Here is a 69,748-nt window from a genome sequence, read left to right on the forward strand (position 1 = left end):
AAAGTAGCAATAACATGTAACTCATCTAAGTATAGATTGCTCTGATACCAATTGTTAGAACTACACTAATCTAATGCTGTAAATCTATCTCAGTAAGAGCAAATGTAAACAATGTTATATACGTGAACTTTATTTAGGATTGCAATAGTAAACGCATAGTATATTAGGATTGCAGAAACATATCTATCCTAATATGTGGATGAACTATTTAGGAGTGATATACTAGTCGTATCCTAATATAGGACTGAAACAACATATATATCCTGTCATCTGCAATGTATATAAACTGTACAATATGTGAAGGAATCTTACATGATGCACTTAAACCATTCATCTTAGTCTTCTCCTGATTCCACCTCCAGTGTTCTCTTAGTATGATGGGACTAATTTATGAGAACATATCGTGTATCAGAAGGGACCAAAACGTTATATATATAGCAATGTAATAACAGTTTCTTCCATCAAGAAACTGCCATCACCCTTTAACTGCCTTTTCAAATATATAACTTCTTGCAACTGTCCTAATTTGATTTCAAATCAATCCAAACAGATTAGGATAAGTATTTAAACTTATTTTAAATACAAACTCTAACAAATACGTTTACTTAAGTGTATATGCTGTACATACAAAGTTTCTATGTAATGTCTTGTTCATCAGGTTTTCTAACAGGCGGATCCACACAACTTAGATAAATTAAAGTGTAAGTTGTGTGGGAAGTTAGTTAGTGGTGGAATACATAGGATGAAGCAACACATTGCCAACATCAAGAGAAATGTTGCCGCATGCAAGAATTGTTCGGATGCCGATAAAGCTAAATGTATAGCCGCAATAGAAGGAGCAAAAATTAAGAGAAAGCAAAAGGATATGCATGAGAAGGAAGTGAGGGAAGAAGTTGAAGTTTCTCAATCACATGATGTAGAAGATGTAGAAATTGAAGGGTCAAGTTTCTCAAGAAAAAGGCCGCACTTTCTTGGGCCTATAGACAAGTTTGCATCTTTAATTACTCATGATTCTTCAATTGATGGAAGCAAGAGGATGAGTCAACAAAACATTAATGATGTCATTTAGAAGGAAAGAACACATAGTGTGCATCAATGGTTGGCTAGGTGGGTTTATGAAGCCGACATTCCTTTTCATGCCATTGACAATGATAGCTTTAAAAGATTTGTGGAGGCGGTTGGTCAATTTGGCCCAGGTTACCGACCTCCAACTCAATACCAACTAAGGGAGCCGTTGTTGAAGGAAGAGGTTGAGAGGACAAAAAACTCACTCAAGAAGCAAGAAGAAGAGTGGGTAAAGAATGGTCGCTCAATTATGACGGATGCTTGGAGCGACCGAAAAAGAAGAAGCATTATGAACTTATGTGTCAATTGCAAGGAAGGCACTACTTTTCTTTCTTCAAGGGAAGATTCTTTGCAATCACAAACCGAAGCATACATCTTTGAATATGTTGACAATTGCATTGAAGAAGTTGGGCCACAAAATGTAGTTCAAGTAGTGACGGATAATGCCACTAACAATATGGCGGCGGGGAATTTGTTAAAGATAAAGAGGCCAAATCTATTTTGGACTTCATGTGCCACTCATACATTGAATCTCATGCTTCAAGGGATTGGTAACCAACCAAGATTCAAAGGAGTGATTGAGAAGGCAAAGACATTCACTATCTTTATCTATGCACATCACAAGACATTGACTTTGATGAGGAAGCATACAAAGAAAAGAGACATAGTGAGACCGAGAGTCACTAGATTTGCCACCTCGTTTCTAACTTTGCAAAGCTTGATGGACAAGAAGAGTGAATTGAGGTGCATGGTTGCTTGTGATGATTGGACCGCTTGCAAACATTCTAAGAGTGCTAAGGGGAAAGTGGCATATAATACCGTATTGAGTGCCTCTTTTTGGAATGGGGTAACACTTTGCTTGAAAGTGTTTGCTCCTTTATTTAAGGTACTTCGCCTTGTGGATGGGGATAAAAAGCCATCAATGGGCTTTTTGTATGGAGAATTACTCAACGCAAAGAAGACATTAAAGAGGCATTCAAATATCAAGAGGCCAATTATCGGCCAATCATAGAAATTATTGATGACAAAGCCCGTGGTCGTCTTGATAGTCCATTACATTTGACGGCTTACCTCTTGAACCCTTATTACTTCTACAAGGATGAAGACATACAATATGATCAAGTTGTCATGGAAGGGTTCTTTCTTTGTGTTGAGAAGTTTTTTCCCGATGACCTTGAGATCCAAAATGTTGTGGCAAATGAAGAGTTGTTGATGTATAAGAGCAAAGGAGGTGGATTTGGAAGAGCTTTAGCTAAGTTGGGATGTGCTAAAAATGATGACAAGTATGATCCGGGTAAGAAACTAAGACTATTTCATTATTTTGTGAAAACTACTGAGCATGATATTAATTTTGTTTACTTTTTGACTTATAGTTTTGTTTGTGCATATGTAGTTGGATGGTGGTCCAATTATGGAAATGGAACACCCAAATTGCAAAAAATGGCTAGAAGAATACTCTCTTTAACTACAAGTTCATCCGGGTGCGAGAGAAATTGGAGTACTTTTGAGGGAGTAATTATTTCCTTTCAAATGCCTAGAACAACACTCTCTTCAAATGGTTGACTTGTTACTAACTTACTAATATTTCTTTTCTTTTTTTGTTTCATGTAGATCCATACAAAGAAAAGGAATAGACTAGAGGCTTCAAGGTTGAACAATCTGGTCTATGTCCAATTCAATGCCAAGATCATCAACAAAAAGAGAAGAGCTCAAGAGTTGGGTGTAGATGTGCTACTTGGTAATGAAGCTAGTAGGGCTCAAGGGTGGATTGTTGATAGTGGTGATGAAGAAGATGACTCAGATATTACTAGTGAAATGGAGGGAGAGGCTTCAGGAGTGGATAGTGGGCCTATGAGAAGCTCTAGAAATGTAGAGGTAAGAGAGCTTCATGATGAAGATTTTGTATCGGATGAGGACACGGAAGAGGAGGGAGAAGAAGTGGATGTTGAGTTTGAGTCCAATACTGAAGGAGTCTTGGATGGATATGGAGAAGAAGAGTTAGAGGTTTAGGCTTGCAATTGTTTTATGACTTTATCACTTTAGTCTTTATGTATGCTTATTTAGGACTCTCTTAAAATTTGAATATTCTAGGTGCAATTTTATTACTCTTTGAGTCTTTATAAGGTTATATATTTTTAATTACATAAATAAAAGCTATAAAAATTAAAAAATACAAAACCGCCTGGGCGCTCCTCCCCAGCCCACCACCCGACTTGCGCCTAGCGATTTTTCGAACCTTGCTTTTAATAGACCATGTGATAGATAAGTAAGTTTGGCAGCATTCGGGAGAAAAACTTAGATAAAGATGTCTTGCCATGTGGATAGTAGCGCCATCTAATCAAAATCCAAGAATTCACATCTATTTACTTGAAATGCCCTACTTTCAGGGCCGGTCCTGAGTCTTTCAAGAATTATCTTGGGCCCCTAACTTGCATATTAATATAAGTCTTGTAAATACTCTTTGATTCACAAGACTTGGCAGAGATTGTGTACGTGAAATAAGATCTATATAAATTCATATTTCAAAATTTATTGAGGATTAACACAACTATATATAAATAAAGGGTATATTTCTCTCTCAGCCCTAGCGCCGCAAGAGAGACCCAAAACCTTCAAACAATTTTCCTGTCCGGCGGCGGCCACGGGTAGCGCTGGCTTCGCTGCTTGGTGTTGTCCCTGTGCTGGCTGCCGGACGGGTACCTCTATGTCCTGGGATTTGGTCTGCAGAATAGATGTTTGGCATCTCTGGTCCTTTGTTGCGTAGATCCGGTGAGGGAGCTTTGGTGCGTCTGGATGTTGAAGGCTTCCGAGACCGGCTCGGGGGGTTGGGGTCGTGGAGCTTTGGACTGTGGGACGCGGCATAGCTGCTTGCTTCGTGGCGGCGCGGGGGGCTGCTTTGGTCGCGGCGGCATGGATCGCAAGGGCTGTGGCTGCAAGTCGTGGCGGCGGCGTGGAGGAGCGGCGGTGCATCAGAGCTATTCTCATGGAGCTACAGGGTGATTGGAGATGCTTGGTTTGGATCGGGCCAGTCCGGTTGGGCCTTGAGTTCAGCATTGTCTCTTTGGGCTGCTCTTTAGGGTTTGCTAATTTGGGCTGGGTGTTTTCCCTCAGTCTACTATTGGGTCTGTTTGACCTCTAAATTAGATAGTTTTTTCTTTCTAAGTTATACCCTATTTTTTTAGGGACCTATGCACTTTTGTTTTGTTTTTGTGCCTATTTACTATGTATGTTCATAGTTCATAGGCTCGCTGAATAAGTGAGCACTGGTTGTCTAATGGGTGGTGCTAGCATACCACGTCCTAGACTTGCCCTAGAGTTGGCAAGGGAAGGTATGTATCCGTGCCATTCTGGCTTGAGATGAATGAATGATTTGGTTCAAAAAAAATATATAAATAAAGGGTTAAATATTGTTTACTCCCTGAACTTTCAGGGTAAAAACAGTTCAATCCCTCCCTTTTTAATTTCACACGTTTACTCCATCATCTCTCAATTTTGGACCAATAAGTCCATCCGTTAACTTTCCGTCCAAAAACTCTGTTAAATTGGTGATGTGGCTGTCCTTCCAAGTCAAAAAGTCTATTATACCCTCACCTTTTTTTTAGTTCTTTATATATATATATATATATATTTTATCTCTTCTTCTTCCTTCTTTCAGCTCTCTCTACTCCAGATACCTCCCTCCATCTCCTCTGCAACCTTCCTCTTCTCCTTCAAGTCTGAGACTTGTCCAATCTTAACAACATGTCGTCCTCGTCAATTCCTGCCCTCACCCTAATCTCTCTTGCTCCTCTCTGCACTCTCCGCACTTTCCCAAGCTCATGACACAGTCTGCATCGTTAGCGCCGGCATCAGTGGGGCTGTCTGGCGAAGCCTGTTCCCCTCTGACACTCGATCCCCTCGCCGCCACTACCCTTAACACTTCTTGTGCCCCCCTTTCTTACCTCTCTCTCTTTCTACCAAAACTCATATATAACTCCAGTAACCCATCCCCACAGCTCTCTCCAATCTCCATCTCTGACCTCCCTCGTTCGGCCCAAGATTCAACCCCTCGACTCCATTTCAGCCAACACCACTGCCGTCAAATCGATTTCAGATTCTGGAGCTCCCAATTTTCAATTTCGATTTCATCGCTCCCCTCACTCTCTTCCTACTCATTTCCCCATCCAATTCTATATTCCTCTGTTTCTACAATTCACTACTAAGCAACCCATCATCACTCAAACAAAATTAGCCTCACTTCCTCAAGCTCATAACAAGTTCTATAGAGAGAGAAAAAATAAAGAGCAACATTCATCTTCCTCTCTCTCTCTTTTCTCCAACTAGTCAATTCACCGAGACCAATTCATAGCTCAAAAACGACAACCAACATTGCCTTCACAATTCACCCGCCATGCTTAAGCTTCGAAACCCTAGATTAACGGTGGAGGGAGAGGAGGTCGGAGTACTTAGACTGGCGGAGCTGGGCGGCGAGGATGGAGTTGATGGTGTAGATTGTGGGGTGGCAGTTGGAGTAGATGGAGTGGCGGGTGTAGAGGGTGGCTTCTTCGTTGCGGCAGATGAAGAGCTTACAAGTCTTCTATGCCACAAGAGACTAAGGAAGACGATGAAGAGCACAACTCCGCCACCATCGAACTCACCAAGGTGGGATCGGACCAAAAAAAAAAAATTGGGAATTTGTTTATGGAGAGAGAGAAGAGAGGAAAAAGACATTTTACCCTTGATTTAACGTCAAACCTTAATGGATAGACCTATTGGTCCAAAATTGAGATATGAGGGAGTAAACGTGTGAAATTAAAAAGGGAGTGACTGAACTGTTTTTTCCCTGAAAGTTCGGGAGTAAACATTATTTAACCCATAAATAAAATACATATTTCAATGGAAGTATCAAACTCTACTGCACTCTCTACTGCAAAACTCAGCAAAATTATAAACAAAATGTGTATTAGTATCGAGGGTTAACCAAATTCATAAAAAAAAAAAACATAATCTCTTTCTCATTTTGTATTAGATTCTAGAAAAGTAGATCGAAGACATACCTCTTATTATTATTATTTCAAAAATCCAAATTTCTGGAGATTGCAGCAAAGAAAGAATAAAAAAAATCAGAAGAAAAAACAATAGGGAAGAAAATATGATTAGGCAATGACTCGATGAACTTGTAAGGGAAGAGGGATTGAGAGATATGCAAGGAAAAATTGAGAAAAGAGAAAGTGTTTTCTTGTTTTATGGAAGAGAGAAAGAGGTTGTAAAGAAAGAGAAAAAAGCCTAGAAGAGAAAACCTACTTTAATTCTATTTAACTAGAATTTCCTTGGTTCTTGATCAGTTAGTTTTTTTTTTCCTTGTCTCTATCACTGCAAAAATGACATCATATCATATACATATATATACTAAAATAATTTGAGATTTTAAATTTGGTGCCCCATTCGATCTGCGGCCCTAGGCTATTGTCAATGCTACCCAGCAGCAAGGCTGGGCCTGCCTACTTTTGTATAGTAAAATATTGAAAACCTCTACTGCCACCCTTAATTTACAAATGATACTCATTAGCCAACCTTATTATTTGCATGGATAGGTGTCCTTCTCTACAATTGGGTTTGCAACTAGTATCATCATTTAAAGATTTGCTCAAATTTGAGATTTGTTGTTTTGTAGTGGGTATTAGGATTTGGTGGTTATGCAGTGGATACGTATTTTAACAAAGCAAAAAAAAAAACAGAATTAAATTGTATTAAACCAATAATTATGGTTCCACAACTCAAAATCATTCAAACCAAACCATATATGAAATTAATTTCTAGACTTTGTAGGCCATTGAAATATATTAAATATTTTGATGGGATACCATTGTAAGTCATTTGTACACTTTAAAATTAGGGGGCTGAAGTTGGCACCATTTTTTTTTTTTAAACCACATCCCCCTCCATGAGTAATTTATGAATGAACATGTCTCTGGAGAAGGGCGCGGTTTGTTATAAAAGTGGTGTCAATTTCAGTCCCCTATAAGTAATAGGGTCTGGATCATGGGACATCATATTTTACATAATTTTTTACACATTTTGTGAGCCATTAGATTTAAAAACGTTAAGTGGTGTGGATTTATTGTTTGAATGATGTCAACATAACACTAAGTGATGTGGAAAATGACATGGCATTACATATTTACAATAAAAAATTCTAATTTAATTAAATTTTTCTTTAAGAGGAAAAAAAATAAAAATTTGAGAAATAGTACAGTACACAATCAAAAGAAAAGTTTAGCAATGGAAGATTGTGTATTATGGGGAAAACTATCTATTTAAGCCATACATGAAGATTGTGGGCATGTATGGTGATGGGTTAAAATTTCCTCACCAAGTAATAAATTCCTTGAACAATGGCCATAGTAGTGATGAAATTGCTGAGCTTCGATGACAGAAACTAATACAAGGGTTGTCAAACAAAGAGAAGCTCAGGAATTTTGTTGCTATGTGTGATATTTTGGAAATTATGAGAGGAACAACCACCGAAACGGTCTACATTGCAATGGGGTTATTGATTTCGGAACTCAGTGAATATATTAGTTTGCCGATCTTCATAAGATTGAAGAAGAGAATCTGTGATTGAAATACAAATTCATGAAGCAGCATATGGAGTCTATAAAGAAAATGAATTTCAGAGATATTTACAACAGTGTTGGAGATTGCTATCAAAGAAAAGCTATGGCAGCATTAGATTCCAAAGCGGATTTTTGTGTTCACAAACATGGATTTCGACATGGCATTGTAAACTGATTGGTTTGATGATTATGCAAAAGCTCTTTATGATTAGAATTAAAGGACGGTATGTGTTTAATGTGCCAAACATGGTATTATGGAATCTTAAGGGCTTCATTGCTAAGCCAATCCCCATTTATAGTTGGAGTGAAGCACCAATCTTAAGAGTTCCATTTATATCTCTCAAGAAAACTTGGGAAGTAGCATTAATAGTCCGTTGAAGCTTCTCAATGTTGATGAGAGAGTACAACAGAAAATGCATCTCTCTTCACTTGAATTGGCGTTTGTTCTTCAGTCCCTTGCATCTATCCATCTTTTGAGCGAGATAAGGTTCTTCCTCTAACTTGAGATTCCTCTTAGGCCATGGTGAAGATTTGAAGAGATTTGGTTCAAGGCTCTCTATTCAAATAGAGCGTGTGGGATTTGTGGTTTTCACACGTGTGGAGATATCTGTTATAGCCAGTTTTCTATTATAATTTAGTTGCATGTGCGTAGCGCGTGATCCCATACTTAATCTGTATGGTATGCAGATCTGCATAGTAGACATATCTGAACCAAAAAATTATGTTTAACCTTCAAATCAAAACATGACTTCAGAAAAACATCAATATCATTAGGCTTAATCTTGCTACCATGAGGATAGCCATGTCGATATCCTAAAGAAGAACAACAATAACATCTAGTAAGCCAAAATTTGGCCAAAGTCCCAACGTGTACGTGTCTGATTCAAAGACCAATTGAAAAAGAGCTAACGAATCAACCCTTTCCATGGGTGAATCATACACTTTCACATTTAATTAGGACACATCTAATCCCATATTTTGACAATGGGCCACAAGTTCTTCAGGCGTATCAGCACAGCCCAACTCCAAACAAGGGATCTAGGACCCATCCACACCTCTTACTCATTATCTGCTATGTTAGGATAGAACACAATAACGTCGCCATTTCTAATGTCGAAAGTACAAAAAGACTGAAATTAAGGGTTTCGATAGGAAAAAGGGTTTAAGATCAAAGCTACAAGAATCGTTCCTTGTAAGATACCCAAAAATTCTAACTTATTCCGCAACAAAAAATCTAGCGCTAGTTTGACCAAAAAAGCATAAGTGTGCTGCTTCGCGTGGTGATGATGAAGAAAAAGGAGCAATGTACATACCATATAGGTATCAACCATAAACACCACAAGCACTGATGCATAAACAGCTAGGCAGTAGTTAACTGGAAGTCACAGAGATGAAGTCCGGTTCTGGCTCTACAACATAGACTCGAAGCCCAACACAGGTGCTGACCTTGAGAGCCTCCAAAGACCAGTCTAGTAGGGGTTCTAACCCCACCTAATCATACCAATGGACATCCGTGTCCAACATCGAAATGGAATGGAAACAAATTAACCTCAATTTACCCCACCTAGGGGATTATTAATTAGCATTAATGGTAAAGCAACTACATGTCTTCTACTGTTATCCTGATAATGTTCATACATAAATCTATGACTTCGACATCAGAGAGTATTAGGTCGGCATGCCTGGTCTTCTCCTTGACTCCTCATGTATTAATCTTGACAGGTACACATATACATATCCATATCAAGCCTTCTCTAGGTAATCTCAGTGATTCTTAATCCCCAGTAGGATCAATATAAAAACAAGATTTTGAACTGAATAGTAATTGCCTTATTTTTTAATAGTAGAGGGTGACACAAAGCCCTGGAACCCGAAACTCCATGTCTGAGAATATCATAACAAGGCAAAATATACAAAACCTTCTTATAGACAAATTCCACCTCAACCTCTTTTTTAATTTATTTTTATTCCACCTCAACCTTAAAACATGGAGATAGACAAAACACTTCGACAAACTTTGAGATAGACAAAACACTTCTCTAATAACATGTAAAATGTTAACCAACGTTCCACCAATATGTCGTCCAATCCTCTTAGTTTACAAATGAGGAGAAAACATTCTCATATTCATCCAAGCCCCGATTGAGTTTATAGGAACCAGAAAGTTCTTGACAACTCATCATAAATCGCCAAGGATTGAAGGCTCCTTCAAAGTGCCAATGACCATTCCCCTAAACCCTAGCTCTAGCACTGTGACACCAAGAAATGACTAACACCATAATCTCGGATCATGACACCTTTGTTGAACTCCGCGCTTGGAAGAATTCATCAAACTAAATAAAATCTGTTTTGAAAAGCAAAGGTCTCCTCAAATAGAAAGAAAGAGATCCACCACATCAGAATCTTGCTAGCAACCTTAACATCAATAGACTATAATCAAGGGAAAATGTCCATTTACCCAAATTTGAGCTATACTAATCCCACTTAGCCAAACATCTTATAAGATTGTCCACTAACCCAATGAATTACATAATTTTTGCCCTAAAATCCAAGTAAGTATTTTTTTTTTTTTTTTTTGTTTATTTTTGAGACAATTTTGCCCTCACTCTTTTTATCACTTAGAGGGAGAAGTTATCAGAGACTTCATAGGACTCCAGTCGGTCGCCGCACTCCTGTCTCTGGAATCAAGTCGCCAGACTTCGGTCATCTGTCACCGGTTATCAATTGCCGAAAACCTCGACAGGTGTCCCTAAAAAGGTCATCGAAGATCTCATATGTTATCGGAGAATATTATTCCCCCCCCCCCCAATAAAACCCAATAAAAAGTTTATTACCCCAATAAAAGTTTACTTTCCCCCAATAAAAAGTTTATTACCCCCCAATAAAATGTTATTGTCCCAACAAAACAATTACATCAGTTAACCATTAGTACAGTCAGTCAAGAATCTACAAAATCTACCAGACAGATGCTATTCTAGTATATAACTGGAATTAAAACATCATTTCTGCATATTTTCTCATACTTTTTCATTAATCAACCAAAGAGAAAGTAAAATGCTAGAGCTATGCAACATATCAAAATGGGGCACTTGGACATTTGTGTTGCTTCCCTTTGAATCCCCACCGTCCACGTGCTCGATCCCGATCTTGTTCACCATCAGGAACGGGATTTTCTGAAAAACGAATACATGTATTATTACCTTTGGAGCTTAAAGACTGCTTGTAAAGGCGTTGATCCTTATAGTTTGAGAAGATAAGTGTACCTCCTGAAACGCTGAAAGCGCCACCTCCGTACTCCTGAGCTAGTGTTCGAACGCCTGGTCAACGGCCATCCAATCCTCGTCTGGCTTCAGAGAAGATGCCTATATTTGTTAAGCTACTAACACAAAATTCTAACCCTAATAGAGAGAGATGCTAATAACTTTTCCACATAAGCCAAAAATTATTTCAATTTGGAACCTCCCAAAAGAGAACAAAATCCCCCGGCAAAATGGCACATCTGCAATATCCTAGCTTCCCAAGCCCTTAAACCGTAAAATCACCATTTCCTTTTATATTTTAGTATTACGAGTTGAAGAGAGACAAATATTTTGGCAACCATATAAATAAGAATTTGGTGTTAAAAAAAAAAAAAAACACGTTGGAAGCCGAAAATCTAAACCCAGCGAGGGTTTAGCCTCTACAGTCTTTACCGCCTTCATCATCTCAATCTCATCTCATGGCTTTGCTCTGCTCCTCTGCTCCTCTCTCAGACCCACTTGTTGCAGACCCCAAATAATCCACCCCCAAAGACCCATTCTTTTTACAGGTTTGCCACCCAAGCTTGTCAAGACGGCTTCTTTTTCTTCTCTTAGCCATATTAAGCTGGGGAGAGTTGCTTTCACCGACCTCATGGCTATGGGGTTCTCCTCCTTCCAGACCAGCCATTTGAGGCCTTGCCCTTCTTATTTCTCTTTATTACGGGCTTGTCCTCTGTCTTCTTCGTCTTCTAGGTCCCTATGGACTCCTTCAGTTTCAAGGTTCAGTCTTTACCTAGTTACTTGCTTGTAATTGTGTTTTGCAGTTTAGTTTTGTTGTTTTGAGCTTTCAGTGTTTCTGGGTATTTGAATGTTGTGGAGTTTTGCACTAGTGTTTTACTTGGGTACTGGTCGTTTAGTCTTCTTGTGTTGTGTTGACTCTTGACTGCTGTAGAGTTTGTTGGATATCTTGGGGATGGTTAAATTTCTTTGTGGAAAATATGAAAATAATTTTGATTATTTTCGTTTTATCTTTGCTATATGTTTTTGAGAAGTTCTTGGGAACTGTGAGTAGGAAGTGAGGATACCAAAATGCACATTTTTGTGTATGTTGGTGTTGGCTTTGGCATTTGGATGTTGTTATATATGTAAATGTATAGTACAAATCCACAAGCATGAGAATGTCAGATTGCTTTTGAAGTTTTCTAATATATTTTCCGCTCGCTTTGCATACCTAGAATGCAAGGAGAAGTTAATATATGTTTAATTGATAAAAAATGCAGGCGAGTTTTGGATTGCAAGCCAGAGGTCTATGTTGGGCGCCTAAGGGGTGTCCAGGCTGCCAAATCATATAATACTTTGACCTCTGAAGGAAAATCCAACGACTCTAGATATGCCTGGAGAGCTGCGGTTACTCGCCTGAGGAAAGAAAAACAGGAAGTGGAAAGTTCTTACAGAAGTAAGACATACTCTGAAGGAAATATAAAAACGATTACCCCTGAAAAGGTTGATAACAGTAGCTATGAGATGGGGGATGTAACTTTATATGAGACACATGGTGAAGGAAGTAATGTGGACAGAGTAAACGGTTATGCGCACGATAATCCAGATGTAGTAGCTTCTGTAGGAATTGACAATCCTAGTGTGGAAAAGGTGAATGGTTATGCACATGATGGTCCAAGACTGGGTGTGGCTACGCCACCCAGATCAGGGAAGGAAGTTAAGTCCAAGGGGCCATTATTGGGGAAGACCTCAAAGGTCAGGAAAGGGATTGATTCTGGACATAGTAAAGTTGAAGCCGGTAATGTGATGAACAGGGACAAGTCCGATGTAAAATCTTCTGAATCTAAAGCTGCTACACCAGTACATAGTAAGGAAGATCTTCGCAAGACACTTAATAACATTTACGACAAAGTTCTCATTGTCAATAGTGTCTCTATTGCAAAGAAAGTCGTTAGGATGCTTAGAGGAGAATATAGGCATCTTGTCCATGCCTGTGACACAGAGGTATGTATACTTGACTTTGATTGATATAGTTCTGTCACAGAACTTCTGTGTAATAGAAGTGGACAGAAGTGTACTTGATATTTGTAGATAGATGTGTGACTAGTTGTTGGGTACTTGATATTTTGTTATATACTAGTTACTGTCTAATTGCTAATGATAGCATGTTAACAGGTGGCCGAGATAGATGTTAAGAAAGAAACACCTGTAGATCATGGACAGATAATATGCTTCAGTATATATTCTGGACCAGATGTGGATTTTGGAAATGGAAAGTCCTGCATCTGGGTGGATGTTCTTGATGGTGGCGGCAAGGAACTTCTACTTGAATTTGCTCCATTTTTTGAAGATCCCTCCATTAAAAAGGTTGTTTGTCTTCCTCTCCTTTAAGGTGCTCTTGAATCCCAGAACCTTCAAACAATAAAACTTTAATTAGATAGCAGCAGCTTTGGAAAATGACTTCTTCCGGTTGCTTTGCTGCAATGATATTGCCACTTTTTTTTTTTTGAAGAATTTGGTTCATATTGACGATCAGAGCTTGGAATTGTTTGTCTTAGTGTAGAAGTTTATGCACAAATAATGTATGCTGAAGTTGTGGTTAGCTTGTTTGAGTGGCCACTTTTCTCTTTCTAAATTGGTCCAATTAATGAATTGTTTGCAATTGTTTGCTTGCACAAGCATTTGTTGATAAGTAATTTTAGATTCCTCTGTTATTGTACTTAGTTGATGGAAATTTACTGAAAACTGATCCTTGGTACATGGCTCAATATCCTATGACTGCAGGTTGTAGCCAAATGTGAATATTTTTTGTTTGTCTGGACAATATCTGTTTCGACTTTCCATACACAAACTCTCTCTCTCTCTCTCTCACACACACACACACACACACACACACAAGATAGGTCCAATTGCATTTGTTTTGTTGACTGATATACTTGGTATTTGTTTGACTGAGCATATAAGGTGCATGCTTGATGGAGAAATTTGATAATGAAAATCACCTAACCTTTTGTAGGTTTGGCACAATTATAGCTTTGATAACCATGTAATTGAGAACTATGGGTTTAAGGTTTCTGGCTTTCATGCCGACACCATGCACATGGCCCGCTTGTGGGATTCATCAAGGCGGTTAAAGGGTGGTTACTCTCTTGAAGCTCTAACACATGACCCAAAGGTCATGTCTGGGGCACCATCATGTGAGGAGAATGACTTGATTGGTAAGATATCAATGAAGACAATATTTGGCAGAAAGAAATTGAAAAAAGATGGTACCGATGGGAAAATAACAATCCTTGACCCAGTTGAAGTGCTACAAAGAGAGGAGAGAAAACCATGGATCTGTTATTCTGCGTTAGATGCAATAAGCACACTAAAGCTTTATGAGAGTATGAAAAACCAACTCTCCAATAGGCAGTGGGAAATTGATGGAATTCCAGCTCCTGGAACCATGTTTGATTTCTATAAAAAATACTGGCAACCATTTGGCGAGCTCTTAGTTCAGATGGAAACCGAGGGAATGCTGGTTGATCGAGGATATCTAGCTGAAATTGAGAAGTTGGCCAAATCAGAACAAGAGGTTGCTGTGAATAGATTTCGCAAGTGGGCTTCCAGCTTTTGCCCTGATGCTAAGTACATGAATGTGGGAAGTGATGTGCAACTACGCCAGCTTTTATTTGGTGGGACTGTGAACAGGTACATATTACCAAAATTTATAAAAGTAGAATTCTCACCTTCAATATATATGTGCTTGGTGATGTAGACAATTATTTTGGCGTTTTGTACTTTACCGTATGAAAAAGACTTAAAACAGATGCAAGTCTTGACTATATGAGCTTTTGTTCGTGACTAGGGATTTGAAATCAATGAAACACTTCTTGTAAATACAGACACGATATAAGAGCTGATTACATGTTGAACATAATCCCAAAATAATAGTTTCGCTTCTGATGTTCTGTTTTTGCATCTTCCTCTTGTCATCTGATGGGTACACAAAAGTGATCTTTATCTGAGGCGTCGTCCGCCTCCTCATAAATGATGTTAGGATAGGCCCTGTTAGGTTTCAAACTTGAGTGCACTGGTAATGTAGACATAGAAATTCATCAGCCATGCCATGTTCGAATTGTTTACTCTTGTAGAAACATTGATTTTTAATATTTTATGCCTGGGGTGCAGAAGACACAGTTAACTCTCATAAATAGATACTGTTTCATTCTCTTTTTTCTAAATTGAAACAGGTTAAGGTCAAGGGTTTTCAATCTTTTTTACACTCTTCACTATAGCTTAATTTTAAGAGCTGTGACAGCATGATTACCATTAGTACAAGGGAGGAAACATAAATGCTTGCAAATTTCACTGGAGTATTGGCTAATGTTGAGAAAATTGCCCTATCCTGGAAAAGATAGTGAAACCTCAAAACCCAAAACTTAATGTAGTAAGGAGCTTGATTGCTGGGGTCACTGGTTCATATGATACTGTGATAATCATATCCCCAGATATCCCACTGAGATGTTCTACCTGAAAACAATAATATCCCTGGTTTTTTTTTTTTTTTTTTGGGTATTTACTGTGAACTACCTCAAGCATCCTTCATTTTCATAGTAAGCTATTTAAATAAAGGTACAATATCAAGTTAAAATATAATTTCCTGATACAATCCCTATAGCCTTCTCGAGCCAACAGAAGCTGTATTGATTGACTTGATTATTTCCTGGTACAGCAAGGACTCGAATCAGGCTCTTCCAAATGAGAGGACTTTTAGAGTTCCAAACACTGATAAAGTGATTGAAGAAGGCAAAAGTACAACTCCAAAATTTCGCAATATCACTCTGCACACAATTGGTGTCAATCTGCCAACTGAGATTTACACAGCAACTGGTTGGCCTTCAGTTAGCGGAGATGCTTTGAAGATTTTAGCTGGCAAGATCTCTTCAGAGTATGATTTTATGGATCCCGCTCCTGATATGGAGTCTGTTGATGATGGAGATTCTTGTGAGACAGTGAGTGATGAATACTTGGGAAAAGAAGAGATTATCTCTGAAAATCTTGACAGGTCTGACTATGGAACAGCTTTGCAAGCATTCGAGTCAGAGGAGAAGGGGAAGGAAGCTTGCCACGCCATTGCTGCATTATGTCAAGTTTGCTCTATTGATTCGTTGATATCCAACTTCATCCTCCCTTTGCAGGTGATTCTGCCCTTACTTTCAAATTACTGAGTTTCCTTTTATTCATATGTGTGTTGTGTGAATTGGCTGCTACATTAATTTTCCAATCCTCTCAAGCTTGCTCCTCATTCTCGTGTTTTTCTACTGTGAATAATATAGGGCAGTAATATAGCTGGCAAAAACAGACGAATTCATTGTTCACTAAATATCAACACAGAAACTGGGCGGTTATCTGCTAGGCGACCAAATTTGCAGGTTTGTTATTGGCTCCAACATTCTTGCTATCTTATAAATAAATGAAAATGATATGCTGCCTTTATCCTAGACAATTCACAATCACTTTATCTGACTGATGATGAAATCTGGATAGTCAGCTTCTCTTGGTTTCCTGATCTTTGGTGGGGAGAGGGGTTAATTGGAACCCGTGTTTACAGGATGTTTAAGGACACCCTGGGTGCATTCCATCACCCGTTTCCATGATTTCGTTTAAATTTCGTTAGATTTGGATCTGTGTGCATGCCATATGACCAGGCAAGTCGGTTCTTTTTGCCGTTTACAATGTTGGAAAATGTTGACTTCATCTAGCCTCCATTAAACTGTACCATGTGTGTCATGTGGAAGGGAAAATGGGCCATTTTGAGATATTAATGTCTTTCTGGAAAAAAGAAAACCATAAAACTGAAATTACAGATATTAAAAATAAAAAATATGAGTGAGTATCCCAGATGAAGTTGGAACTCTAGCAGAGAAATGTAATTAAGACAACCCCATAGGTGGGATGAAAAATGTCTTCAACTGAAACATACCTCCTGTTTTAATTGGAGGAATGCTCTTTACACAACCAACGGCATGTTGACAAGCAACTTAGTCTGGACAAGAAACGAATTTAGGGGCCTTTGATGGGAAATGAAAGGGCTGACTGCCCCAAATTTACTTCACCTCATTCACCCTGTTAAAAAGAAATTGCAAGATAATATTAGCTCCCAGAACTACATGCTGTGGGTTGGGAGCAGTTGGATTTCTCTCCAAATTTTTTATTTCTCAGTTTCATTTATTTGATTTGTCTGTTTTCAACTCTTCGGATTGTCGAATGAACATGCAGCTTGTGTTTGACCTTGATCTCAGACTGTAGGTTTGATGGCAATGACGCAGCTAATGAGGTTCTAACCGAGGCGCATCTATTGCTGCTTGAAAACTATTTCCAAACCCCACACCCCCCCCCCCCCAAACACACACACCACAAAGGATTTTCTGGAAGGGCTTCCCTCAGGGTTAAGCCTACCAAAAAAAAAAAAAATGAAGACTTCAATTTTTCTACCTAAAGAGAATTTATTTATTTATTTATTTTAATATTATACCCAACATGTGACTTGCATATGGGTTCCGTTTAGCAAAACTCTGACAGAGTTTTAAATTTGGTCTAAGATCAATTACACTTCTCATCAGAGTGGTGTTATTAGGATTTTTACCACAGGTAAAATTGTGAATCACCCACGGGGATGATTTGTGGTTTTCATTCATCAAGTACAACATGACTTTGATCTTCAATCAAATACAAGCAACGAGGGATTAGTAGTAATGGTGAGCCCCATGGTGGCTTCTATGTGGTCTGGGGTTTGAACATCCTCAGGAACCTGCCTAGCTATTTGCTAGAGTTTCCTGTCTTCTAAAGGTTGTATGGTTCAGCGGGGAGGCCCCAGTTTCAAGCTGGGGTGCAAGAAGTGGGTTTGGGGGATTCCAAAGTATTAAATACGTTCTTAACCTTTGAGGTATGTGTGCTCATTCTGTTTTTCTTTTCACTGAATCAGAATCAACCAGCGCTTGAAAAGGACCGGTATAAGATCCGCCAGGCATTTGTAGCTGCGCCTGGAAATTCTCTCATTGTTGCTGACTATGGACAGGTTAGCTGTTTGTACCATCTGCACATTACATGATTTAAAATGTATTGACTAATGTGTTAATATGGCAGCTGGAACTTAGGATTCTTGCTCATCTTTCTAACTGTAAGAGCATGTTGGATGCCTTCAAAGCTGGTGGGGATTTCCATTCAAGGACTGCAATGAACATGTACCAGCATATTCGTGAAGCTGTTGAGAACAAGGAAGTGCTACTTGAGTGGGATCCTCAACCTGGTCAGGATAAACCCCCAGTTCCAATGTTGAAGGTAAGATGTGTGTGTGTTATACTGAGATGCTAGTTTAACAAAATCAATTTGTGATTCTTTAATGTGGGAAATTTTTTTGGTAGTTTTGTTTTATGGGAAAACTTCTCCAAGGGCCATCAGAAAGAAAAAATTATTTTTTGTCCTTTACGTCTCAACATGTTGCAATGTTATGGTGAATTCCATCCAATTTTAAATTTTCTATTAAATGTTGTCAATCAACGTGCACTCGTTAGTTGTTACCATCTGTTAGCATGTAACATCTAGATTTTGTTTTCTTTCCCTTTTGCCAGTCTAATCTGGTTCGTTTGATGAGGTTACTTCTATGAGTAGCTCTGGTTTTACTCTGATAACTATCTTTTGATTCAAAATGTTACATTTCAGGATACCTACGGATCTGAGAGAAGGAAAGCTAAAATGCTCAACTTTTCCATTGCATATGGGAAAACTCCAGTTGGGCTTTCCCGGGATTGGAAGGTACTGTAGATTCAAATTATAATCTGGCAGTCCTTTTCTTTTTTAGCAATTTTTATGATCCATTAGTGTTTTGTGGTCCTCAGGTATCTGTCCAGGATGCAGAGAAAACAGTTGAACTTTGGTACAAAGAAAGAAAAGAAGTGAGAAGGTGGCAAGAAGAACGTAAAAAAGAAGCTAAAGAATTTAGATGCGTTCGAACATTGCTAGGACGGGCACGCTGGTTTCCCTCATTAACTCGTGCTAGCCGTGCTCAAAGAGGACATATTGAAAGGGCTGCTATCAATACTCCAGTGCAGGTTTTTGTACTATCTATCTATCTCGCTATTAATACTCCATGCAGGTTTTTGTCCTATCTATCTCTCTCTCTCTCTGAATTTTAATTACTCGACTGCAACAGGGTAGTGCTGCTGATGTCGCCATGTGTGCCATGTTAGAGATATCCAATAATGCACGTTTGAAAGATCTTGGGTGGAGGCTGCTTTTACAGGTTAGCTCCAATTTCTTTTTCTTTTTATCAAACGAGTTATGAACCTGTGCTAATGCCAGGAAGAGAAATGCAAGTTCTAAATATTCTACCAACAGAGGGGTTTGCAGGAATGGCCAGGTCCATGGTTTGCTCCCGTGTGGTCTGGTGTTTAAACCCCTTCATGGTATACCTACCTAGGTTTGCTAGAGTATCTGGTTTTCCGTGTCCTAATGAGGGTGGGTCTGGGAAACAGGTCTGTTGGTTTCTGGGTATAATAGTGTGTGTGTGTGTATTCTACACAAAAATAAAAAAAACAAACATGAAAAGCTAAGAGCTTAGAACATGCTTTAAGTGTAATTTCATATATGGAAATTGATTCATGATGAAAATTTCGTTCTCACTAGTCATGATTGACTAACTGGGGAATATTTGAGTAAAGTTTATTTTGGCCAGACTCAGAATTAACTTTGTATGGAAAGCAGGTCCATGATGAAGTCATCTTGGAAGGGCCATCAGAATCAGAGGAGGTTGCAAAGGCCATAGTTGTTGACTGCATGTCGAAGCCCTTTGGTGGCAAGAACATCCTTAATGTTGACCTTGCGGTTGATGCCAAGTGTGCACAGAACTGGTATGCTGCCAAGTAGATACAGCGGTTTGTTACAAAATGAATCCCACTTTTGGTAGATTTGGAAAGTTGCTTAAATTGCATTCACTCCCAAGAGGTTTTGCCCAATGAATCAGTTCTTAGAGCCTGCTGATGTGAAATTTTCCATCATCTTTGATGATGTGTTTGTCACACTTCGGGCCGAGGATTACTAGAAGAGGTGCTCTGCTTTTGTGTCATATGATTCTCAAGACCATGGAGCAATTTGAAAAGCATAACTTGTACATAGGTTATTCTAACCATTGACACAGGTTTTTTATTTAGGGTATTTTTGTATTTAGTGTCATGCATGTAAGAGTGTAATGTTGAACACTTGTTCTGTTTATTCCTTTGTGGTGAAACTCAATGTATAGTTTTGAACAAGTTGCAATTCTGCCTATGAATTTCCTTTCCAGAATTAGATGGTAGAAAAAGAGAAAAGTGATCTAAAGAATCAATCTTTTTGATCGATTGTTCTCTTGCACCTAGAACCCAAAAAAATCGTTTTTTCTCATGGCAAAAATTATGCACATCGGTCTATTTCAACATTAAAGGATTGGAAAGCTCCCATCTTGCACGTCTATTCCAACTTGAATCAGAAACCAAGTGGCTACAATGATGATCCATTAAAATAAATTTCCAACTAGTATTTCTGTTTCAATGCCCTTTAGCCAGTTTCAACCATTGTCAACTATTGGGGATATAGTTATACATGCCAAACCACCCGCTCAAAATGCTAATTCAAATTTAAATACAAATTGGCAGTCCAACTGGTAATTATTTGGCATGTTGTTGCAGATTGATTCCCCAGGTGGATGCCAACTGCAGCAATAGTTGATCAGGCATTGCACCCTCCCAGTCCTCAGGTGGATCCATTGCTACAGAAGCTTCATGCAAATTCAGTACTATCTCCTTCCTTACTTCATTTGGAATGCCGAGGACATCAGGTCCATTTTCCAGCACTATTTCAACCAACTGCAAAATGTAACCGGGACTAATTGTAAAAATCAAATGGACTTGAGGCAACTCCACAGTCAAACAGCAAAAGAAATAAATTTGAGAAAAGAGAGATGTTATCCATGCTAATAAGAAGGAAGAAGAGTGGCATATCCCATTCTATGCAGCAGAGAAATGCATAGGTTTTTCAATCCCTCTTAGCACTGTATGACAGGATTGGTTGACATCCAACATCTCATCGTGAATTTGAATAAAAGTGCACTTATCATCTACAGTATGTATGGCCTATACTCTTAACATCCTTAAAGACGTATGTTTGCTTAGCTAGTATAAAAACACGATTAAGAAGACTCAGATACCTGCTGAATCCAAGACAGGCAGACGTCAAACAAGTTTTGCTCTGGTAAAAACTGTCCAACCGCATGCAAGACCTCGGTTGCTGTTTCATTTGAAAGTTGGTCAATCACAGGACCTGATCTATCCATTAGTTTTACAAGCAAGTGATCATCTCCTGTAGACAATACTTCCGCATAGGCTGTATCCATATCACCCACTTGAAAAGCATCCATTGCATTAGTCCAAGAAGTCCAGATTGGATCCCGATCTTGGCCAACACTATCATCTCCCAAAGCCTCTGCAGTCAATTCAGGCATAGCTACTCTTGCTGTTCTTGATGGTCCATTATCCTCTCCAGCCACACGAATTGCTTCCAAGGTAGCTTCATCTTTCGATGCTTGCCAAACACTTCTTGCGGAAGGCCCCTCACCAAACCTGAGAAGTCCACTCCCTTTCTCCCATGCCCGCCTGCTGCCACCATGATCACTTCCATTTTCCGACTTGGGTGACCTACCATCCATGGGACCACCACCAACAGCCTTCCTCTGCCCATTTCTAGAACCACCATATGTAGAAAAATCCCACACCTCGGACATGTCAGATCTCCAAGAAGGGCCCCTTCCCCTCATGTCTGAAACAATTCCATCAGTTTGAGAATATCTTTCCCCAAACGGAATTCGTCCCTCACCACCTCTTCCAAATTTGGCACTCGCATAGTCAGGGAAACCATTATACTTGCCTAGTTGTCGATTAGATCCCTCAAACCCCATCGCAAAATTACCACCTCTCCTACCTGAAGATATTGATAAATCCCGTGCCATGTCTTCCACAATTCTCTCAAGGCCCCTTACCCTGTTCTCCAAAGTTATCATGGTGTCATGAGACCCGCCCATGAAATCCTGCAATTTAAGAAAGGTAGATGATACTTATGAAAAGATGCATTGTACGAGATCCTTAATGCAGAAAAAAAAAAAATTAATTATTCCAGTACCTGCAGCATGCTCATCAAATGAGCTTGTTGTCTCTCCAGCTGTAACAACTGCCTTTGGATAGCCAACCAATTTCCTTTGCTATTGGCGAAGGATCCGTCAGATTGACCATCAGTTTTAGAGAACCCTGCACGACTGCTGGATGACTCCCTTTGATTAATATCAGTCCTATCATCAACATCCACTGCTCTCATTCTCGAGTCTTTTCCGTTCATTCTTTCTTCTGGCCATTTATCCCGTGCCAAGTCATCATGATCTCTTTGTTTAGAATACAGACCAGCAATTCCTCTCTCAATATTACGGTATTTACTATTGAAAGATCCACGAAAATCTTCTGAATGGCTGCTTCCAATGTTGTTTGACCTTTCCTTTGAGTCCATAGCATTTGACTCTGTTTCTACCTCATTACTTGAGTTTGAAGTATTGAGATGTCTACGAGGAACAACTACCTCTACAGGCAACTCGCCAGAACCCCTTTCAAGTTTCTGGAAGAATTCTGGGTTTAGCTCTTTGTCAGTCAAGACAGGCGGTTTCTTCAGAAGTCCAACAGCTTTATCTGGAATAGTACTACCTTTGGCTTTAGAAACAGAATCTGAAGTAGGGGAAGAACCATTAGATGCAACCTTTGCTGCTTGTTCTGTTTTCTCACTAGGCTTTGAAACTTTTGGCTCATTCCTTTCTGAAACCTCAGCTGATTCAGGATTTCCTTTATTTAAACATATTGTTACAACACAGAGACAACAGATTAAAATATGAATGTGCACGTTAAAGAAGAAGAAAAAATCTATTGAGGTGCTTACCATGAGATGGGGCTTTCTGCTCTTTTGGAGAGTCATCTCCCCCCGCAATCTTTTTCCAAAACTGCAACGCTTCTGTCATGCTATCTCTGACGGGTTTTATCTTTAAAACACATGAAACTTAAGTTTTAAACACTAGGCAAAGAGAAAAATAACAAGACCATCCTATTTTTACAACATATTTTTGCATATCAATAGGTCAGATTTCAGCGATAATATTTGAAGCTGGATTGGCAGACTAATGTGTCTGATGAAAACCCTATCCAATATCCAGAGGATAAATAGCAACTAAATCCAACAATTTACTTGATAAGAGAGTTCTTCCCTTCACATTCTCACATACCACCCACTCCCCCTCTCCATACACCACAACCAATTCAAATCAGCAAATTTTTTTTTTTTTTTTAAACATGAAATCTCCTATACGTAATTCTTCATTGATGCAAAAGAATTGTCAACATTTATCAAAGGATCACCCATAACCATTGACTACATATACTGAAAAAAAAAAAAAGGGGGGGAAATCAATGTAATTGAAAGATTATGTATCAAAAAAACCACCTTGTCAAACCGGCAAGACTCAAGCACAGTGACTGTGGAAGCAGCTCTATCTGTGATCAAGTTACTCGAATGCAATGCTAGTGCAATGAGCACATCAGCTGCTGCTTTACGCGTTGCCCAATCTGGACTCCCGAGACAGTCATGAACAGTTGGCAGCAAATTATCCAAGCTTTGCGGTGCTACCGCTCCAACCTGCAAGCAGATCAGCATAACTCTCATCTGAAATCACCCTCTTTCTCCTAAAATTTCCCAACTTACACTAAACACAACTAAATCACAACAATGTACATGACTACATCAACTCCAACACGACAACATTATTCAAATCAAGAGTTCAAGCTTATAACCGAACCTGAGACAAGCTGGAAACCACGGGCAACAGCGAAGCCTTAGCCAGGAAGTTAGGATTGTTAAGCAGCTTACAGATCCTGGGACAGAGCTTCTGAAAAGCAGGGACAGGAGGGTCCAAAGCCGAGTCCACAATCTTAGCCATACACACGGCCGCACCGGATTGCACCCCTTTGTTCTGCTCCCCCATAGCCTCAAACAACGGCTTCACAAACAACCCCACCACCGCCGACCCAACATTGTCGCCGCCGCTCTCCCCCTTCAAGTACTGCGCCGCCAGCGCCCCAATGGAGTCGCGACACGCGTCCCGGACGCCGGAGTCGGCGTCCTTGAGGCGTTTGACGATGTGGGAGATGATCTTTGTGAGGTGGGTGGAGGTGAAATCGGGGTGGGAGGAGGAGAGCAATGCGAGGAGGCGTAGAGACTCTTTCTTGACGGCGGGTTTGGGGTCGGCGGAGGCGTCGTAGAGGCAGTTGAGGAGCACGGGGAGGCCGTCGGCGGGGAGGGTCTGGATTATTTTCTCGAGATCTTCGACGGCGATTTGGTAGGTGTCGCGGTCGGAGAGCTTGGAGAGGGAGGTGAGGATCCTCTGCTTGAGTTCCACCATGGCGAGGTGGGAGGAGAGAGAAGAAGAAGAGGACCTTGAAGATGGGGTGAGCTGGTTTTGTGGGGGTGTTGAGTTTGGGGGTTTTGTGGGTTTTGAGATTCTGGGTCCTGCGAAACTCATTGTGGGAGAGGTGGGTTTTTTTTGAAATGGGGGGAAATGCAGGGTGGGAAGGGATCTGTGTGATTATAGGGGATTTTGAGCTCTCTGCTGGTGCAGCAGAGAATGAATGTGCTGCAGCAGAGCAGAGGGAGAAAGGTAGGCAGGACCCAGGTGGGAGGGTGGAGTGGGTGGGAAGGCTGGTGAAATGAAAGCAAAATCAAACCTGCAGAAACTGAAAAAGGAGAGATCTGAGGGAGTGAGGGAAGCCAACAAAAAGTGTAGAAATGACCAAATTGGTTTTGTTTGTGATACCTGGTTTTGATACTTTGATTGGAATTGGACTGAAACCTGGTTTTTATTTATTTTTTACAATTAGGTTTTAACAAGCAATTTTATATTTTATATTTTGTTTGTTCTGTGAGAATGAAGGCGTAAAACAAAATTAAGTTTCGCCAAAATAATAGAATAATCGTTGGGGGCTAAGTGCTAATAATGACTTTGATATTTTACTTGCCCAAAAGAAAACTCTAGTGATTAACTTCGATTTTTTAAAGCTAAAGTGAAGCATTGGCTATTGCTTTTAAAAAATTCGAATTCAATCTTATTCAAGATTAATGCAAGCGCAAGGGACAAATGTCCCGAGCTGGAATTAATTTTGACACTTTTTCGATAGAGGTTGTGGAATTCAGCTCTCTCAATGGTGTCGCTTCGGACATAAATCATCACTATTCAATTTGTATGAAAGAGAATTTTATGCATGAAATCTTAAAATCGTAGAAAACTAAACATTTTTATCTAATTTGAACTTCTAAATAATGGTATAGTTTAAGTCGTATTGTGACACTTCTATAATGTCATGTTCATTTCGAAGTTCTAGGTATAAACGGCCATCTTATAGACTAAGAGAAGCACATATATATGCTGAAAAAAAATAATAATAAAAACTTGCTTACCAATTGACACGTCAAAGCATGAAATTACAATACGGGAACAAAATGCATATTCAAGAAAACTTTCATAAGACCTCCTGGTAGACAAATAGGCTTAGAGAACCAAAAAAAAAAACTTCCTTTCTTCCTCGTTGCATCGTTGGGTTGAAGCTAGTTGCGTCATTCGGGAAAAATGAACTTCTGTAGCTGTACCTCTTCTGCTGGTTTCTACTTATTCCATTCGAAATCTTAGTTTTTTTTTTTTTTGGGTCATGTAGGAGCTTTCGTTTTGCTACCGTGAGATGAGACCAGGGCCGGCCTTGTTGCTGGGCAACGTTGGCGACCGCACAGGACACAACAGAGAAGAGGGCACCATAGTTTTTAAATAAGATATATATATATATATATATATATATATATATATATATATATATATATATATATAAAATTATATATATTTATATAGAAAGATAAGTAAAGAACAATAAAAAAAAAAACACAGATTTCTAGACGCAATCTGCGTCTCTTCTTCTTCTTCTTCTTCCAACTGCACGCACGACATCATTATTCCAGTGTCTCTTACTCTCTCCCAAACCTTGAAATCAAGTAAATTCTCTTTAAATTGGTTTCATTGGTTATTCAATCCTTCAATTTCTTCTCATCATTTATCATCACCCACTCTTTCTCTTCTCTATGCTTCTGTTCTTCTACGGTGTTCATACGAATTCTTTGACTTTCCATCAATGTAGGCTGAAGTACAAATCAAAATAGGTATCGGGTGATTTTCAATTTTGATAGTGGGTTACTTGATTTTTAAGTTCTATTGATTTCTAACAACCTGCTAATTCGTTTTCAATTTTCAATATTAGGTGCAATTGGAAGTTGGAGTTGCAAGTCGATCTCGATGTCGATCTCGATCAGAAAAGGAAAAACAAGAAGGAACAAAGTTGATTCCAGGTTTTATTGTTCTATGCAAGTATTTACATTCAAAGTTTAGTGGACTTATATTTGGCTTCTCTTTAGAGATCTCAATTATTGAAGACTTTTTTTTTTTTCATTTTATTTTATTGATGAATATACAAGTTATGTTATTTTTCGCCCAGGGCCTTGAAAAACTTAGGACCGGCCCTGGATGAGACTTAACCCCACCTTGCGTTTCACGGGAACCTTGGTGTAGTCACCCTAAAACAGTGAAGTTATATCTAAGCTTGGGTTAATTGTAATCACGTTCTCAGTGTATATTGACTATTGTTATGTATTTGAAATTTGAATATTGTTCGTGGCCAAACGTGGGTATCATGCAGGTTTGAACCGATGAACCACCAAATTGATATATTTAGGATTTGTTTGGAGGGGTCAATCATCATATATAATATCTTATGGAGTTGTGGAAACGTAGCAATCATAATTAGAATTAAAGGTGGTACGAGGGCCACACCATGAATGATGAAGAGAATAATATGGTGACACTGAAATTTGAAAACTAAGCATAGGTGAGTATTTGTTATTTATTACTGGGATTTTGCCTTGGAGGGAAAAGTTTGATGTTGGATGTTGAAATAAATGATGAAATCCAAAGTCAGTGTAGTTGTTCTTCGGTGTTGAAAGTCAATTTTCTTTTGAAAATTTGAACAAAGATGTGAGTCGAACTCACAACCTCTCACTTACAAATGGGAGACTTATGCCACTAGACCAAATAGTACTGGACAAACAAAACATATTTGAAAAAACAAAAAAAATATAATTTACAATATATTTTATTTCAAATAATAGAGTGATTGAACGATAAACTCCTTTTTCAAGAAATTAAAAATAAAGAATGAGATCGTTTCAGTGTGGTTTCAAGATGGCAAGCCAAGCTGAATAATGAAAAGTAGAAAGTTGTCATGAATTGAGGGGTCATGTATAGTCATGCTAATGATATTTTAAAAATTTACAGTGTTCGCTCTCTCTCTCTCTCTGACAGAAGCCATGTGAGTCCTGAAAAAATTCAAAAGTTTAGTGAGATCATTTAAGGAATTAAATTTTCGATCTTGATGGTTATTTTAAATACTCGGAAGTATTATCTGAATTTTTTGCAAGGTGAAATCTGTAATTTTTGGGCTCGTTAATAAAGTACACGATGCAATGAGTTCGTGAGAATTTTGGGAGAATTTTTTGGATACCTAAGCTAATTTTTATGGATTTTGGAAGTTTGGGATTAAAAAAATTATTAAAGGAAAATAGGAAATCACGTGGAGCGATCTCAGCCATCCAATTCTCCACCGCTTAACCTTAACCGTCCAAATTCAAATAATGGCAGCCTATAAATAAACCTTCGATCTGATCAAAGACCCAGAAACCTCCAGAAGGATGCAGAGCCTTCGAGACCCAATCGACGACCCGTTGACCCAAACGTGCAACCCGATCGGAAATCTCGTTTCCGGCAACGATACGATGGCGGACTACAGGAGTTAGGTTCGTCTCGACGACGCCGACGTGCCACTAGTCACAGATTGTCCATGCATGGGTCGTGGAGAGAGATTCTAAGCTCGAAAGGTTTGAACTTTCCGGCGATGTTTCTGCAATTTACGGCGATCTTCGGGGATGTATGAGGTTGGAAAACTAACCCTCTCTTCACGCTCTACGTGCTGGTATAACTGGTTCTCGAATTCGATTAAGTTTTGATAAATTTATGTTTTGGGTGATTTTGGGTATGGACGGAACCGCCGTCCACGGTGGCGTTTCCAGGCTTCTGGGTTCGTTTCTGAAGTCGTGGAACACCGATTGATTGAATTGACTAAAGTGGTGAGCTCGGGTACCGAACTGAATAAGAGGAATTGGATGGGCTCTGCTCGACGATCACAGAGCATAGTGACTGCAAGTTATGCTTGTTCAAGATCTCTGTTAGCTCAGATTGAGTTGAAGAAGCTGTAGACTCAGTTGGGTTTTGACAAGGATCAAAGGTAAAATTTGAGGTTCTGGGTGGAATTGTTCTTTGATTTACTTCTGTCCTAGAGTTTGTTTGACTTAGAGTTGAATGGGATATTGTTAGTACATGAGTTGAATGTGAATTTGGTTTTTGGTGATGAGCAGGTTAATTCTGTGTGAGAGATTGTGAATGGAGACAGAGATAGTTTCTTATCTGTTTTTGCGTATGTTGATAGTAAATTGGATGTGTTAAAAATGATTGTGAAGAGAATGGTTGTAAACGTGTAGTATTCTCTTGGTTTAAACTAGGTATCGGGTGTCCATAACTGGTGGTGTAAAAACAGTAAAACAAAATATTGTAATAAGAAAACAAAAGAGAAAAATTCAGTTACCGTCCCCAAATTATGTTGTCAAGGCCAATTTGATACTCGAACTCTCAAAAGTATCAATATGATACTCAAAGACGTATTTTGACATCAACGTGATACCTCCGTCCAAAATCTCTGACGGCGCCGTCTGTTTGCTGACATGACAAGCACATGTCTGACACGTGATATTTTTGTCAATGGCAGAATAGTCTTTCACTACTAACTAATAATAAAAAATAAAAATAAAAACATGAACAGAGCACTCTCTCTCTCTGCACCCCCAACTCCCATTCTTCTTCTTCCCAACACTGCCTCCCACTCCTAGATGCATCATTTTGCAGGGTTTCAGCAGATGATCTCGACCGCTATCGCTTTGTTAGGGTTTTGCAGCGCCAAGCAGCCGAGATTCTTGGGGCTGAAGCTCCCAATCGAACTTGATACCGTACCGGTCGAAGAACCTGCTGGTGTCAAAGATGATCAACGACGACGTAAATGACGACAGCGAAGAAGACGGCGACGATGATGAAATTGGGTATAGTAGTGACGATGGGAGTTTATCGAAAGGTGGTGGGTCGAAAAGGGAGTACACGGCGGAGGAGATGAAGGCGGAGGCGGCGGGTATTGGGTACAAAGTGGTTGAGCCGCTTGAGAAGACTGACGGGGTTTTCAAGCCCCTTTTCGCTGTCATTCAGGTTCGGATCTTATGTTTAATCACTAAGTCATTTGCAATTGGATCAAATTGTTAAGATGGTAATGTGGGGTTGTGCCGAAGCGAAAACGGTGAGCGACGGCGACTGGGAGGTGACGGAGTGAGAGGCGAGGTCGAGTGCGAGGGACATGTATTTGTAGCAGGAATTGGAGAGGATATTGGCGGCGTTGGTGATGGTTTGGGCAGAGGAGAAGGACAGAAAAGAGAGAAAGAGGAGAGAGAAGAAGAAGAAGAAGCAGAAGCCCAGAAGACGGTTGGTGGTTGGTGGCTGATGATGTTGTCAGGTAAGTAAGGAAATGTGCTGGCGGAGCTTGCGGCGGTTTGGCTAGAACAAAATCCCAGAAGAAGAAGAAGAAGAAGAAGAAAGAAGATTCACCAGCAGTTGTCTTTGGTGGTGGAAAGTTGGCTGATGTTTTCTTGTGGAGGGATAAGAAGTTATCAGGAGGTATTCTTGGCGGAGCAACAATGATGTGGGTTCTCTTTGAATTTCTTGAATACCACCTGCTCACTTTGGTCGCGCACCTCTTGATTTTTGTTCTTCTTGTGGTCCAATGCTTTAACATTCATTAACAAGTCTCCACCCAAGATTCCAGATATTCAAATTCCAGAGAAGCTGTTTCTATAAATTGTCTCTACAATTACATTTGAGATCAACCGGGCTCTTGTTGTCATCAGGGATATAGCTTCAGGGAAGGATCTGCAGCAGTTCCTCTCAGGGATATTAGTACATTTAAAAAAGAAAAAGAAATGAAAAGGAAAAAAAATGAATTAACAAAAAAAAAAGGGTAAATTGGTCATTTCACTTTTTTTTTGGGCCCATGTGCTTGCCACGTCAACAAACAGACGACGCCGTCAGAGATTTTAGACGGAAGTATCACGTTGATGTCAAAATACGTCTTTGAGTATCACATTGATACTTTTGAGAGTTCGGGTATCAAATTGGCCTTGACAGCATAGTTTAGGGACGGTAGCTGAATTTTTCTCAAAACAAAAATATCTACATCTGGACAAAGCAAGTGTTTTGCCCATGCCTGAGCTTGTTCAGGACTTCAGGATCAAATTGATCAGGATCTCTCTTAAAAGAGAGAGCGTACTTTCAAGCTTGCACCCTTTCTTGAGGAAACTTCGTCTATGAGAAAGTTGAAGATGTCTACCTAATTATGATTTCTTAGAGCATGATGATTCTCGTTGTACGGATTTTCACACATCCTCTCTACCTCAATCTTTTAGGGTATCCTCTCTTGCTCTCTCACATTCCTAGCTAAGCGGCGCTTTTATGTGTGCACCTCTGACCCTTTTCTTACATAGAAGTTCAATTTGATGGCTATGTTGTATCTAGGATTTTCTTGCCGGTAGGTGTTGGGTTTTTTCATGCTACTATACTAGCATCGGTGCTTGTAACCAGTTCTCTCAACTAGTACTGGATATGCATCTTTTTTTCTGTTCACAGGAGAAAAGAAGGTTGGCCATTTAGTCGATGGGGTCTTGATATTAGGGGAGACTTGATTTTGGATTAGTTGGTGCTTCCTTAGTTGTCTCTACTATTGGACATCGTCGTGGTCACCTTAGTAGTAACAAAAACAAACCCAAGGAACGGCGCAAGATTCATCGATCAGCTGGTCATCTTATGGTTAAGGTTAGAATGACCATTATTTTTAAGGATATGGTTAAGGTAGTTTGGTCTAAGATGGAATTGGTTTCACTAACTCCTCCTTCCTAGTATGAGCAATAGATCCCAACAATTTCTCGAATAAAAATAAAGTAAAGTTATGAAAAAATAATAGGGTCCTTGACCCAAAGCACAAAATTGAGTAAATGTATTCTCACTTACCCCATCAACAAAATTTTATTCTTACTAACCCAATTTAAAGTAAAATGTCAATTTTGCCCTTAACCTAATTAATAAACTACAGCCTGCCACTCTCTCATCTCTAAACCTTAGCCTAATCTCTCTCTCTCTCTCTCTCCCCTCCGCGCCGTCTCTCTCTCCTCAGCGCCGTCGTCGAGGCTCAATCTGTGGCCTCCGAGCCTGCCAAGAAGCAGCAGCAGCAGCAGGAAGTCGTCGAGCAGCTGTAAAGAAACTTGGTGCCCAGAGCCCGATCTCTCTCCCTCCTCTCTCTCCCCTCCACACTGAAGAAACTTGGGGTGGACTCGCGTGTGCTCCAAATATAGTCTCCGGCTTTCCAGAAGCTCCGAGAGGTTAGGGTTTCCTGGGCGACGGCCGACGACTGTTGCGGTGGGACTTTCTTCGTCTCGTCAGCTTCGACGGTTTCTCGTGTTTGCCTAAATTTTGTTTTATGACTTGTAGAACAAGGTTGGTATTGATATTCCTAAAGTTGAGGTTAGATTCAAAAATTTATCAGTTGAGGAAGATGCGTTTGTAGGCACCAGAGCACTTCCAACTCTGTGGAATTCCACCTTGAACGCAATAGAGGTATTACTGCAAAGATATTTCCCAGTAGTAAAGTTTACTTCGTGCCTACTGTGAATCTATAGATTTCTAAATTACTATTGATGTGATTATGGAATATTTGGACTTATTGGACTTTCACCATCGAAGAAAAGAGTTGTTAAGACAAAGAAAATAGGTTTTTTTTTTTTTTTTGGGAAATTGCACAAATACTCCAATTTGGCTTCTCTTCTTTCTTTTGGCAATTGAATAATATGGAACATGTATGGTTTACATCTTTATCAGGGTCAATTAAATAATATGGACTTAATTTGGAGGGCAATTAAATTTTTATTGGGGGGCAATAAAGGTCTATTGGGGGGGGGGGGGGCAATAAATGTTTTGAATTAATGTAATTTCCTCGTTTTTTTTCCTTAATCAAAGTTTTATTTGTCTAATTTTAGAGAGATTAGTTCCCATTCCGGCTACCGAAATGTCTATTGGGGGGCAATAAACCTCTTCGGCACCCTATGAGATCTCCGACGACCTCTTTGGGGACCTTCAGTGAGGTTTCATAAACTTTTGGGGGGGGGGGGGGGTGGGAGGAGGGGGAATAAACCTCTCCGGAGACCTATGAGATCTCCAACGATCTCTGGCTAGGTTTTCAGAGAAGTCCGGTCGATGGCCGGTATCAGGAATCCGGCTGCCGGTGATGGGACTCCGGCGAAGTCTCTTATGGTTTCTCTCTCTTCAATTCTCTCTCTCTCTCTCTCTCTCTCTCTCTATGTAACAAAGGGGTGAGGGTAAAATAGTCTCAGAAATAAATCAAAAAAAAAAAAACTTAATTAAGTATTAGGGAAGACCTTATTAGAGTCTTTAGAATTAGGATAAGTGGGTGGTACAAGGGGGAAAAAAGTCCCTAGAATTAGGGTTTAGGGTCAAAAACTCAAAATAATAATTTATTACAAAAGTAAGAAAAGCATGAGGAGACCTTTGACCCTCTAGCAGTCAACAACCTAGGCTCTTCCGCCGATAACATGTTTTATAGTCTCATAGTCTGAACGATATAAGTTTAAGGACTAAATACTGTTTATTTCTTATACTTCTTGTGTCTCGATATTTCAGTCCGTCACTTTCTTATTTCAACCAAATACTCCTCGGATTCTCAAATCTCACACAATAGGTCATAGCCATTAACTCTCCGTTAAAATCTCTGCTAAATTACTAACGTGGCATCCATTCCACGCTAAAATGTCTATTATACTCTCACTTACTCTTTTTCAATTTTTTTTTATATTTTATTTTTACCTCTTCTTCTTCCAGCTCTCTCTCTCTCTCTTTTTTATTTTATTTTGTAGTCCGTCGTTCCAGAGATTCCTGTCAAGTCATTCCTTGGTTTGTTGATCAACCCAAGTAAATGGACTCCCTAAAAACCCATATCCAATAATGCACTGTCTACCATGGCGCCCTGAAAGCTAGCATATGAGCAATTCGTCGAAAACCACCACTAGATTCTTCAGACAGCTCCAAAATCTCATTGAAGTCACCGACGAGCAGTCATGGCAACACATATTCTCCTATCATCCACCGCATCAAAGCCCATTTGCCACTACGATCCGCATCATAGCATAGCCATAAATTCCAGTAAACTTCCATTCATCCGAAGAACCCCGCACAATAATCGTAACATCAACATGTCGAGCAGAATAAAGTCCGATATGCACTGGCACTTCGTTCATCCAAAGAAAGGTAACACCCGGTGATTCGTCTCTCTGCGCTTTCCCTAAGCAGTTATCGAACCCAACCCTAACCCTAAGGACATCTCCAACAAACTAGCTATTTTAACAAAAAGTTAAAAATTTGACTAATTTTAATATAATTTACCCCTCCAACATAATACTTATAAGAAAGTCAAATTTAACTTTTTGTTATTTTCTCTCTCATTTCTAGCTAAACTTAGCTAGAGAGGAACCAGAGATGAGAGAGAAAATAACAAAAAATTAAACACTTCCAAGTTCATTTTTTTCCCCTTAACTTCACTGCTAGAGCAAAAGTTAAAATTTGCTAGCTATATTTAACTTTTATACAATTTAGCTGAAGAAAATAAGTTTCACGGTTGGAGAAGCTATAAGGGTCTCAAGCTGTTTCTCAATGCATAAAGTTTGAACACTCATCATGATTCAGCAGCGCTGTGGAGGGCGCCGTTGTGCATAGCGGTGGAGGCACTACGTTTAGTGTCAGAGCGTTTAAAGTGTGATCCTTCTTCTTCATAAAAGATGACATTTTCGATTAAAAAATAATAATTTAAAAAATGGTGGTTCTAGTTGGACCTCCAAATTTGCTATTTGGACCTCCTATACTTAGTAGACCTCTAATTTACTTTTTAGGATACTTGAAAAGCTAAGTGGACCTCCTTATTTTTACCAAAACACCATTGAATAACATGAGATACAATAATCTCTTACTCTACTTTTTATCTCTATAATCAACCATGAGAAAAAGAATGAATCAAAATCACATGATATTGTTCTCTTATGAGTAGATCTCTCATCCACCAAAATTAATCAGAGGGTTGGTTCTCGACCTTGATATGTTCCTGGAATTCCTTTGAATTTGCTAAAAGAAGGATTTCATGGGTTTTGGGTTGAAAGATCGAGTAATAACTATATCATAATATTCAATGAATATAATTTATGGAAATTTCAAATCAGATTGTTTTGAATTTACTTTTGTATTAATTGTAGGCCATGTATACAAATTATTATTTTTACTTAATTATTTTAGGTAAATTATAAAACTATATGACAATATAAGGAAATTTCGAAGAAAAAAAAAACAATTTAATTGAATGTTATATTTGGGGAAGGTAAGAAGAGTTTTTTTTTTTTTTTTTTTTTTCATTTTTCTAACTTTGTCCTTATTTGTCTTTTCATATGACTTGACAAAATCTATTAATAATTGAAAAAAATTAGAGGTCCAAATATCAAATTTGGAGGTCCAACTAGAACCACCCTTTAAAAAAACTACAGTAAATATAAAGAGACTATTTTACTTACAACAATGATATTTTGTGTTAGAATTTATGCTTTATTAAGGAGGCTCACTAGTAAAATATAAAATTTAATTTTGTCATGTATTTTTTTTATATTATATTATATTATATTTTTTATTTTATTTATTTAGAGTGAGGTAGCAAGCCACTTCGGTTACGTTAGTGAGTTAATAACACACTCATCCAAATAATATTCAAACCGAGGTTCACGAGGGTATCCCAACAAAACTAGACTTATTCCCCATTGCAGGCACACGAACCCGAAGACCCCTCAAACATGCTGGTCACAAACTGGTGGGAGTTAGGACTCAAACTCTAGATATACGGATTCCATACTAGGCAGTTCGGGAACTTTACCACACAAGGTAGTTAATTTTTTCCTGTATTGACACAAATCATTTGCTATTATTTTTATCATTAGTGGTAGGGATGACAAAAATCCCTAGCGGGGCGGAGCTCCATTGGATACCCACCCCTAATGGAGGGAGAATTGGGGGACAAATGGAGAATGGGGTTGGGGATCCCCAATCCCCGCTATCTAAGATTGGGGATGGGGCGGGGATGGTATTGTGATCCCCATCCCCAAACCCGCCCCAATAATATATACATATATATATTTTTTTTAGAAACTGGAATTCATTGAAAAAGGATCAAAGATTACATGAGGACGGAACAACCATCCTTAATTCTAAAACTAGGCCCTGATATTAGCCTGGTTACACTCCAGCAGCCATAATGGCAACTGATCAGACCAAGTACAAGTGTTACGCTGCCTAATAGCATAACTTGCAAGTTCATGGGCAACTCTATTACATTCCCTTGGGATATAGCCACAAAAGATTGTACTAAAACGCCGCATCAGTATTTTGATCACTTCCACCAGGTGCCCGTCAATTGCAAGGTTCTCCTCATCTATTTGAATTGCTTGTATTATTGCTTGAGCATCCGATTTAAGTTCCAAAGCACTATACCCTTGCTCCAACGCAGGTGTAGGGGCCGTGCGCCCCTCGGATATTACTTATGCTTGATGACTTCATGATTTGAACTCCCCAACCAAGAAGCTACTCTTACTCGGGGACTTCGGGGACTTGTAGATACCTCCACTAGCAAGGCTAGTTCTCTACATCACCAAGCATAAGTAACACCCACTTTGGGACATCCACAAGACATGGCAAGGCCCAACCGAGACATGCATCGTGTAGCCCTATGTTCAGGCTACTCGGCGGTATCCGGAAGTCGCAAATCCGCCACCGGGAAGCCACCTTCCCGCCCTTGCCAAGATGCCTCCACAACATGGCTTTCTACATGCTTCTTGAACTAGCTAGAATTGTATGGTTGCTTGTCCCACATCGAAGAACAAGTAAAGGAGATGGCTTCCTTGACTTATAAAAGGAATGCCTCCTCCCACTTAAACACCATTCCATTACAACCCGATCCCATTACATCTCTTGTAATCTTGTTAGGCCGCAAGGCTCAACACACTAGTACAACATTCAAGTGGACGTAGTCTCCCGCTCATGCGGAGGCGAACCACTATACATCTCGTGTCAACTCTCTCTCCCTCTCTCTTTACTTATCGTTAATTAGATCCCCACGGATCAAAGCATTAACAGCAGGCACGGACAAAAGGGTGGGCTGAGGTGTGCTGCAGCACACCTCAACATTTTGGGGAAAAAAATTAATATATGTATACCAAGTCATAGCACCCCTTAAAAAAAAGAAAAAAAGTCAACATATATAATTAATGTATGTAGCAAACTAGCAGACAAGTCTCTCATTTTCTCCCTTTCTCCGTCCTCTCGTCCTCACCTCTGCCCACTGCCCAGTTCTGCGTTTCTCAAGCTCAGACTCTCACCTCTCTCTACCAAGTCACTCTATCTCCTCTCCTCAATAATCTGCTCTCATCTCTCAACCTTATTCAGGTATTATACTTTAACTTCTCTTCTATAATGAATTTTTTTGACGAAATTAGAATGTAATTTAGGTTAGAATTTGGGTATTTATAGATTTCTTGATGTAAGCAATCAAATCTATTGATTTCTAGAAAAAGATATTGAATTTGTATTATTAATACCCAAATACCCAATTGCTCATGATAGTGGCAATTTCTTTATTGTGTTGATTGTTTGAGAGTTGAGTTGATTATACTTTTGATCGGATGTTTTTTAGCTTTTGAGTAAGTTAAATTTGTTTTCTCTTGTGGTGGGGAGGGATGTGGTGGCCTGGTGGGGTGCCCGGGTGTGGTCCTTGTATATTTAACTTTGAATTGTTTCAATTTTCTATTGTTAGATTTGGGTGACAAAATGCATGTTGTGGATGATATTTTGACAAATGTTATGCAATTGAGATATTCATCAAAACAAAGTAAACTCTGCCAAATTTTTGAGAATAATTTTTCTTGCCAGCATAAGGTAAATTTAGCACACCTCAAATTTAATTCCTGGTTCCGTGCCTGCTCCAACGCCAATTGTAACCCACATGAGATTGGCAAAATCTCTGCATGTCTAGGAGTAGTGACACCAAAGAGAGGAATGGTTCTTGCCACCGCGATTTCCCCTCTGTTGTTTCTAATAACAACCCCGACACCACCCACTCTGTGATTCAGTGATTGGGTACAAATTGATGGTGCAATTTATATATTTAATTTATATAATATAAATCGCAAATATATACATTTACTACTTTACTTTAATGATTACACTTTTATTTTAGTGGTGTTTTAACTTTTGCACTCACTGAATTATGATTTATGAATTTAATCATGTTTTAATTTTATTTGTTGTAGATTTTCATTTTAAAAAAGACAATATGAGAACAAATTTATTTTATTTATTAAATTGTTATTGGGGATTTGGGGCGAGTTTGGAGGCTTAGTCCTCAGTGAGGATGAGGACGGGGAATCCCCAATATATTTTTATTGGAAATTGGGGCGGGAATGAGAGTGGAGAATGACTAACAGAGATGATCTCCATCCCCTAACCCGTCCCGTTGCCATCCCTAATTAGTGGGCAAAAGTCGCAAAACTGGTCATCATTATTGTCCTTTTCTCCTTTTTCTTTTTCTGGTGATTACTATTACTATTATTGGTTTTCTTATAAGTTAATCATTTGTGTTAGACATACCCTGTTGGGATTTGCGTTGACTATCCAACACCCTTCGAATAAGAACATAAAAGTTGCGGTGAAGTGAGATTTGGATATGTTTCCGGAAAGTGGCCTTTGTAACCAGACGTTTCAGTTTCTTGGGTCTCAGTAATAATCTCGCATTGGTTCTTCGTCGGTACGTTTTTAATCTACAACTTCTTATATGATCTGATTACGATCTTTTGTTTTGCTTCATTCTGGATCTTAATGTTTGATCATCACTAACAGTAGTCAAGTTATTGCTGGTAGGAATCTTTAATACTCGCTTTATTTTAGGCAATATGTGAGATTTTACTATTTTTGCCTTAAAGTTTGCTGTTAATGAATTGTTGGGGGTTGATGGATCTTAAAGTCATGTGGGTGATGCTAGTTAAGGACTACAGTGATGATATTTATTTCTGGGTCATTCAGGGTTTTCTGTTTGCCTCACTGATTTCCATAGCTATGCTGTTTTCTGATGGGTTTGAGCTTGATGCAACAGAAAACAAAAAAGAAAAAGATTTGGGTCATCTGGGAAATTTTGGATTTATGCATTTGTAGAACTATATAAGAGAAGTGTTAGTTTGTTAGCTTCTGTGTTTGATATAAGGAGGTTGAAAGAGGTTTTGCCGAATCTGCCACTTAACCAACTTGGGTTAATGCTAAAATGATCATGATTTCCTGCTTTATCAGATGAAATAATGGCTAAAATATAGCTTTTCCCTTTTATGCAGTGCTTTTCGTTTTGGAACTACTAGATAATTGATAATTAGGTTGATCTGATTATACACCACTCAATACCTTGCCTTATCCACTCAGGCTTAGAAGCTCTAAAATATCTGTAGATTTCTATTTGTAACTCTGAGCATAAATATATCTAAACTTACTTACATTCTGAATCTTAAGCTACATTATTGTTGACACACACCATTCACATCCTAAAGCATTGGCTGATGCTGTTGCAGGAAAGGCTCTTGAGTTGGTTGTAACATCTCTTTCAACAAGATTCTAGTCACTAAGAAACCCCCTGCTCCGAGTTGTCTGCCTGCTTGGACCTTCGATTGAGACTAGACGAAGATGGTTCAGAAGCTTGAAGCTATAAAGGGTGGTGGAGGATCCATCAGGGTAGGGGCCACCGGGACAGTCAGTTCCCTAATGACAAGAGAACTAGACTCCATCAAGGTTGAACCTCCGATGCCTATAGCTTCTTCCCGAATTAAACATCAAACAGTTCCTGTTTCTGTTCCATGTGGTGTTCCTACTTCAAAAAAGCTACCAAGGAAGTCATCTGACGAAGCCAGCAGCAGTGGAAGCAGCAACCACATGAATCAGAGACACCCTGACATTCCCCAGAAACCGAAAACTCATCTGAAAACTACTAGTCAAATCCCGATGCTCGACTCTCATAATATTGGTATGGATAAAACTCCTATTAGGCAGAAAGCTAACAAGAAAGGACCTAATATTGTTGAAGTTGTGGACATCAAATGTGGGGGCTCGGGTAGAGCGTGGGCTGGCCCTGTAACGAATCGGCTCAAGAAGCTGAGCTTCTCAAAGCTCTCTGAGAGTGTTGTCTAACCTGGTAATTTCTTCACATCAGATCTTAGATTCCTGTAACTGTATACAGAAATTCCAATTGGCCGATTGTTGTCTGCAACATCCACCATAGAACATATGCTTGGTAGGAGCCCGGTGCCTCTCTTTTTCTTCTTTTGTGTTTTTACCGCTGAGTCAAAAGTTGGTCTCAAATGACTACTTGAGGAAACAATACTTGTAATTGGGGGCTGAGGCTTATGTGAGCTACATTCACTGCTTAATTCGAGCTGGTTGAAGTACTCGATTTCTCTCATTATGAGGGATCCAACTGTGCCTCTGGTGCCTACTTCTGCAGGAGCATATGCCGCCATTTTTGCAGCATCTCTTGTGGCAATGGCTCTTGTTTTATACATCTTCTGGTCTGCTGGAAGGGAGTTGGCGGCTTGAGGCTGAAGAGAAGTGGTTTTCTGTCCAGTCTTGGTGGGGAAATTGCTTTGTCTTTGGGACATTTGGTCTTAAGCTTTGGTCACTCACAAGGTTTCTTTACCTTATATTCTATCTAAAGTGAACTGAACTTGTAGAGTAGGTGGTGATATTATCACTGTATTCATGTGCTTGTAGTTAAAAATTTAACTCACCTGCACCTCTTTAACCACTTGGGTTATATCATTTACTTGTAATTTGCCCTACTTGGATCAAGACAGGAGCATCCAATCTTCTATTTAGCTTGACATATTATTTGCACTGATGAAACATGGTGATTTGGGTTATTTTTGTTCTATGCTTTTAAAGTAAGTTGTTATTTTCTTTTCATGTTTTGAATGGCAAGCGAAAAAGGATGGTGATAGTTTTGGTGAAGCAACTCGAGTGCTTTTTAGGTGTGGGAGGATAATGGTTGGTTTTGCTTTGGCTGGTCCATGAATCCAATCCCCCTTGCCTCATCTTTGAAGGGGTCATGGGGAAGATATGACTGACATTCTTTTTACACAACATGTGATCTTCTATTTCCCCTACTTCGTAAAGAGCTTCAAGAGTTCCTGTTGCGTCTGATGGAAAGAATAAATGGAAATAAATCAGTACCAGAATTCGGTCTGCTATGTCGAATACCATGCAATTATAGAGGCCGGTGGATTTTGTTTTTGAGCTAAAATAGTTATGATCATTCATTGAAACGGATGGAGAAACGGCCTGGTTAGGCAAAAGAGCCTGCCATTGTTTCTCTGCAGAACCATTAAGAACCTGTGATGAGCAGAGCAATATGAGGTGGCTCTGCCGCTGGGGGAACTAAATTCATTTTTGTTAGAGCAATTTTTATTTCAGATTGTATGCTTTACATTTACACGTATTGTAGAATGTCGTTTTTGATTTAACAATTTCATCAAATTCATCATGTCCAGACCGGTCTCCTACCTGTTTAAAGATTGCTTTTCTTTTTTTGGGAGGATACAGTCAAGCTTGGACGAACATAAGCTCTTGAATTTTTCTGTTTAAATGGAGCCTAATTAGTGAGCGGTGGCCTGTTGGTTAGCTGACATCATAGAGAGGTCACATATTAATTATCACTAATAATCCAGAATTACCGAAGTATTTCCGTGAAAAGAATTCACGTCCAAACCAATTCGGACGAGGTCGTGAAAACTCAACATTACATGAAGTAAACATCAGCAATCTGAACACACTAAACTAACTACCAATCATTTCAAAAAAAACTAACCACCACCAATAAACGTCACTGTGATAACGGCTTATGTGTGACTCTGCCACTTTCGATCTGGCTAGACTGGTCAATTGTGTACCTATTATTTCATAAAATTATCACTATTTTCTTTTAATAACTATGAATTTTCACCCTCTTTACCAAATATACCATTTTGGATTCGAAAATTCGCTGACCACTCAAACCAAACGAACTGGGGTGGTTTGGTTTAATGTTAATTTTATTTCTCTTGATGGGGTGGTTGGCCTAAAGATGTAGACCAAACATGTGCTACATAGACGATTTGAACTCTAGCCTGAACTATCCCAAACCATGGGCAGCCCTATAGACTGCAGCACTTGAAATAGCAACCTTCGAGCCTTTGCATAGACCTCACTACTGAGAACCCCGAAGTTTAAAGAAGCCAACCTAGTACCCATGCCGTAACTTATACTAGGATCGATGTTCTGAACCAGTTGCAAAACGAAATCGCAAACAGACTAGTCATTCTGTTGTGCTTATGTCATTGCACAAATTGTCCTCTGACCTCCTTACTTGCATTTGCAACCAATTCTGCAGGCGGTTCCTCTTTTAACGCATGGCCAAAGTCTAGTATGGCTAGGTTGAGTTCTACGTCACTCTTTCATTTCTTGAATTTCAATCCATTGAGCAATTCAATTTGATAGATACTCATAGGAAGGAGCGTGGGTGGAAGAAAATTAATCTACTCAGTCATATAATGTGTATTCTAGTGTTTAAACCATACACCAAAATCATAATGAATGTCTCAAATGTAAGTTCAAAATTTGAACAACATTTCAATCAAGTGCATGTACACAGATCAATAAACTCATGTTATTTTCAAGATATTGACATCATTTGTCATTAATAACTTCTCAAGTTTGCATTCTTTGCTATTCATCCTCCACAAAAGCTAAACCCTAAGGCACCGCCGTTTTTCTTTGTGCGCTGCCACCAAAACCGCTGTACCGGGCCGGTAACCTAAGTTTTTTTTTTTTTTTTTTTTCAGAGATGTTACAGGGCAACATCTTGCTTTGGAATTGCAGAGGCATAGTTAATGCTGAAACTCAGCGTGCCCTAGTTGACATTGTACTGGCTAAGAAACCAACGTTGATTTTTTTATCAGAAACCCTGGCACAAAAGGCTACGATCGAATCAATCACACGTCGTCTGGGCTTCAAGGACTGCTTCTGCGTCTCACAGGAGGAGAACTCGCAGGGCCTCGCCATTCTATGGACTGATGAGACTCACGTAAATGTGAGAAGTCATTTCCCAAACCACATAGATATGGAGATTGGACTATTGGGTTCTGATCTATGGCGTTTCACGGGCATTTACGGAGTTGCTGCACGGGGTGGAAGGGATCGAACTTGGCAGTTGATTGAAACCCTAGCTGCGCAGACCTGCCTGCTGCCATGGTTGATGGCGGGGGACTTCAATGAAGTGTTGGTGCGCAAGGACAAGTCTGGGGGGCCTCCTAGGGCTCTTGCGGGGATGGCCAAATTTAGAAGAACAATGACCCGGTGTGGTTTGAGTGACATGGGGTTCGTTGGAAGTCGTTTTACTTGGTCAAACAGGTATACAAAGGAGCGCCTCGATAGGGGTTTTCAAACTGTCCAATGGCGGCATCGTTTCCCATATAGTAGGGTGATAACCCTCAGTCCATCAGAGTCAGATCACTGTCCCTTGCTAATTGAGGTAAGCATTGCACCACAGATCCGACGGAGTTTCCATAGACCATTCCGGTTTGAAGAAGCATGGTTTGGTAAGGAAGATTGTTTGAACATTATAAAACAAGGCTGGGCCACGCCTACGACTGGTAATGGTCTACAACAACTTGGCAGCAAGACGAGGGAGTTAGGGATTCAGCTGAGTGCATGGCATCGAACTGAGTTCAACAGACAACAGAATGAGATGAAAGTGATCCAGGAAAAGCTAAAGGACTTAATGAGGCAACCCCATTCAGGTCAGGCATATGAGGAGCAAAAACTGTTGCACATTCAATATAGTCAACTGCTGTCCAATCAGGAGAAATATTGGAAGCAAAGGTCTCGGGCTTTGTGGTTGAAAGAGGGTGATAGGAATACTGCCTACTTTCACCGGAGAGCAAGTAATCCAAGGAATAGAAATATGATAAGAGGTTTGCTTGATGAGAACAATGTTTGGCAGGTGGAACCACAGGAAATCAAACGCCTTCAATCGTTGTACTTTCAAGGCATTTTTTCAGCTAAATAGGTCAATTTGGACGCACTAGAAAATGTGATAGCTGCTGTGCCACGCAAAGTAACAGATGAGATGAATAATGCTCTATTAGCTACATACACTAATGAGGAGATTAAAAACGCTCTACTCCAAATGCACCCGTCGAAAAGTCCTGGACCGGATGGTATGTCGCCCTTTTTCTATTAGAAATATTAGGATATTGTTAACCATGATGTATGTTTGGCAGTGAGACATTTGCTTACTCATGGTGAAATGTGGCCGGAATCAAATTATACGTACCTGTGCTTGATACTGAAGATAAAAGATCCCAAGGAAGCTGTACACTTTCGCCTTATAGCCCTTTGTAATGTCATATGCAGAATTGGTTCGAAAGTTTTGGCAAATAGGTTGAAAATTTGGCTTCCTGAAATCGTGTCCCCACTCCAAAGTGCTTATGTTCCGGGAAGACTAATCTCGGATAATACTAGTGGCAAATGAGGCAGCACACTTCATGCATAAGTTAAGGAACCAGGAGGAGGGTTTCTTCTCTCTCAAGCTTGACATTTCCAAGGCTTATGATAAACTTGATTGGGCGTTTATTTTTGCCATTTTAACAAAATTGGGTTTTGCATCTCGATGGATTGATGTTATCATGCAATGCATATCCTCTATGACCTATTCTATTCTTGTACAAGGAGAGCCTTCAGCTAAAATCACTCCTACACGAGGCATCAGACAAGGTGATCCTTTGTCACCTTATTTATTTATTCTTTGTAGTGAAGGATTGTCAGCGCTAATTTCACAGGCTGTGCAACAACATACTATTCAGGGATTAACTATGTGCCCTCAAGCCCCTACCTTGCATCACCCCTTCTTTGCAGATGATAGTATTCTCTTTGGCTCTGCCACAGAGGAAGAATGTTCGCGGTACAGATTGATTCTAGATACTTATGAGTAGGCATCCGGACAACAAGTTAATTTTCAGAAAAGTAGTGTTGTCTTTAGTAATAATGTGCAGGAGGATAGGCAACATCATCTGGCAACTATTTTGGGGGTGCAATGTGTCAAGGAACATGATAAGTATCTTGGGCTGCCTATGAGGGTGGGAAGATCAAAAACTGCCATCTTTGCATACATCAAAGAAAGGTTGACAAAAAAGTTGGTTAACTGGAAGGCAAAGATCCTTAGCTCGGCGGGAAAGGAAATTCTCATCAAAGCAGTGGCTCAAACCATGCCATTGTATGCCATGAACTGCCATTTGCTGCCAAAAACTTTATGTGATGACATTCATCAACTATGTGCATCTTTCTTTTGGGGAGACACTGATGACAAGAGAAAGATTCATTGGAGGAGTTGAGAGAAGTTATGCCTCACCAAACTAGAAGGTGGAATGGGTTCTAAAAACATCTATGCTTATAACTTAGCAATGCTTGGAAAACAAGGGTGGAGATTACTATCCAATCCTCAGTCGTTGATTGGTCAATTATACAAGGCCAAATATTTTCCTAATTGCTCTTTCTGGGAGGCAGAATTGGGGGAGTCTCCATCCTTCTCTTGGAGAAGTATTTTAAGTGGAAGACCACTGTTTAAAGCTGGGGTACAGTGGTGTATTGGAGATAGGACTCAAGTCAGCATTTGGAATGATAGGTGGATACCAATGTGCCCACAATATTTGATCCACAAACCTCCTGATTGTGTCTTTGAGCTTGTCTCGGATCTAATTGACGCACATACGAGGCAATGGATTCCAGAGGCAATTCACACAATCTTTCCACCTGACATAGCTAAGAAGGTACTTAGCATTACATTGAGTCGTCAGATTAGGCGGGATAAACTGTGCTGGAGTCCGGAGAAAAAGGGATGTTATTTTGTTAAGACGGCTTACTGGATTGCCCGCACTAAGGTGCTAGAAAATGTGCTTGTTTCTACCTCTCATGGTAATCCTTTTCTAGAGTTGTGGAGAAGACTTTGGCAGGTTAACGTACCAGGGAAAGTGAAGATTTGTGTGTGGAGGGCATGCTCTAATTTGCTTCCTACAAGGGCTAAACTTACCTCTAAGGGATATGAGGGTGACCTTCGCTGCCTCGTGTGTTCCCATCCATATGAGGACACATCTCACCTCTTTTGTAAGTGCCCTACTGCCGTTGATATACTCACAGCACCTCCTTTTAACTCTGGAAGAAACTGAATGCCTCAGGTGGGGTTCAAAGAATGGATGCTTGAAAATGCTTTGCATCTAAAGAAGGAACTGTTTGCGAAGCTCTTAATGATTTTCTGGGCCTTGTGGAAAAACAGAAACGATTTGTTGTGGAATGGTACAAAGAAATCAGCTGATGCTTTGGTTCTCAGCTCGTTGGCTTGGCTGGAGGATTATACCAAGGCACAACTAGTAGAGAAGTCTTCCCACTCAAAACCGCGGAAAACCTGGACACCGGCTACGTCGGGAATTCAGAAGCTAAATGTGGATGGGAGTTTCATTCCTAACACAACTCTTGGTGGTGTGGGGGGTGTTTTAAGGGACGGTGCAGGTCAGTTTCATGCTGCCTTTGCAAAGCCGATACCAAATGTAGCCTCTGCCAGGCAAGTAGAGCTCCGAGCTGTAGAGGCAGGTTTAAACTTGGTGGCCACTTTACAATTGAGCACAGTAGTAATCGAAACTGACTGCATGGATGTGATCTCAAGTATTGGTGATATGCAGTCAACGTATGTACATGAGGAAGGCTTAATTGATAATATCCGTCAAGTACTTCATCAGAGACCTCATATCTTTTTGCAGTATGCACCGAGAGCATGTAATCGAGTAGCTCATAGGTTAGCTAACTTGGCCTATGAAGACTCTAATTCATATGTCTGGATAGTACAACCTCCAGACCTCATTCTGGAGCTTCTAAAGAATGATTGTAAACCATTGGGGTAACTTCCCCTTTTGAATAAATTATTCATTGGTTCAAAAAAAAAAAAAAAAATCTAAATAATCATTAAGAAATGGAGGTTCTATTCATACCTCCAAAATTGGCATTTGGATTTTTTTTTTTTAAGTTATAGTCAACTCATGTTAAAGGGTGGTTCTAGTTGGACCTCCAACTTTTTTTAATTATTAATAAACTTTGTCAACTTATATGAAAAGACAAATAAGGACAAAGAGAGAAAAATGAAAAAATAAGTAAGTAAATAAATAAATATTCTTCTTACCTACTCCAACCAAATATAACATTCAATTAATTTTTTTTTTTCCGATATTTCCTTATATTGCCTATATAGTTTTATAATTTACCTAAAACAATTAAGTAAAAATAATAATTTCTATATATGGCTCATCATTCATTACAAAAGTAAATTCAAAACAATCTGATTTGGAATTTTCTTAAACTAAATTAATTGAATATTATGATATAGCTATGACTCGATCTTCCAACCCAAAACCCTCGAAATCCTTCTTTTAGCAAATTCAAAGGGGTTCAAACAACATATCAAGATCGAGAACCAACCCTCTGATTAATTTTGGTGGAGGAGAGACCTTCTCATAAGAGAGCAATGTCATGTGATTTGATTCATTCTTCTTCTCGTGGTTGAAGATAGAGATAAAAAATATAATAACAAATTGTTGTATCTCATATTCAAGGGCGTTTTGGTAAGAATAAGGAGGTCTACTTAGCTTTTCAAGTATTCTAAAAAGTAAATTAGAGGTGTACTAAGTATGGGAGGTCTACATAGCAAATTTGGAGGTCCAACTAGAACCACCCCATGTTAAATTATCAATAAGGATACAAAAAAAAGGAAAAAAAAAAAAAGAGAGTCTCTTCTTACCTCCACAAATAGTACGTAGTCTTCAACTTTGAGAAAACATTCTCCTCCAACGTAAACCCCATTTGTCTTCGAATTTCAATCTTACATTTCTAGATTATACTACAAATTTCAATTTAGATATTCAATATGAGAGAGAGAGAGAGAGAGAGAGAGAGAGAGAGAGAGAGAGAGAGAGAGAGAGAGAGAGAGAGAGAGAGAGAGAGAGAGAGAGAGAGAGAGAGAGAGAGAGAGAGAGAGAGAGAGAGAGAGAGAGAGAGAGAGAGTTTTTTTTGGTTCAGTTTAATTGGAAATGTTGACGGAGATGTCCTTTCTATTCTTGTTGTAAATGTTCAGGTGCCTATTCTTTAACCCTTCTTTTCTCAAGCTTCTCCCTCATATTGTTCATCAATTTTAGTGTTTTTTATCTTGTCTGGAAGTTGAAAGATGCTGCAAACAATGACGATTATTATTCGTTCTGGTAATTTGATCATATTGTCTGACCATAGTCTTTGGGCAGCATTTGAAATGTATGATCATAATGTTCATAGCTTTCTGTACTCGTCTTTTCCCAAGCTTTCTATCTCGTGTGTGTGTGTGTATATATATATATATATATATATATATATATATATATATATATATATATATATTGTTTCCCATTTTAAGTTTGTTTTTTTTTTTTGAATAAAGGGCTGGTGCGGCTGCCCTCAAGCCTTGATTAATGAAACTGTCGAATACAAGGGGGGGGGGGGGACATTAAGCCTAAACCCCTGATTACAATAGGCATCTAGAGTATGTCCTGAAATAATATCAGGAATCTCTACAAAACTCATGTATTCTAACAAGCACCAACTAGCAAAGAGTGCACTACTGGCTACTCTATTTGCTTTGACATAGCAGTGACATAATGGGAAGATAACTCGATGGTAACACGATTACAACATAGCATAATTACTAGATGCATAGCTTTCCCATTATGTTGCCGCCGGAGGATAGATCCGACGACACTAAGCTTCACCCTACCACTAGGCGGTACCGACCATTTGACGAAGTAAGGAACTCGCCGCCTACCTAGAGCAGACAAGGCACTTTGAGTGCACACACACAGGCAGATAGCCCGACTAGCCCTACCCAATCAATGTAGAAACTTATTGCTCGCAAAAAGTGCAACAGAACTAAATAACATAAGTAAACAAAAACAATAAATAAAATAAAACTTAAGGCAGGGCCCAAAAATTGAGCCCCAACCCTAACTCTAGCCCAGAACGGGCCCACAGGCAAAACCCAAGTCCAAAAGCACACACCAGAAAGTGGACCTCCAGCCCTCCCAGCCCAATTCAACAGCTGCATCAGCTCACCTCCATACCCGGCGTCCCACCACCGTCGTCGGACCCTGACCATCACGGTAACCTCTGCCTGTTTCGAAACATCGTCGTAGAGCCCTCCACAATTCCATGAATCTACAGCAGAACCCGATTCAAACTTCAGCAAACCATCGTCGTCCATTCCATCAAGCCAGCGATCGACCCCGTCTAACCATCGATCTCGAGCCACCCTCCGACCGTCGCCAGACGCTGCTCCGACCCGGTTAAGCTCCGTCTCTGCTCCGATCCCCAACCGTCCAAATGCAACCGTATCCTTACACCGAGAGAGATAGAGAGAAGCACCCTCCGATCTCAGCCTTCGAACAAGGGATACGCCCACTACACCGGCATCCCGTCCAACCACACACACCCTATGCCGGCGCCGCCAGAGGCCGGCTCCAGCACCGCGGCGCAGCCGTACGAGAACGAAGCAATACACAGGCAAGGTTTCTAGGGTTTCAGCGCGTGAAGCGCATTCAATAAGAGAAAACTTTTTATCTTATGTTCTGAAAATTGAAAAATGATGCAGACTATGAAGAGTACTGTTTTTTATTTTTATTTTATTTTATAATTATTATGTCTTTATGCAGCATTTGAAATGTATGATCATAATGTTCGTAGCCTCTTGTATAGCCTTCTATTTTGAAGCTTTCTACCTCTTACATTGTTTTCCTATTTCAATTATTATTATTTTTTTTTCACTTTTTCTAGAAGTTGATTATTGCAGGTCCAACTACTGATTTATGGATAGAACCTCCTAAAAAAAAGGCTTTTATTGAGATTTTTTGGACGATGAGCATTTTGGAAATATTAGGGAGAGGTGTAGATGTCATATTGGTTATTTTTAAAAGTAAGTTGAAGGTCTATTAAATAGGAAGATCTAAATACCAATTTATAGAGATATGAATAGAAAATCATGACTATGCAAGATAATAAAAACATTTATTTTGGGATTGCTTTTTTTTTTTTGCCCTTTACAATTGAGTTGGGCTTTTTGGTAAAACCTCTACAAACCATTTGAAATGTTACCCTAAATCAAAATTACATCGCAAGTCCTCCTTTCGTCATTCACCGACTTCTCGGCTCTCTCACAGTCACTGCTTCTTCTCCCTGACTAGTTTGATTCTAATGCCTTAAAACCTAAACCTGACCCCAAAGCTTCGATCTTTACCCATATCATCGTCCTCCGGATCCAGGCGCAAGATGGGTCATTCTTGTTTAGTTGTATAAGTATTTTGCAGTTCTCAACGCTGTCTATTTCTCTGTTCTCATTTCTCAATTCTCAACGCCTCCTTTGCAGCAAGGTACTCTCCCATTTCCTATTTACTTATGTTTGAACTTTTTTGTTCTTTTTATCTGTTGGGTTTTGAATTATGATTAAGAACTAAAACGTATATAATGAACTGGGTTCTCTTGCTTGATTGAGATAAATAGCCTGAAGGGCTGTAGGACTTATGTTTGTAAAGAATAAACGGTCTTATTGATTTTGACTATGCTTTGGTGAATATGTCCTTCCGTTTTGTCTTTTCTTACTGACTCTCTTCTCCCTCTTACAACACAAATTCTATTTCTCTGTGAACTCAGATGAATCTTCTCGGCAACCTTTAAGCCACATTTGCTAGGAGCCTAGGAAGCTTTGTTCTCCTGTACATTGCAAAATTTTGGTTGAATTTATGGTTATTTACTGCTAAGTATAGATTCTTATAATGATGCATGGATAGTAAGGTTGGTTATTGTCACATTACTTTGACTAGCATTTTCTCTGTTTAGTTGCAATCACTGCTACGAGTGAACTGAGTGTTATTTTGTTACGATAATTTTGCCTCAAATTGATGCTCAGGATCCGGGTGTTTGTACATTGCACTCTCTTTAAAGGTCACTATGAGTCCAAGGATTAAAGCTTCCTCCAAGGTGAGTAAGAAAAATATCATTGCGCGTACAGTTTGTCGGCGATCACCTTCTGTCACCAAACGTGTTCGTAACCAAAAAGTTAAGTTGTGCTATGAAACCAGCACTTTGAAACGTAACATCATCTGTGAGCGTCCTTTTGAACTAGAGGATGTTGGTGAAGATTTCACTAATATTATTAACAAACGTCAGTGGAATTCCCTGATAGATTATAATGATCCACCAAATGCCACTCTGGTCAAAGAATTCTATGCTCGTCTTGCTGAGGATACTGGTACTGATCAGGATAAAGTTTATGTCAGGAACAAGTTGGTACCTTTTAACCCTGAGGTTATTCGATGTACTCTCAATCTTCCTCCTTGTAGTTTACCCGACAGCTATGCCACTTTCAAGAAAATGATTGACAGAAAGAAGCAGCACTTGCCTTCTGACCTTCGTGATTCTGGGACCGGTCATGGTGAAATGCCATCATCAAACTATGGATGTCTGACTGATCTCCATAGGACCCTTGCTCAGCTCAGTAGATCATCTATTTGGCCTTCTAGTCAAGTATCATGGCTTTCAAATCGTTTGACCTGTTTAATTTGGCTCATCACTCAAGACGCAGTTGAAATCCCCTTACATGAAATCATTTATGATTGGATCTGTAAAGCAGCCAAGAGCAAGAAGTCATGTTTGGGTTTTCCTTGTCTTATCACCAAAATTGCTCATGATGCAGGAGTTGCTTTCCACTTGCACGATAAGTTTATGAAGCTTCCGGAGCCTGTTGACAGTGTCAATAAGGTCAAGAGTGATGCTCATATAAAATTTTCCAACTCAAATCGTTCTTCTAGTAGTGCCCCTGTTGCCTCTTCTGGTCTGCATGATGATGCTTCTTTAACTTCGAATCCAATGTTGTGCGACTTGCAGAGTTCAATTATTGCTGTGGAAAAGGGGGTAGCTTGCCTTAAGAATGCTGTCTCTCATGTTACTCAAGATACCATAGGTGACAATATTACTGGTTTGACTACCCGCATGTCTGCTTTGAAAGCTGAGTTAATTTCCATTACTAAAGCTGTCGCTCATGGTTCTTGAGATGTTGTTGATGATCCTATGTATTACCAATATTACTGTTTTGAAAGGGCTTGAACGAAGTTTCTGTAATACAGGGCTCGAGCTTTTCAAGTTTCCTCGTAAAATGTCCAAGCATTCCAACACAGATGTTGCTATAGGTGGTTGTGGTTATTTGGGCCGGAGCGAGAAAAGCTTAAATTTTTTGTGGTTACTTGAACGTTACTTTCTTTTGCAACGGGTGTTCTTCGAATTTGAGCCTCTTCTTATCATTGATATTCGAATTTGAGACTTTTCTTAAACTGTCAACTCCATTCCTAGATTATTCTAATGTGAATATCACCATCAGTGTTAAAAAAAAAAATGATAATAATTAATAAAAAAAAACCATTAAGGCACCAACGAACCTCTATATGATTATTAAAAGAAGTTTTGTTAGTTAAAATAATTTTTTTATTCTTTTGATAGAGATAACCCTACAAATCTCACAAAATAAAAAGTTTTGTGCCTATATTGCAGATTTTCATTTCCCTTTTGACCTCAGACTCTGTTGGCTTACTCTGTCCTCACCAAGCTCAAGGTCTCTGAAGTAGCTTCGTACCCAAGACCCAACCCGCAAACACCATAGCTTCCATGGCCAAAATCTCACATGTATAAAAATTTGCTGCTGCTATATCAATGTAACACTGATCATTAATATAAAGATCTGGAAGTCTTTTTTTTTTTTTTTTTTTTTTTTTTTTTTTTTTTTTTATTTAATAAAGATGAAAACAAAAATACAAGAGGGATGGAGGACTAAGCCAAGGCCAATCCCAGAAAAGATACTCCAATATGGAAGCATAGCAAGGAACATTCTAGAATGTTCATAACCAAACTCAATATATTGTGCATCACATGGCCTCCCTCGGACAAAGGGAAAGATCCTGACCACCTAGACAATGAGAAAAGGATGAACAGTGGAGGCTGCAAAGGAAGGCAGCTTTAACGAGCTTCACATGGCTCCCAAACGCACTCACCAGACAGGAAAAAGGCATCTGAACGAGAGTTTGTATGGCAATTTCAGCTGTAGGCTCGGTTTTGATTTCTAAACCCCACTTCTGCACGCGTGAAGAAGCGTGCTCCACCGCGCAGTACCAGTTGGTTTTTTAAAGCATAAAAAACCGGAGGAGCCTGAAGAGCAGGTACACAGATCGCAGTATCATACACCCCACAGCAGTCCCAAAACAATGGAAACAGTGGGGGAACGAAGATGATGTAGACCCACATTTGGACCCGTGAAAAAGCATGCTCCACCACATTGTTTCAGTTGGATTTGTAAAACACAAATAACAGAATAAGTGTCCGAAGACAGATGGTAGTATGAACCCCCTCCCCCCCCCCCCCCCCCCCCCCCAACAGTCCCAAAACTTTGAAATGCGTGACAGTGTTGGGTAAGGAGCTGTGGGAGACTTGAATAAGTGTTATCATGGTGGATGATAGAGTGAAACCAGTTCCAAAGAATGGAAGGACGGAATAAAACTAGCAGCAGCAGCTGACAATTGAGAGATCCCAAGAATAGAGTAAATAGAAGCAATTGTGTGCTTTTTGTAGGGATGGAAAGAAAGCTTAGCAGACTCCTTGAACAACTCCAAAAGCTGACGCTGGGCATCCAAAACATCAAACACCTTAGCCTCAAAACGCAGCAGATTTCTAGTGATCCAAATATACCAAATTAGATTGCCAATTACTAGAAACCAAAGCTGACGCTTATGTTTAGAGAGAGTAGAAGCAAAATCTCCAAAAAACACTTCCTCAAGAGTATTCCAAGGGGAGAAAGAATGAGAAAAAAGAAGACAAATCCATTTCCATAAAGGCACAATTTGAGGACAGTGTAGGAGAAGATGCGTATATGACTCGGCATGACTACCACAGAAAGAGCAACAGGATGGGAGGGAAAAACCTCGCCGCTGCAATGCGTCATCCGTAAGCAGCCGCCCATGAAGAGCTTTCCAAACAACAAGGCTTTTGCGTGGCTGAATTGCTTTGTTCCATATGACTTGACCCCAATTCCGACGATCAATGTGACTTGAAAAGAAAGTAAAGGCTTCTTTAGCTGTCAGAACACCTGAGGAGGAACCAGGCCACAAAAGGGAATCAGTTGTGTCTTCCACAGGCAAAGCAATTTGCTTTATTTTACCAGCAACTTGAGGAAAGGAAGCTATAAAATCTTCTGGAAGAACCCAATTCGAATCCACAATAAACTCATGCAGTTTGGCTTGGAGCGGAATGGCGCCAGCTACTCCAATAGTGGAAGCTAAAGGCTCACCTAACCAATTATCAAACCAAAAGGAAATTTTCCGACCATTGCCAACACACCATTGTAGAGAATTGAAGAATGTAGGCCAAACCTTTTTGAGACCCAACCAAACTGAGGATTTTTTAAAAGATTTTAGAGGTTGAAAGTCTTCATTTAAAAACCGAGTCCTTACCAAAATAGAAGCAGGAGAGGAAGAAGAGAGCACCTCCCAACACCGCTTTATTAGAAGAGCTCGATTAGCCTCAAAGAGATCACGTAATCCCAAACCTCCTTCCACCTTGGGTTTACAGCAAATACGCCAAGCTAGAAGAGGCATGCCTCTTTTTAAAGGATCACCAGTCCAAAAAAAATTCCTAATACAAGATTGCAGGTCACGAAGCAGGCATGTCGGCCACTCATAAATTTGGAAACTGTAGACCAAAATGCCTTGTATCACTGACTGAATAAGCTGAATCCTACCTGCTTGTGAAAGCAAAGAACCTTTCCAAGATGCCAGTTTACATCGTACTCTATCTGCAATGGCCTGAAAATATAGTTTTTTTGGACGTCCCTGGAATATAGGGACGCCAAGATAAGTGAAAGGAAGAGAACCTTGCTTAACACCAAGAAACTTCCGGATAATAAAACGACGACGGGCGGCATATTTCCCCAAAAAAACTAGAGATTTTGCTCTGTTGATTCGCTGCCCCGAATTCAAGCCATATTCCTCCATAAAAAGCATTAGATTTCTCAACGAACGCTTAGTACCCCGCATGAAAACCATAATATCATCTGCAAAAAGAACATGAGAGGGCGGAGTAATACCAAGAGGAGCTGACATCAAGTCAGTACGCCCATCCTCTGCCAACTTGGTGAGACCCCTACTCAAAACCTCTTCAGCAAGACAAAATAGAATAGGTGATAAGGGATCACCTTGTCGAACACCCCGAGAACAGGAGAAGAAACCCTCCGTTGCACCATTAATAAGAATTGACAAGTGTGCAGAATTCAAAATAGCTTTAATCCAATCCGCAAAAGGATCAGAAAAACCAAAAGCCTTCAGTACGCGAATTAAGAATCTCCAGTCCAGGGTATCAAAAGCCTTTTGCACATCAAATTTAATTGCTATGTTTCCACCCTTGCACTTATGATCCAGGAGGTTGATGCACTCTGATGTCAATATAATAGGATCTGCAATAGTGCGACCTTTAAGAAAAGCACTTTGATTTGGGGATATAATCCGAGCTGCAATACAACCCAATCTATCTGCTATAATTTTTGTGATAAGCTTGAAAACAAAATTCGCCATAGCAATAGGACGCAGCTGTGTTACCGAGTCTGCACCAGGAACTTTAGGAATCAAAATCATCAAGTTTGAGTTAAAGTGGGGGAGAATGTACCCATGAGTGAAAAAACTTTGAACAGCCTGGATAACATCCTCACCAACAATCGACCAGCATTTCATATAGAAAACTCCCCCAAAACCATCTGGACCTGGAGAGCTATTATGATCCATGGAACACATAACTTGAAAAATTTCTTCGGAAGTGGGAATTGCCGTAAGCTGAGCATTTTCTTCATTAGTTACAATCTTGGGAATTACTTGAGAAACCAAACCAGTGTCAATAACAGAAGAATCAGCAGTGAAAAGGTCGCTAAAATAATTAATAACATGGTCACTGATCTCCTTCGGATCGTCAATAACACGGCTGCCATCCCTCAAAACCGATAAGGAATGCTTAAGTTGACGAACCTTTACCATTGCATGGAAGAAAGATGTGTTACGATCACCTTCTGAAAGCCACTTAATCCTTGATTTATCACAGTAAAATCTTTCTTGATGAGCAAGGGCCATATGAACTTGAGCGCTAGCCACACTTTCCTGGGAAAGCCTGTCATCTGAAGGCCCCAAACTAGCAATTTCCTGCTGAATTCTGTCCAAGTCCAGAAAAGAATTCTCCACCATTTTGTTGACATCCCCAAATTCAGTTTTATTCCAAGCCCGAAACCGTTGTTTAAGAGTCCTAAGCTTAGAAGCCAACACAAACATTGGATTACCAAAGAATTGAGCACTCTGCCAGACATCTGTTACCAAAGAAAGAAAACTTGGATGATCCAACCACATGCGTTGAAACCGGAACGGTGGTCGCTGAATTAGCATGAGCCTTGAGAAGGACACTAAAAGAGGAGAATGATCTGAGGAACAACGAGGGAGGGTGGAGCACTCCAACTTGCGCCAAACATCAATCCAAGAAAAATTACTGAGACACCGATCGAGCCTCATTTCAACATTCGCACTAACCCCCCTTTTATTCGTCCAAGTATAAGGCAAGCCCTTAGTAGGAAGATGAATTAGTTCACAATTAGTTGACATATCTTGAAACTCAGAACAAGAAATGGCACTGGGAAGAAGTCCTCCTCTTTTTTCATGAGCTCCAAGAACACAATTAAAATCTCCCAACACTATCCATGGACCTTGAACAAAGGTATTTTTAACCTGTAGAAGATCTCTCCAAAGCAGACGACGGTCCGGCACCGTTGTCTTAGCATAAACCCAGGTGATAACACACTTGACAGTGTCCAGAGTGCAGGAAACCGTGAGCTGCTGATCAGTAGCTAGTAACACGGTCGGTTGAACAGCCTGATCACAAAGGAGCCAAATATTTGGGGGTTGGTCTCCCCGATCATTCACTGCAGCCGGAAACATCTTCAAAGAATGCCAAAAAGAAGATTTAAGTGCACTTAGATTAATAAAAGGTTCAGAAATACCAACAATTGAAGGTTGGTATCTATGAACCATCCTACGCAAGACTCTTTGAGTGGGGGCGTTACCCAAGCCCCGAGCATTCCAAAAAAGAACCTTCATAGGTTAAGGCGAGGAGTGGGAGCCCTATTGCGGGTGGGATAGCGGTCAGAAACTTGCTCCTGGACTGTTTCCTTATGCGTTTTCTTCTTTTGCTTCTTTCTCTGCGATTTAGAAAGAACAATAGTCATATCATCTTCCTTCCCTTGAACAACTACTTCATCTCCCTTCGTCACTATTAGGGAGGTGGGGCTAGAATCATGTTCATCGTCCGAAACCTCAGCCGCAACCTGGCTTGAATGCTGTATGTCAGAAGACTGATTAATTGGCTCAAGATACACTTGATCTGCCAATTGCTCAATTAAATCGTTGGCAGCCTCCGCAATGACTTCTTGAGCCAAAATGGCGAACCGATTCTCCGTGGGGTCATTATTAGGAGTTGCTGGTCTCTCAGTGGCTACTCCCCCTGGACTACCATCTCTCCCACTGCCACAAGGCTCACTGATTCTCCTGGAAACTTGTATAGGATCTTGGTCACTTTGCTCCTTATCCTTCACCCTATATTCCTGGCGAACCACCGACCTTGAAACTGTGGAAGGTTTCTCAACATTGCGAGGCTTTGGGTTGTCACCATGCAATCGTCTACAACGATCCACCATATGCCCAACCATACCGCAATGAGTACACTTGTTTTCATAAATAATCTCAATGGGGAAACAAAGTGACTCACGCTCAACCATTACCGACGTTGGCAATTCGCTAGCAAGATCAACGTCTACCAGCACTCGAGCATAGTACCCAAACTCCCTCTCCTTCGTAGCCCTGTCTAACTGCAAGGGCGTACCCACTCCACGTGCAATTTCCATGAGATGCTGAGGGTGCCAGTAGTCCTGGCTCAAGCCATACAGTCTGACCCATAGTTGGGCATGTGTTTGTGGAAGGACATCACCAGGCACAAAGTCAGGTTTCCATTGAGCCAGTCGAAAGAGCCCATCGGCAAGGGTGCATGTACCACCTCCCCAAACACGTCGCAGATCCTCTTCGGTGCCAAAGTGAATGTCAAAATACCCCTTCCCAAGCGGGACCAAGCGCCAAGGAGCTGCCGGCCTCCATAGATCAGCAAGCAAGCCCTTGAGAACGGGAGTTTTCATTGGGACAGAACCTTTTCGCAGTAGCAATCTACCAATAAGATTGGTTTTGAAGTTTTTCAATTGTTCCTGATAGAGAGCTTCATTGATTTTGACGTATGTCTTGTCACCACGAATGACTGGAGCAGGCAGTTGGCTAAGTGAGACCGAAGACTCAACTGAGTCAGAGAGAATGGAGGCGAAAGTTTTTGCCTTTGGAGGGGGTTGAGGACGAGGGAAACCCTCCTCCAAGGGGCGCAAGAAGGCCCATGGACACCCACCCTCGCTTGGATTTCCTGCGCTTGTCGCCGACATAGAACTTGGTTGTTCGGTGTTTCAATTCGTTCTCTGCTGTGTGTGAGTAGGCTTTCGTTCGTCACCCACCCTCATCCAAAACTGTTCAAAAGATCTGGAAGTCAAACAACCTTAACTTGTTACATTATAAAGTTGAGACAACAAAATGTAACAAAACTAGGAACTGCTAATCAATGAAGAAATTGTAATGCTAATTTTAATTAAACCGGATCACTCTTAGGTGACTAGTAACTGGTCTTGAATGGCTTGAAGGATTTGAGATCAAGAATCACACCAGCAATGGAGCCAGCAGCAGATGATATGGTTATTATGAGACAAACAACACTTAGGATCTGGAGGCAAATCCACCTTTTGCTCCACTTTCGTATCCTCTTCTGCTCAATGTACATCTCTATTGGGAAGTAAATTGTGAGAGGCCAGAATCCCAAAGCACCGAGAAGTCCAACGACATCGTTAAAGAACGGGAGGAGCATAGATATTAGAGTGGCCACAATCACAAAGGCAGTCCTCCACACTGATCTGAAGAGGTTAATGTTGCAGTGGCAGAAACAGGGGACACGTACTCTGATTTCTCTTGTAATGAAATTACTGTCCGGGTACTTTTCGGCTGCTGCTTTCTCAACAAAGGCAAAAAAGGGTTGGCAAAAGACTTGGTACCCGCCAACAAGGTGGACTACTATGGCAACGTTGGCAATGTCTAGGAGCCAATAAGGGTTGTAGAAGCCAAAACCAGTGAGCAAGTTCCCAGGGGCTAAGTCTCCAAAAGCAGCGTAGCCCATGCAGCCACATAGCATGTAGAAAACGGTTGAAACTGCAACGCTAATTATTGTGGCCTTCTTCATTGTCTTGGCTTCAGATGGTGGTGATCTAATTGTGTCCTGAATTTCTAACAAAATAAGAGAGAACGAGTAGGCAAAAGCTATGTTACCAAGTGCTTGGAATCTCCTCCACATCTTTTGGGTTTCAGTCACACTTCCAATGCTTATTCCAGTCATACTTCCCATGATGGTTCCGGTTTCTGCAACTTTGGCAATTCCAAGTCCTAGTCCAATTGTGGAGTAAGTGAATGACATAACCGCCGCAACAATGGAGAGCCAGCACAACTGGTCGAAGTTTGGAATCTGCGACAATACGATTTGCATGATGCCGAAAGCAATCATGTACGGGTTGCTGTTGATATGGCATGGATCTTTCCCGCCACTCTTGTGGAAGCAGTTTGATCTCTTTATTGCCATCATGCTTATAGATGCTGCTATAGTGTATCCAATGGCACTTCCGACTAGGTTCAAGTACTGAACAACTCCACAAATCTTGACCTTAGCACCACCTAGGTTGGATTTTACAGCATCCATGTATGTGTAGTTCCTTTTTCCGGTGTCAGGATCATTGTTGCGATAGCAATCGGAGAGCAGAGTTGAAGTGTAGTAAGTCACCCAAGAGAACAAGAGCAATGCAACTGGGCCAGCAATCCATCCAAGCTGAGCTATTGCCCAAGCCAAGGACAGAACCCCAGAGCCAATTACTGCCGTTGTTATGTGAGCACTTGCTGTCCAAAGCGTTCCACTTCTTCTGGGTCGTCCATCATCATCAAAGCATTCGGAGTCTCCTTGTGGCGGTATGTCTATTGAGACATCACAAACTTTGTTGTTGGGAAACATGTTCTTCTTGTTATCACTGATATTGAAAGAAGTGTCTCTGAATTTACTGAATGCCTAATACAAAGCTTCTGAATTTACTGAATGCTTAATGCAAAGCTTGATGTGTTTATATATAGACTGCGAAGCCAAATTAAAATCTTAAAAGGAGTATTAATTGAAGTCATACATGGAAATGAAACCGGCCAGTCCGAAAATGAAAATGAAACTAGTCCGAAAATGAAAATGAAAAACAAACCCAAAATGAATAGGAGTCCAAATCGAAATATGATTTGAATTCGATGCTTAAGCTGGGAGAGTGACCGTCTGTTTAGTGAATTCAAGATGTAATATTGTCTTTATATAAAATGAAAATGATACACAAACCCTAAATGAATAGGAGTCCAAAATCCAAATCGAAATATGATTTGAATTGGATGCTTCTAGCAAATTGGGGGAGCGAGCGTTTGTTTAGTGAATTCAATATGTGACGCAGACGGAATGATCGGATTGATAAACTAGGTTTACCAGCAATAAACCTAAGCAAAGATTCTGGAGTCCACCAGAGATAAAAAGAGAATACTCTCAAATTTATTGATAAAAGATAATAGATGCGTTCTGCAGCCTTAAGGCGGCTTATTTATAAGAAAATAAACCCTAGGGCGACTAACAATGAAACCCTAAAGCCCATGGGTAAAAACGAAAACAACCCGAAAATAACTAGGAAAACCAAAACACCGGAAAATAGAAAAATGCAGTTTTGAGGCCCTAAACGACCCCGAAAGCTCGAAAAAGGCCACAGGTCGTGGGATAGCGACGAGTTTGATTTCTGGCGCGATTCCCTTTCCGGAAAGGTAAGGTGCGTCCCAAACGGACTCCGTGGAGCTATTTCGCGTCTACTAGTCACTTTTCGTTTTCCTCCTTTAGCACAATCCAACTGTTCTTCAAATTGGGCTGCCATCTGTTCTGCATCAGTCTCCTCCACCTCCGAAGAACTCGACCCCGAGTTCTCTTCAGGATAAAGAGCCTCATCTTCACAAAACTCATGCAGATCAGCAACATTGAAAGTGTTAGAAATGCCCATCGAATCTGGAAGTGCAACAACATAAGCATTATCATTGATCTTCTTCACCACTTTAAAAGGACCATATTTTCTGGGCTTCATCTTGTTATAGGTACCAACAGGAAACCTCTCCTTCCTCAGGAACACCATCACGTCATCACCCTCTTGGAACACTTTGACTCTGCGATGTTTATCAGCTGCAGCTTTATACTTAGCATTAGTTGCTCCAGCTTGGCCTTAACTTCGGCTCGAACAGCCTGCACATCTCTAGCCATGCCCTCAGCAGCAACACTAACACCAGGAACCTTAGGAAGCTTCACCAGATCAACCACATGTCGAGGAACAGCAGTATAAACTAAGGAGAATGGTGACTTCCCTGTTGCACTATGCACAGCACTGTTATAAGCAAACTCCACCTGTGGCAAACCATAATCCCACTGTTTGGGTCGATCTCCACAAACACTTCGTACCATGTTACCCAAAGTTCTGTTAGTAACCTCTGTCTGTCCATCAGTTTGAGGATGAGCTGTGCTGCTACGGTTCAAAGCTGTACCAAACATCCTCCATAAGGTAATCCAGAAGTGGCTAAGGAACTTTGTGTCTCTATCAGAAGTAATGGACTTGGGTACTCCATGCAAACGAACCACCTCCCTGAAGAACAGTTTGGCTATATTGGACGCATCCGCAGTCTTCTTACAAGCTATAAAGTGCGCCATCTTAGAGAACCTGTCAACTACCACAAACACAGAATCCACACCTCTTTGGGTACGGGGTAATCCCAGCACAAAATCCATAGCAAGATCCTGCCAAATATCATCAGGAACAGGTAAAGGAAGATAAAGTCCTGTGTTTTGGGACTGACCCTTAGAAACTTGGCAGGTGTAGCACTTCCTCACGATAGTTCCTGCATCTTTTTTCAACTGTGGCCAGAAATACCTCTCCTCAAGGCTAGCAATAGTTTTGTCTTGGCCCAAGTGTCCACTCAAACCCCCTCCATGCAGATCTCTAATCAGTTTCTCTCTCAATGAAGAACTAGGGATACATAGCCGATTGCCTTTGAATAAATATCCTTCATTCACATAAAAATCTGCAACTGCATTATTGCTACTGCACTTGGTCCAGATCTCCTTAAAATCAGTATCTTCCTCATACAACTCTTTCAAGAGCTCAAACCCCACAATCTCCTGGGCTAAAGTGATCAGCAAGGAAGCCCTCCTACTGAAAGCATCTGCCACCCTATTAAGAGTACCAGATTTATGTTGAATCACAAAAGGGAATTTCTGCAGAAAACTCACCCACCTTGCATGCATCTTATTCACAGTTTTCTGACTGTTAAGGTACTTCAAGGCTTGATGATCCGTGAACAGTACAAATTCTCTCTGAATTAGGTAGTGCTCCCATTGTCTCAACGCTCGGAACACTGCATAAAATGCTTGATCATAAGTACTCCACTTCTAACGAGCTTCACTCAGCTTTTCACTAAAGAATGCTACTGGTTTCTTCTCTTGTGACAACACAGCACCTACCCCCATGGCACTAGCATCACATTCAACCTCAAATACCTTGTCAAGATTAGGAAGAGCAAGAACTGGTGCAGTACAAAGTTTCTCCTTGATTAGGGCAAAACTCTTCTCTTGTTCCTCTCCCCATTGGAATTCGCCTTTCTTCAAACACTCAGTAATAGGGGCAGTAATGGTACTGAAATTCTTCACAAACCTCCTGTAGAAAGTAGCTAAACCATGAAAGCTCCGCACCTCAGAAACTGTTTTTGGAGCTGGCCATTCTCTTATTGCTCGCACCTTCTCTTCATCAACCTGAATACCTTCTTCTCCAACCACAAATCCCAAAAATAACAGTTTGTTGGCACAGAAAGTACACTTCTTCAGGTTAATGTACAGTTTATTTTCCTGTAAAGCTCCCAAAACCTGTCTCAAATGTACCAGATGTTCTTCTTTGGTCCTGCTATAGATTAATATATCATCAAAATAGACCACGACAAAGGAACCCATAAAAGGACGAAGAACTTGGTTCATAAGCCTCATAAAAGTGTTGGGTGCATTAGACAACCCGAATGGCATAACCAGCCACTCGAACAAGCCATCCTTGCTCTTAAAAGCTGTCTTCCACTCATCTCCTGGCTTGATTCGAATCTGGTGGTAACCGCTTCGAAGATCTATCTTGGTAAACACTTTGGAACCCTCCAGTTCATCCAGCATGTCTTCCAAACGAGGGATGGGAAACCTGTACTTCACAGTTATCTTATTTATGGCCCTGCTATCAACACACATCCGCCATTGATTGCCCTTCTTAGGAACAAGGAGGACTGGAACTGCACAAGGACTCATACTTTCACGTATGAACCCCTTTTTCAACAAGTCTTCAATCTACTCCCTCAAAATCTCATTCTCCTTGGGACTCATTCGGTAATGTGGCAGATTTGGTAAACTAGCTCCAGGAACCAAATCAATTTGATGTTGAATGTCCCTCATAGGTGGTAGTTCGTTGGGCAGCTCATCTGAAATCAACTCTTTAAACTCTTCCAACATATTCTGTACGTTCTGAGGGATCACCACATCTTCCTTTTCTGCTGCCAACAACCCCTTTATCACCACTGGGCAGAAAACTTCAGATTCTTTAAAAGCCTCCTCCATCTCAAATTCACTGCTAGACAAGGTCAGGAAACTCTCCCCTTTCTTTCCACCAGACTTCTCAAATTGACACACAGCAGCCATAGCAATTTTATGACTATTCCACATAAACATCATCACATTATCTTTGCCTTTATTAATCACATCCACATCATATTGCCATGGTCGTCCAAATAAAATATGACAAGCATCCATATCAATAATATCACACAAAACTTCATCTTTATAATGCTTACCAATGGATACCGGTACCTTGTAGGAATCAGTAACTCGAACTTGTGGACCTTTCTTGACCCAACCAAGGGAATAAGGTGCTTCATGAGGCTGCGTAAGTAACTGCAAGTATTCCACCAGCTTCTTGGCTACAAAGTTTTCACAGCTCCCATTATCCACAATCAAATTGCACACTTTATTATTAATGGAACAAAATGACCTGAAAATATTGCGTCGCTTCCCATCTTCTTTAGGACATAATAAGACCCGCTGCAACACAATATTAACCTTTTCAGGAGACTCCTCCTCAGCAAACTCAGCCCCATCATAATCGTCACCTCTTCCTCCTTCTTCTTCTTCATCTTCGTCACATTCACCTATAAGAGCAGTTTGTCTCCTCTCAGGACACACATTAGATCTATGCCCAGGCTTGTTGCATCGATAACAGACATCTGTTGTAGGTCTAGCATAAGGATTATTAAACCTCTGGTTCGGGGTCCTGTTTTGAGCACCACTAGAACTGTTAGAACTGCCAGCCCCTTTAAAAGGAGGATTGGAAGCCCTAAAAGTGTTTTCTGTTTTCTGCAGTGTGGTTTTACCCTTGTCTGTTGAGGAGTTAACCAAATCTGCGCTCCTTTGGTAGTTATATCTCTGGAAAGAAGAAGCTCGTGAAGGCTTCTCTAACAACTCTGCCTTCAATGCTAGGTTTGAAGCTTCGGCCATAGTATGAACAGTTTGTAACCCAATTTTATCCTGAATAGAAGGCTTCAACCCACTGATATAGCGAGCCACCTTCTAGCCTTCAGATTCTCCTAATTCGTTACGCTCTGAGTAGCGTAAGAACTCAGCTGTGTAGTCAGCCACTGTCCTGGTTCCCTGGACACATTCGATATACAACCTGTATAGAATCTGCTCATAATCATCTGGCAAGAATCTCTCCATCATTAACTGCTTCATTCTTCGCCACGTTCTAACACCCTGCTTCCTCTGCTTCTGTCGAGTGCTCTGCAACTTATCCCACCATACTGCAGCAGTACTCTTCAATCTCCAAGCAACATGCTTAACCTGCTTGTGTTCAGGCACTTCCATAATTTCAAAGAATCTGTCCACCTGAAGCTGCCAATCCAGATAATCTTCTACACCCAAGTTGCCCGAAAAGAATGGAATTTCGGCCTTGACTTTGTAATCCTGGTCAGCTTGTCCCTGTTGTTCATATTGCAAAATTTCTTCTTCAGGCTCAGATTCTGAAGTATTAACAACAAATTCACCACGTGGAGCCCTAACTCGCTGGCCTCCTTCCCCGCCTCTATTCCGATTATTGTTGTTGTTGTTGTTGTTGTTGTTCCTCTCACCCAACAATCCACGAATTTCTCCGATCTGATTATTCATGGAATTGATGGCAGCGGTAAACGCTGCTGTAAGAGCTTCGATATTTGATTTCGTAACTTCACCCATTGCTACTAAGGCCAATAAAAGAGACAGGGAAGACCTGCTCTGATACCACCTGACGCAGTCGGAATGATCGGATTGATAAACTAGGTTTACCAGCAATAAACCTAAGCAAAGATTCTGGAGTCCACCAGAGATAAAAAGAGAATACTCTCAAATTTATTGATAAAAGATAATAGATGCGTTCTGCAGCCTTAAGGCGGCTTATTTATAAGAAAATAAACCCTAGGGCGACTAACAATGAAACCCTAAAGCCCATGGGTAAAAACGAAAACAACCCGAAAATAACTAGGAAAACCAAAACACCGGAAAATAGAAAAATGCAGTTTTGAGGCCCTAAACGACCCCGAAAGCCCGAAAAAGGCCACAGGTCGTGGCATAGCGACGAGTTTGATTTCTGGCGCGATTCCCTTTCCGGAAAGGTAAGGTGCGTCCCAAACGGACTCCGTGGAGCTGTTTCGCGTCTACTAGTCACTTTTCGTTTTCCTCCTTTAGCACGATCCAACTGTTCTTCAAATTGGGCTGCCATCTGTTCTGCATCAATATGTAATATTGTCTATGTGCAGATTTGCTCACCTAAGAGACAGTTTTAAGGGACTGTGAGGGACAAATGCATCTTAACCACATGTATTAAATATAAAAGCAGAAATTATAATAACTTAAAACTGTGCATTTATTTTCAGTCGTCAGATTCACTTGTCCCTCACAGTCCCTTAAAAACTGTCCCTTAGGTGAGCAGGCCTTTGTCTATGTGTGTGTATATATATATACACATAATTTTTCTATGCTAAGGAATCTAAGGATTTCCTTGAATAGACTCACTTTTTGATCTCATATCTAAATCTCGACCGTTCAGTTTTTGAGTCATAATGTATAGATTACTTCTACCTCATTCCTGATAGAAAAATTAATAATAATACAAATGCCGCTTCCCTCCCCCATTTAGTTCCTATATTTCACTTGGAGCTCAAAATTCAAAACGGTCAAGAAAAATATTAATTACCCTACAAAAGACAAAAAAAAAAAAAAAACTTTCCAAGATTGTCGGCAAAGGTTGTTGCACAAGTAATATATAGAAAACTAATCAAAGGGTTTTTGTCCATTTACCCTAATTATATTATTATAACCCCATTAAGTTTTTTTAACTCCCTTTTATCTATAAAGATTTTACTAAGGTCTTCCCTAATACCCAATTAAGTTTTTTATTTTATTTTTTGAGACTATTTTACCTTCACCCTTTTGTTACATAGAGAGAGAGAGAGTGGAAGAGAGAGAAGCCATAGGAGACTTCGCCGGAGTCCCGTCACCGGCTGTCGGATTCCAATCACTGGTCACCGGAATCTGGTCACCGACCATTGAATTTCTCTGAAAACCTAGCTGGAGGTCCCCAAAGAGGTCATCGGAGATTTTATAGGTCACCGGAGAGGTTTATTGCCCTCTCCCGCAATAAACATTTATTGCCCCCCAACACAATAAACCTTTATTGCCCCCCAATAGACTCTTATTGAGGGGCAATAAAAGTTTATAAAACCTCTCCGGAGGCTCCCAATTACAAAGAGGTCTTCAGAGATCTCATAGGGGGCTGGAGAGGTTTATTGTCCCGTATAGAAATTTGGATCACCGGAATGAGAACTAATCTCCTTAAAATTAGACAAATAAAACTTTGATTAAGGAAAAAAACGAGGAGATTACATCAATTCAAAACATTTATTGCCCCCAAATAGACATATATTACCCCCAATAGACCTTTAACATACCTTTATTCCCCCCCTCCCCCATAAAACTTTTTTTTTTTTCTTTTACTTCTGGGCCTTCTGCCCCCATTTTACCCGAAAAAAAAAAGATTAAATTCAGTTTAGTCCCTTGAACTTTAGGACTAAAATCAGTTTGGTCCCTCTTTTTGAAAATTAATCTCGTTGGTCCCTATACTCTCAAATGACATCATCACCCGAGTCCAAAGTTTGTATTTAGCTCGAAACATGACGTCATGTGTTGAGTTAGGGGCTCACTTATCAGATTTTAAACCCCACAAGGAAGGCAAAATAGACATCCCTAATTTTTCTAATTTTTTCTCTCTCTTTTTTTTTTTTTTTTTTTTTTTTTTTAAACTCTCTCGCAGCGCTCAAGGCTCAAGCTTCACTGAGCCTAGAAGGAGTCCCAGCCTCACCCCCATCGCCAAATCTGCTAGCGCCGCCACCATGAATGTCACTGCCACCGCCTGCTTGGTCGCCACCTTTACTGCCACTTTGGTCGTTGTGCTCACCACAAAACCTGCCTTCGAGACTAGGACCACCACTCCAGTCACCAAAACCAATATGCACAAACAAAGAATGATCTGGGGAGACCCAAACACTCTTCTGCCACCAACCATCATCATCATCATCATCATCCCCGATAGTGATACCACCACCAACGACGTCGCCCATCATATGAAGGCCAACCACTAGCACCAGTCGAAAACCTGAGAGCCCAATTCTCCGATCAGACCAACCCGAGTCTAAGGAATCTTGCAGCCTCACGTCGACAACATCACTATGCCCAAAAGCTGCATCAAAGAGGAGAGTGGACTCGGTGACGACGAACATGAGAATGGACTCGGGGCCGTGGCTCGGCAGTGATGAGTTTCCTCGTGTTCGAAACAGGTGCGCGATTCCTCTCTGCTCGCTGAACCTAGGGTTTGATTGGGCGGCGGTGGCGGAGACGGTGGTGAACTCGGCGTCTTCAAGGCTGACGGGGTGGTTGGTGTCCACTGAGTGGACTCGAAGGAAGAACATTGCGAATCGCTAAGTCGACTCAGCCGGGAAAGAGAGAGAGGCGACGATGTTTGTGGTGGCTGCGATTGAAGAGAGAGAGGTGGCGATCGTCGGCGGGGAGGGAATAAAACCTTGGGATTGGCAAACCCATTGAGTGTGGGAGAAGGATTGGGCGGCATAGAGGCAATTGGGGCTGCAAAAGGCGTGGAGGGAGCAGGATTGGTAGAGACGATTTTGGGGTTTAGGGTTTTGAAGCAGTGGTCGCAATAAGGGGGAGGAGAGGGGTTGAGGAGAGGAAGAGTGGAATAGAGGACGAGAGGAGAGTCGCGGAGAATGATTTGGCCGCCTTTGAGCTCCGGGGAGGGGGGGGGGGGGAGGGGAAGAAAGGAGAGAGTATAGAGAAAAAATTAAAAAAGAGAAAAAAAAATTAGAAAAATTAAAATTGTCTATTTTGTCCTTCTTGGGGGGTTTAAAGTCTGAAAAGTTGGTCCCTATGGCGGCTCCAACTCAGCACATGACGTTATGTTTCCAGCAAAATTTAAATTTTGGACTCGGGTGATGTCATTTAAGAGTATAGGGACCAACGAGATTAATTTTCAAAAAGAGGGACAAAGCTGATTTTAGCTCTAAAGTTCAAGGGACTAAACTGAATTTAATAATTAAAAAAAAAAATTTGGCCACCCACACATCTTCTCCCTAAATAAGTATCAGAACAGAACCAAACATCCCCACTTTTGGGTCATCATGAAAAGAACCTCACAATTCTCCCAATGCTTTCTCACATCTGATTCAACTTGAACTTGTTACAACCTTTTCTAGGTACCATACATAAACCTGTTTTCCTCAGAGAGCCACCTAAGAGGTAAAACGAAGAGATTTCAAGGACTCTGTAGAACTTTTGTGCTTATATTATTCTCTAATTTTTATTCGCTAGACCACAAAATTGTGTTTAATTAGCATCTGTGCAAAGAATCATAAATTTTAAGAAAGTGTCATTTTTCAAGAATACATAGTGCTATAAAAGGGTCCCATGCTTCATATAATTTAGGGTAAAAGTTATAAATAGTTTTTTTTTTTTTTTTTTTGAGAAGATGAAAATTCTATTAATAACCAAACAGATTACAAAGCATTGGATCCATAGTTACGGGACCGTTAACATGCATTGGATCCATAGTTACGGGACCGTTAACATGAGTGACTTCCATGAGCCAAAAAGGCCCCCAACCCCTAACCAAATTTTACGCCAATACCCGCGAGCTACAATGAGTAACAGCCAAACCTGTACCGATACAACCCAGCCACCAACATTAAGATGAACTGTTTTCACCCGTTCGGACACCGCGTCCCAAAACAGCCAGACCACGTAAGGGTGATTCACCATCACGTTGATAACCAGAAAGCACCGACAAAAGACCAGACCATGACACAACAGAACGACCATGACACCATAATAATGGCATCGACACTACACAGAAACACCCAAACCCAAACCCTCGTTCACAAGAGGAGGGACTTATTTTCAACAAGATAACAACTAAAAACAAACAAAGACAAACTAAGCAACCGGAAACAAAAGACCACCAGAGAGACCCAAGAACAAAGGCCCGGCCCAAACACCACCTCCCCCAGCAAAAAGCAAGCGCAGCAGGCAACCATTCTCGCCGCCAGCTAGCCCCTTCGCCACCACGCTGCAACCCAGCAACAATACGCCGTCGCGCCGAATCCCTCCGCCGCTGCACCGCCTTGTCACGCCACAAACAACTCCTACACCAAGCTGACGACCCCAACAAGATCCCAAACCGAAGCTGAGACAGATCCTTTCCGGGATCGCCACAACCGCGATTCGATCTGATCAGCCAGAGCCCAAATCGCAGGATCGGTGGCGTCAGATTCCCCCACCGAAAAGCCGAGTTTCGTCGCTGC

The 69,748-nt window shown here is 40.4% G+C and overlaps 10 protein-coding genes and 1 non-coding gene across 11 annotated transcripts; 7 read left to right on the plus strand and 4 right to left on the minus strand.

Moving 5' to 3' along the window:
* Positions 1-675: 675 nt before the first annotated feature.
* LOC133734505 (uncharacterized) lies at positions 676-3,150 on the plus strand. Its single transcript, XM_062162135.1, has 3 exons — positions 676-2,359; positions 2,459-2,577; positions 2,677-3,150. The coding sequence occupies exons 1-3, from the start codon at positions 2,194-2,196 to the stop codon at positions 3,073-3,075; spliced, it is 684 nt and encodes a 227-aa protein (XP_062018119.1). The 5' UTR covers positions 676-2,193; the 3' UTR covers positions 3,076-3,150.
* On the plus strand, positions 743-2,077 carry LOC133730841 (uncharacterized). The gene is made up of 2 exons (XM_062158355.1): positions 743-987; positions 1,108-2,077. Exons 1-2 carry the CDS (start codon positions 743-745, stop codon positions 2,075-2,077), a joined length of 1,215 nt encoding a protein of 404 aa, XP_062014339.1.
* Positions 3,151-11,285: 8,135 nt separating the features above from the next.
* Positions 11,286-20,193, plus strand: LOC133734506 (DNA polymerase I B, chloroplastic/mitochondrial-like). The gene is made up of 12 exons (XM_062162136.1): positions 11,286-11,680; positions 12,181-12,904; positions 13,076-13,267; positions 13,917-14,593; positions 15,618-16,083; positions 16,222-16,317; positions 17,871-17,963; positions 18,032-18,226; positions 18,608-18,700; positions 18,784-18,996; positions 19,098-19,187; positions 19,649-20,193. Exons 1-12 carry the CDS (start codon positions 11,553-11,555, stop codon positions 19,808-19,810), a joined length of 3,129 nt encoding a protein of 1,042 aa, XP_062018120.1. The 5' UTR covers positions 11,286-11,552; the 3' UTR covers positions 19,811-20,193.
* On the plus strand, positions 17,193-17,341 carry LOC133734977 (U4 spliceosomal RNA). Its single transcript, XR_009858720.1, has one exon. It is a non-coding gene; the product is annotated as a U4 spliceosomal RNA (small nuclear RNA).
* Positions 20,194-20,428: 235 nt separating the features above from the next.
* Positions 20,429-24,760, minus strand: LOC133734507 (microtubule-associated protein TORTIFOLIA1-like). The gene is made up of 6 exons (XM_062162137.1): positions 23,802-24,760; positions 23,450-23,641; positions 22,892-22,991; positions 22,094-22,797; positions 21,126-22,001; positions 20,429-20,784 (listed from the first exon to the last, which is right to left on the minus strand). The coding sequence occupies exons 1-6, from the start codon at positions 24,522-24,524 to the stop codon at positions 20,587-20,589; spliced, it is 2,793 nt and encodes a 930-aa protein (XP_062018121.1). The 5' UTR covers positions 24,525-24,760; the 3' UTR covers positions 20,429-20,586.
* Positions 24,761-36,634: 11,874 nt separating this feature from the next.
* Positions 36,635-40,297, plus strand: LOC133734511 (uncharacterized). The gene is made up of 3 exons (XM_062162142.1): positions 36,635-36,782; positions 37,977-38,139; positions 38,948-40,297. Exon 3 carries the CDS (start codon positions 39,060-39,062, stop codon positions 39,558-39,560), a length of 501 nt encoding a protein of 166 aa, XP_062018126.1. The 5' UTR covers positions 36,635-36,782; positions 37,977-38,139; positions 38,948-39,059; the 3' UTR covers positions 39,561-40,297.
* Positions 40,298-44,827: 4,530 nt separating this feature from the next.
* On the plus strand, positions 44,828-46,354 carry LOC133730842 (uncharacterized). The gene is made up of 2 exons (XM_062158356.1): positions 44,828-45,412; positions 45,635-46,354. Exons 1-2 carry the CDS (start codon positions 44,828-44,830, stop codon positions 46,352-46,354), a joined length of 1,305 nt encoding a protein of 434 aa, XP_062014340.1.
* A 3,285-nt stretch (positions 46,355-49,639) lies between these two features.
* LOC133732285 (uncharacterized) lies at positions 49,640-51,905 on the plus strand. Its single transcript, XM_062159796.1, has 2 exons — positions 49,640-49,891; positions 50,428-51,905. The coding sequence occupies exon 2, from the start codon at positions 50,469-50,471 to the stop codon at positions 51,567-51,569; it is 1,101 nt and encodes a 366-aa protein (XP_062015780.1). The 5' UTR covers positions 49,640-49,891; positions 50,428-50,468; the 3' UTR covers positions 51,570-51,905.
* Positions 51,906-53,008: 1,103 nt separating this feature from the next.
* LOC133730843 (uncharacterized) lies at positions 53,009-56,620 on the minus strand. Its single transcript, XM_062158357.1, has one exon. The coding sequence runs from the start codon at positions 56,618-56,620 to the stop codon at positions 53,009-53,011; it is 3,612 nt and encodes a 1,203-aa protein (XP_062014341.1).
* Positions 56,621-56,682: 62 nt separating this feature from the next.
* Positions 56,683-58,065, minus strand: LOC133730844 (uncharacterized). Its single transcript, XM_062158358.1, has one exon. It carries the CDS (start codon positions 58,063-58,065, stop codon positions 56,683-56,685), a length of 1,383 nt encoding a protein of 460 aa, XP_062014342.1.
* A 115-nt stretch (positions 58,066-58,180) lies between these two features.
* On the minus strand, positions 58,181-59,723 carry LOC133734331 (amino acid permease 3-like). The gene has a single exon (XM_062161958.1). The coding sequence runs from the start codon at positions 59,721-59,723 to the stop codon at positions 58,290-58,292; it is 1,434 nt and encodes a 477-aa protein (XP_062017942.1). The 3' UTR covers positions 58,181-58,289.
* Positions 59,724-69,748: the final 10,025 nt, after the last annotated feature.

Source organism: Rosa rugosa, chromosome 2 (assembly GCF_958449725.1).
Source record: "Rosa rugosa chromosome 2, drRosRugo1.1, whole genome shotgun sequence".
Classification (NCBI taxonomy): Eukaryota; Viridiplantae; Streptophyta; class Magnoliopsida; order Rosales; family Rosaceae; genus Rosa; species Rosa rugosa.

Excerpts from the sequence above, each read along its gene's own strand:
- LOC133730841 (XM_062158355.1), top strand. The coding sequence starts at position 743 with ATGAAGCAACACATTGCCAACATCAAGAGAAATGTTGCCGCATGCAAG. Across the intron at positions 988-1,107 it reads TTTCTTGGGCCTATAGACAA|GTGGGTTTATGAAGCCGACA; the intron begins GTTTGCATCTTT and ends ATGGTTGGCTAG.
- LOC133734505 (XM_062162135.1), top strand. The coding sequence starts at position 2,194 with ATGGAAGGGTTCTTTCTTTGTGTTGAGAAGTTTTTTCCCGATGACCTT. Across the intron at positions 2,360-2,458 it reads TGATGACAAGTATGATCCGG|TTGGATGGTGGTCCAATTAT; the intron begins GTAAGAAACTAA and ends GTGCATATGTAG. Across the intron at positions 2,578-2,676 it reads ATTGGAGTACTTTTGAGGGA|ATCCATACAAAGAAAAGGAA; the intron begins GTAATTATTTCC and ends TGTTTCATGTAG.
- LOC133734506 (XM_062162136.1), top strand. The coding sequence starts at position 11,553 with ATGGCTATGGGGTTCTCCTCCTTCCAGACCAGCCATTTGAGGCCTTGC. Across the intron at positions 16,084-16,221 it reads ACTTCATCCTCCCTTTGCAG|GGCAGTAATATAGCTGGCAA; the intron begins GTGATTCTGCCC and ends TGAATAATATAG. Across the intron at positions 18,227-18,607 it reads CCCCAGTTCCAATGTTGAAG|GATACCTACGGATCTGAGAG; the intron begins GTAAGATGTGTG and ends GTTACATTTCAG.
- LOC133734507 (XM_062162137.1), bottom strand. The coding sequence starts at position 24,524 with ATGAGTTTCGCAGGACCCAGAATCTCAAAACCCACAAAACCCCCAAAC. Across the intron at positions 23,642-23,801 it reads TGGTTTCCAGCTTGTCTCAG|GTTGGAGCGGTAGCACCGCA; the intron begins GTTCGGTTATAA and ends ATCTGCTTGCAG. Across the intron at positions 22,798-22,891 it reads GCAGAAAGCCCCATCTCATG|GAAATCCTGAATCAGCTGAG; the intron begins GTAAGCACCTCA and ends GTTTAAATAAAG.
- LOC133734511 (XM_062162142.1), top strand. The coding sequence starts at position 39,060 with ATGGTTCAGAAGCTTGAAGCTATAAAGGGTGGTGGAGGATCCATCAGG.
- LOC133730842 (XM_062158356.1), top strand. The coding sequence starts at position 44,828 with ATGGGTTCTAAAAACATCTATGCTTATAACTTAGCAATGCTTGGAAAA. Across the intron at positions 45,413-45,634 it reads TGTGGAGAAGACTTTGGCAG|GTGGGGTTCAAAGAATGGAT; the intron begins GTTAACGTACCA and ends TGAATGCCTCAG.
- LOC133732285 (XM_062159796.1), top strand. The coding sequence starts at position 50,469 with ATGAGTCCAAGGATTAAAGCTTCCTCCAAGGTGAGTAAGAAAAATATC.
- LOC133730843 (XM_062158357.1), bottom strand. The coding sequence starts at position 56,620 with ATGGTTCATAGATACCAACCTTCAATTGTTGGTATTTCTGAACCTTTT.
- LOC133730844 (XM_062158358.1), bottom strand. The coding sequence starts at position 58,065 with ATGTCGGCGACAAGCGCAGGAAATCCAAGCGAGGGTGGGTGTCCATGG.
- LOC133734331 (XM_062161958.1), bottom strand. The coding sequence starts at position 59,723 with ATGTTTCCCAACAACAAAGTTTGTGATGTCTCAATAGACATACCGCCA.